We start from the raw sequence: 72,089 nt of genomic DNA on the forward strand, positions 1-72,089 counted from the left end.
CTTCTCAAACATGTCCGTGATGTATGCCCCAGCGTCCGCTCCTTCGGACCCCTCCGGGAGCCAAACTATTCTCAAGTTCTGCCGGCGGGATCTATTCTCTAGGTCCTCCACTTTCTCCACGAGCTTCTCCTGCTGGTCTCTCAGCATCCCCACCTCCAACTCCACCGCAGTTTGATGTTCCTCCTGCTCAGCCAGCGCCTTCTCTACCTTCTGGATCAGCCGGTCTTGGGCTTCCAATCTAAACTCCAACCGCTCAATTGACTCTTTTAATGGGTCCAAGCAGTCTTGTTTCTGCTTAGCGAAGGTTTCCTGAATAAATTGCATCAGCTGCTCCTTGTTGACCGCTGGGCCAACAAGCCAGAGGTCCAGTCCTCCGCCATGCTATCTCCCGCTGCAGCTTCAGCCCAAGCCATCTCTGGCTTTCTATTTCTGCCTTTACGAGCACTTCTAGTCCTCCTCTCCTTGCACCGATGTGGGAATTCAGTACACAATTGCCTCTGTCATCAGTTTTACAATTCAAGTCCGGTAGAAAACCGGGGGAAAAGGTCCAAAAGTCCGACCCGAGCGGGAGCCACCAATGTGCAACTTACTCCTTCATAGTCACCACCGGAAGTCCCACAATGCAATTTTCAATACACTACAGTATCCACACACCATGATGCCTGCAGTCTGAGCTTTGACTGCAACTCTCAGATGTTTTAGTGGAGGCTGCGGTAACTGAAGCTGAGATTTTAATCTTTAGACGCTGCGTCTCTGGCTGGGTCCACATGTGAATGAATGGAGTTGACCACCAATTGCATGCTGGGAAGGGTGGGCTCCAAGCAATCCAAAATGAAATATCTTTAAAATGAAATCTTCACAGCAAAACAAAAGTGGGATGAAGCGGCAGGATTCAACAAAAGCAGAACAAGCTGGAAGTACTGAGCAGGTTGGCTGGTACCTGTGGAGAGGGGATAGAGTTACATTTCATCAGAACTCAGTGGGCTCTGTTGCTTCCTCAGGGATTCTTTATTCATACATTTTTATTTTCCTTTCTCAAGGGCAGCTGTCAAAGCTGGTATAAGTGAGTCATTTTTTCTACCCCCCCCCCCCCCCCCCCCTCCTCAAACAACATGAAGTAGCCTTTCTGTTGGACGTTTTCCTGTATCGTCACTGCTTGCTTTCATTGAACGTTCTCCTCAAGGAACACTCTCCCTCCTTATCACCAAAAGCATATCCTGATTTATATTTTTAATTTCAAAAGCTAAAGTATTTTGGTTTCAAAAACAGTGCAAACCCAGCAAGGCACTTGTTGTTCCTCACATGCTACCCAGGCCTGCTGAACATGGAACAAGACTTGCCAGAGGTCCTGGCTTCAGTCATAAATATAAACTCAAGTGATAAATAATGACTGCATCAGGCCCGTCTTGTTTTATTCAACTCAGAGAGAAATTATTTCTTCTTCACAGCTGGTCCCTCAGAATCGAGGTTGACTTGCCCCACCAGTCCACTCTCTGTCTCAAAGGGAGAGCAGCCTATTGTCCCCTGGGACTACGGCAACTTTCACTTTCACTTGCGATGAGTTCTGAGATGGCTAATGAATCCAAAGGGCCATCTGCAGACTCGCATGGGTAGATGGTGCTTGCAAGGTTGGGTAGATGGGTTGTTCAACACCTCGACTTCACCTCTGTACATTGCCATGGAAGTCTCTTAATGTGTTCAGTGCCTTCCCAAATAAACCTACTCCATTTTAAGCGAATGACTAGGGAAAGAGTAGGACCAGTCAAGGACAGGGATGGGAAATTGTGTGTGGAGTCTGAAGAGATAGGCGAGATACTAAATGAATATTTTTCGTCAGTATTCACTCAGGAAAAAGATAATGTTGTGGAGGAGAATGCTGAGCCCCAGGCTAATAGAATAGATGGCATTGAGGTACGTAGGGAAGAGGTGTTGGCAATTCTGGACAGGCTGAAAATAGATAAGTCCCCGGGACCTGATGGGATTTATCCTAGGATTCTCTGGGAGGCCAGGGAAGAGATTGCTGGACCTTTGGCTTTGATTTTTATGTCATCATTGGCTACAGGAATAGTGCCAGAGGACTGGAGGACAGCAAATGTGGTCCCTTTGTTCAAAAAGGGGAGCAGAGACAACCCCGGCAACTATAGACCGGTGAGCCTCACGTCTGTAGTGGGTAAAGTCTTGGAGGGGATTATAAGAGACAAGATTTATAATCATCTAGATAGGAATAATATGATCAGGGATAGTCAGCATGGCTTTGTGAAGGGTAGGTCATGCCTCACAAACCTTATTGAGTTCTTTGAGAAGGTGACTGAACAGGTAGACGAGGGTAGAGTAGTTGATGTGGTGTATATGGATTTCAGCAAAGCGTTTGATAAGGTTCCCCACGGTAGGCTATTGCAAAAATACGGAGGCTGGGGATTGAGGGTGATTTAGAGATGTGGATCAGAAATTGGCTAGCTGAAAGAAGACAGAGGGTGGTGGTTGATGGGATATGTTCAGAATGGAGTACAGTCACAAGTGGAGTACCACAAGGATCTGTTCTGGGGCCGTCGCTGTTTGTCATTTTTATCAATGACCTAGAGGAAGGCGCAGAAGGGTGGGTGAGTAAATTTGCAGACGATACTAAAGTCGGTGGTGTTGTCGATAGTGTGGAAGGATGTAGCAGGTTACAGAGGGATATAGATAAGCTGCAGAGCTGGGCTGAGAGGTGGCAAATGGAGTTTAATGTAGAGAAGTGTGAGGTGATTCACTTTGGAAGGAATAACAGGAATGCGGAATATTTGGCTAATGGTAAAGTTCTTGAAAGTGTGGATGAGCAGAGGGATCTAGGTGTCCACGTACATAGATCCCTGAAAGTTGCCACCCAGGTTGATAGGTGTGTGAAGAAGGCCTATGGAGTGTTGGCCTTTATTGGTAGAGGGATTGAGTTCCGGAGTCGGGAGGTCATGTTGCAGCTGTACAGAACTCTGGTACGGCCGCATTTGGAGTATTGCGTACAGTTCTGGTCACCGCATTATAGGAAGGACGTGGAGGCTTTGGAGCGGGTGCAGAGGAGATTTACCAGGATGTTGCCTGGTATGGAGGGAAAATCTTATGAGGAAAGGCTGATGGACTTGAGGTTGTTTTCGTTGGAGAGAAGAAGGTTAAGAGGAGACTTAATAGAGGCATACAAAATGATTAGGGGGTTGGATAGGGTGGACAGTGAGAGCCTTCTCCCGCGGATGGATATGGCTGGCACGAGGGGACATAACTTTAAACTGAGGGGTAATAGATATAGGACAGAGGTCAGAGGTAGGTTCTTTACGCAAAGAGTAGTGAGGCCGTGGAATGCCCTACCTGCTACAGTAGTGAACTCGCCAACATTGAGGGCATTTAAAAGCTTATTGGATAAACATATGGATGATAATGGCATAGTGTAAGTTAGATGGCTTTTGTTTCGGTGCAACATCGTGGGCCGAAGGGCCTGTACTGCGCTGTATTGTTCTATGTTCTATGTTCTATTTTGATCCATCACAAGCCAAAGACTGCCAGGAGTCGGCAAGAATATTCAACCTCTTCAGGGATGCCTTGAGCACTTTCCTAAAGCATTCCCTCTGCCCCCCTGGGAGTCATATGCTGTAACCAAGTTCAAAGCGGAGCAATTGCTTTGGGAGTCATACAAATGACATGTCCCGCCCAGCAGAACTGGTTCCTGAGTGATTGGTGCCTTGATGCTCTGTTGTAGGACTGCATTTCTTACCACTGGATTAGGAGGATCTCAGGAAACACCGCTGGTGGTAGTTCTTCCAGAAACTGTATGACACAGTGTGTTTGTTGTGGACAACTGGGTGCCACAATGGCTTAGGTAAAGAAACCGGTCAACACAGGGATTAAAGACTGTAAATGTGCAGCAAGATAAAAATGCATCTGACTGTGATTAACACAGCAGAAAAATCAGCAAGCAGGTCAACAGGTCAGCAGTGGAGAGCTCAAATATGGTATGAGAAATATACATTACAAAATAAATATATTACTTTAAGGCAATATGAGTTCTGTGAAATTCCAGAGTTACTGGAAACTCTAAGAGGTGGCATGTAATAAAATTAGGCCTATTAGTGAACCATAGAAAAGGTGTAGTGGGAAAGTGTAAAAGAAGATTGGAAGAACCAAAAGGGAATTGTTATATTACTTTGTTGTCGCAAGGAGAAAGGGTATGGAGGTGCCCACACTACAGACTCTTGTAAAACACGATGAGAGGTTTATTATACAATTATACAATACAATTGAGATAGTGATCTGCCCAAAGTCCGCGCAAACACTCTGCTGACGTCACTACACATCACGTGACGTAAACCAGCAAGAATGTATTCCCAGATACATAACAGGAATAATAATAAAGACTAGAACAAGCTTGATCAATTATTTCACATGGGGAGTCCACTTTTCAAAATGTTTCTCACTCAAGGGGCCGATAAGCAAATTTTGGAAAGATAAAGTTTGGCACAACATTAAACATGAACTTAAATAAAACCAAGGTATGAAAAGAAACACCTTACTGAGCAATTAAAAAAAAGAATAATAAGCGTAAGTGTAATAGGGTCAGAGTGTGTGTCCGGCTGATTCCGTGTCTCAGGGTGTTCACTCACTCATCCTCACCCACAGTGAGAGTGGATGAGAGTGCACGATGGTGTGTGAGGTGAGGGACAGCGGGAACCCTGATAGTGGGAGTCAACCAGACTTTTTTTAAAAATAATTTAGAGTACCCAATTATTTTTTTCCAATTAAGGGGCAATTTAGTGTGGCCAATCCACCTACGCGGCACATCTTTGGGTTGTGGGGGTGAAACCCACGCAGACAAGGGGAGAATGTGCAAACTCCACACCGACAGTGACCCAGAGCCGGGATCGAACCCGGGTCCTCAGCACTGTAGGGAGTGAACCAGACTTATGAACACACTCCGCCCCCTCACGCTTTCTCTCTCCCTCTCCCCTTCACATTGTCACTCACTCCCCCCTCTCTACGCCCCTCTCATAAATTCTGTTCCCTTTCATAATCTTTACCCGTTCCATACATTCTCACGCCCCCACACACTCTCTTCCCCCTCACACTCTTGACTGGCCTCATGGCCGCCTCATGGACCTGGAGTCTCGTAAATATGTAATGGTGAACACACATCGGGGGCTGCGTGAGTACACCAGATTCCCTTTCTGTGTGTTATCAGTGTGCACCGTTTTCCAGCGGGTGATGGAGAATGTTTTGCAGGCCCTCCCGCACATAATGGTTTATCTGGACGACCTGTTGGTCACGGGAACATCTGAACAGGACCACCTGAATAACCCATACGAGGGTGCTCCATCGGTTTGCAGAGTCTGGCGTTCAAGTCTGTAGAGAGAAATGCGTTTTTCACGCTCACGAGGGGACCTATCTGAGCCACTGCATGGGCCGAGGGGACCTCCATCCGATTGAAGATAAAATGTGGGCCATCCAACAGGCCCCTGTACCGGAAGAAGCAACGGCAGCATGGTAGCATTGTGGATAGCACAATTGCTTCACAGCTCCAGGGTCCCAGGTTCGATTCCGGCTTGGGTCACTGTCTGTGCGGAGTCTGCACGTTCTTCCCGTGTGTGCGTGGGTTTCCTCTGGGTGCTCCGGTTTCCTCCCACAGTCCAAAGATGTGCAGGTTAGGTGGATTGACCATGCTAAATTGCCCCTAGTGTCCAAAATTGCCCATAGTGTTGGGTGGGGTTGCTGGGTTATGAGGATAGGGTGGAGGAGCGGACCTTGGGTAGGTTGCTCTTTCCAAGAGCCGGTGCAGACTCGATGGGCCAAATGGCCTTCTTCTGCACTGTAAATTCTATGAATCTATAAACTCCTTTTGTTTCTGAGACTCATTAATTACTATGGCAAATTCATCCCGGGCTTTGCGACAATGTTGGCCCCCTGCACAAGAAGAACCAGGTATGGGCATGGGGACAGCGCAGGAGGAGGCGTTCACTGAGGTAAAAAGGCAGCTCACTTCTTCTCAGCTGCTGGCATATTTCGACCCCACAAAGCCACCTTTGGTCACCTGCGACGCCTCCCAATACAGGATCGGTGCCGTATTATCGCATCGGACGAGCGATGGTAAGGAACACCCAATCGTTTTTCAATCGAGGATATCGTCCGTGGCTGAGTGAAACTATGCCCAAATAGAGGAAGAACCAGCATGGTCTTCACCATGGTAAAGTTTCACCACTATGTCTATGGGCGTCAGTTCACAGTTTTGAACAATCACAAGCTGCTGCTGGGGTTATTTAAGGAGGACAGGTGCATCCTTTGATTTGATTTGATTTATTATTGTCGCTGATGCGCGATCAATTACACTCAAGACAAAGTGATTTCATAACTGAAGGCTTTAATCGACTAGAACGTGTTCCCCAGCAGCTTCAGTACAGAAAGTGAAGGCTGCTGGGATGGCACCGGTTCTTATACTCCGCCTGTCAGGGCGGAGCTACGTATCAACAGCCAATGGTAAACTCCTAGGTTTAACCAATGGTCACCAGCCTCTTAGGTACCGCAATACCTGATAATACCACATTCACCCCCTGTTAAAAAAAGAGTCCGGTGGGGGTGGTGGCCAGTGGTAACAGTTGCCTTTAACATGGTATGATCAGATATGGAGGTACCGTGATACCTCCTTACAGGGCTGTCGAGAATAGTTACAAAGTGTTCGTTCATGGTTAAAGTCACAGCGAAGCAATCAGTCGATCGGGTGGCCTGGTCATCCTTCTGGATCGTCTGAGCTTCGGTGGTGATTCTGGTGGGGGTCCAGGTGGTTGCGACTCCGGGAGCGTGGTTTCTGCCTCCCTGGCAGCTTCGTCACTCCTAGGCGGCGCTGTTGGGGCAAACGGTTGACACGGGGGGGGGGGCCTGTAGGGGGCGTCGGTGGGTGGGCGGGCCTAGGCAGGAGCGGCGGGAGTACTGACCCTCCAGTGAGGTGCTGTGGGGGGGGGGGGTGGGAGTGGGGGTAATGGTTCAGGTGCGTGTGGGGTTCCGGCGGGCGCCAGGTCCCATAGGGAGACCGTATCTTGCCGGCCGTCAGGGAACGCCACGTAGGCATACTGGGGGTTAGCGTGCAGCAGGTGGACCCTCTCGACCAACGGGTCCGACTTGTGCGCCCGCATGTGCTTCCGAAGCAGGATGGGTCCGGGTGTCGCTAGCCAGGTTGGGAGCGAGGTCCCGGAGGAGAACTTCCTGGGGAAAACAAGGAGACGTTCACGAGGTGTCTGATTTGTGGTTGCACAGAGCCGCGACTGGATTGCGTGGAGGGCCACCGGGAGGACTTCTTGCCAGCGGGAGACTGGGAGATTCCTGGACCGTAGGGCCAGTAGAACAGTCTTCCAGACCGTTCCATTCTCCCTCTCTACCTGCCCATTTCGCCGGGGGTTGTAACTGGTCATCCTGCTTGAGGCAATGCCCCTGCTGAGCAGGAATTGACGCGGTTCGTCACTCATAAAGGAGGATCCCCTATCACTGTGTATATAGGCGGGGAAACCGAACAGTGTAAAGATACCCTGGAGGGCCTTGATGACGGTGGTTGCGGTCATGTCGGGGCAGAGGATGGCGAATGGGAACCGGGAGTACTCATCAATCACGTTCAGGAAATACGGGTTGCGGTCGGTGGGGGGGAGGGGGCCTTTGAAATCCATGCTGAGGCATTCAAAGGGACGGGAAGCCTTTATCAGGTGTGCCCTCTCTGGCCGGTAGAAGTGCGGTTTGCTCTCTACGCAGATTTGGCAGTCCCTGGTGACTGTCCTGACCTCCTCGATGGAGTAGGGCAGGTTGCGGGTCTTGATGAAGTGGAAGAAATGAGTGACCACTGGGTGGCAGAGGTCCTTGTGGAGGGCTCGGAGGCGGTCCACTTGTGCAGTGGCACAAGTGCCGCAGGACTGGGCATCAGGAGGCTCGTTTAGCTTCCCCGGACGGTACAAGATCTCGTAATTGAAGCTGGAGAGTTCTATCCTCCACCGCAAGATCTTGTCGTTTTTAATCTTGCCCCGCTGTGCATTATCGAACATGAAAGCAACCGACCGTTGGTCCGTGAGGAGAGTGAATCTCCTGCCGGCCAGGTAATGCCTCCAATGTCTCCAGCTTCTACTATGGCTTGTGCCTCTTTTTCGACCGAGGAATGGCGAATTTCGGAAGCATGGAGGGTACGGGAGAAGAAGGCCACGGGCCTGCCCGCTTGGTTGAGGGTGGCCACCAGAGCTACGTCGGACGCATCTCTCTCGACCTGGAAGGGGAGGGACTCATCGATGGCACGCATCGTGGCCTTTGCAATGTCTGCTTTGATGTGGCTGAAGGCCTGGCGGGCCTCCGTCGACAGGGGGAAGGTTGTGGACTGGATTAGGGGTCGGGCTTTGTCTGCGTAGTTGGGGACCCACTGTGCGTAATAACTGAAAAACCCGAGGCAGCGCTTCAGGGCCTTGGGGCAGTGAGGGAGGGGGGACTCCATAAGGGGGCGCATGTACTCAGGGTCGAGGCCTATAATGGCTAAACGGTCGGTGCTAAACACGCATTTATCCTCATTGTACATTAAGTTAAGGATTTTCGCGGTCTGGATAAATTTGCGGATGTTGGTGTCGTGGTCCTGCTGGTCATGGCCGCAGATGATGACGTTATCCAGATACGGGAACGTTGCGCGAAAGCTGTACCGGTCAACCATTCGGTCCATCTCTCGCTGGAAGACCGAGACCCCATTAGTGACACCAAAAGGACCTCTTAAAAATTGATAGAGCCGCCCATCTGCTTCGAAGGCAGTGTACTTGCGGTCACTATTACGGAGGGGTAGCTGGTGGTAGGCGGACTTGAGATCCACCGTGGAGAAGACCTTGTATTGCGCGATCCTGTTTACCAGGTCGGCTATACGGGGGAGAGGGTACGCGTCCAGCTGCGTAAACCTGTTGATGGTCTAGCTGCAGTCGATGACCATCCTATGCTTCTCCCCGGTCTTTACCACCACTACTTGAGCTCTCCAGGGACTGTTGCTCGCTTCAATGACCCCTTCCCTCAGCAGCCTTTGGACCTCTGACCTGATGAAGGTCCGGTCCTGGGCACTGTACCGCCTGCTCCTGGTGGCGACGGGTTTGCAATCCGGGGTGAGGTTCGCAAACAGGGAAGGCGGGTCGACCTTAAGGGTCGCGAGGCCGCAGGCAGTAAGGGGGGATATAGGGCCGCTGAATTTAAAGGTCAGGCTTTGCAAGTTACATTGGAAGTCCAACCCCAGAGGGTAGCCGCGCAGAGGTGCGGCAGGACATAAAGGCGGAAATTGTTGAATCTCCTGCCTTGGACAGTGTGGTTCGCTAGGCAGAACCCCTTTATCTCCACCGAGTGTGACCCGGAGGCCAGGGAGATCCTTTGATTTACAGGGTGGGTAACAAGTGAACAGCGCCTTACCGTGTCGGGATGAACAAAGCTTTCCGTGCTCCCAGAGTCAATCAGGCAAGACGTCTCGTGGCCGTTGATGAAGACCATCGTTGTTGCTGTTGCGAGTGTCCGAGGTCGACTTTGGTCCAGTGTCACCGAGGCCAGATGAAGCAGTTGCGAATTCTGATCAGGCAGCGTGTAGTCGGCCGTTCTGGGGGCCTGGGGCCCCATCCAAGATGGCGTCTCCCATGGGTCGCACATGGTGGCCGGGATGGACAAAATGGTCCAGCGTGATGTCCGGGGGACAAGATGGCCACGCCCGCGGGTCGCACGTGGCCCTAGGAAAAGGGGGTGGCGGTGAGCGCTGGCCAGTGGGGGCCTGAAGGTGGGTTCCCGCGGCGGTCCGGAGTCACTGGAGACCGCGGCCACGGCGCGGGCCTGGCAGACCCCCACAAAGTGGCCCTTCTTGCCGCACCCTTTGCAGGTGGCGGTGCGGGCCGGTCAGCGCGGTCGGGGATGATTCGCCTGCCCGCATAAGAAACAGCGTGGCCCGATGGCGTTAGCGTGCCGTCACAGCGTGCAGGCCTGCGGGGTCAGGGGGAAGGTCTGTGGGGCTGCCACTGCGGGGTGCCGCGCAGCCCAAGGGGCCGCCACGTGGTCGGGCGCATAGGACTGCACGTTTTGGGAGGCTACGTCCATGGACCCTGCCAGGGCCCGTGCCTCTGTAAGTCCCAGTGTGTCCTTTTCTAGGAGGCTTTGGCGGATCACTGAGGTGCTCATACTGCTATGAAGGCATCCCTGATTAAAAGTTCCATGTGCTCGTTCCCCAAAACTTGCGGGCAGCCACAGTTTCGGCCCAGCACCAGTAGCGCCCGGTAGAAATCCTCCAACGATTCCCCGGGGCTTTGCCGTCTAGTTGCAAGCAGGTGACATGCGTAGACCTGATTTACAGGGCGGATATAATGTCCTTCTAACAGTTCGATCGCGGCATCATAGTCCTCCGCCTCCTCGATAAGGGGGTAGATCCCAGGGCTGACCCTTGAGCGCAGGAGATGCATTTTCTGTCCTTCTGTGGGGATGCCTCCGGCCGTCTCGAGGTAGCCTTTAAAGCACGCCAGCCAGTGTTTAAATATTGCAGCCGAGTTCTCCGCGTGGGGGTTGAGTTGTAGGCACTCCAGTTTGATTCGGAGATCCATCCTTCCAGCTTAAGTCTAGTCGATTAAATTCATGCACTATCAATTACACTCAAGATGTGGAGATGCCGGCGTTGGACTGGGGTGAGCACAGTACGAAGTCTTACAACACCAGGTTAAAGTCCAACAGGTTTGTTTCGATGTCACTAGCTTTCGGAGCGCTGCTCCTTCCTCAGGTGAATGCAGAGGTCTGTTCCAGAAACACATATATAGACAAATTCAAAGATGCCAAACAATGCTAGGAATGCGACCATTAGCAGGTGATTAAATCTTTACAGATCCAGAGATGGGGTTGAGAATTACACTCAAGACAAAGTGATTTCATAACTGAAGGCTTTAATCGACTAGAACCTGTTCCCCTGCAGCTTCGGTACAGAACGTGAAGGCTGTTGGGACGGCACCAGTTCTTATACTCCGCCTGTCAGGGCGGAGCTACGTATCAACAGCCAATGGTAAACTCCCAGGTTTAACCAATGGTCATCAGCCGCAATACCTGATAATACCACATTCGCATGTATTGCTATACAGTGAAAAGTATTGTTTCTTGCATGCTGTTCAAACAATGCATACCGTGCATAGGGAAGGAAGACTGCAGAATATAATGTTACAGTAATAGCAAGGTGCAGAGAATAGATCAACTTAATACGAGGTAGGTCTATTCAAAAGTCTGATGGCAGTAGGGAAGAAGCTGTTCTTGAGTCGGTTGGTACAGGACCTCAAACTTTGGTATCTTTTTCCTGGCGGAAGAAGGTGGAAGAGAGTATGTCCGGGGTGCGTGGGATCCTTAATTATGCTGGCTGCCTTTCTGAGGCAGCGGGAATTATAGATAGAGTCAATGGATGGGAGGCTGGTTTGCGTGATGGACTGGGCTACATCCACGACCTTTTGTAGTTTCCTGCATCTTGGGCAGAGCAGGCTCCATATCAAGCTGCGATACAACCAGAAAGAATGATTTCTATGGTGCATCTGTAGAAGTTGGTGAGGGTCGTAGCTGACATGCCAAATTTCCTTAGTCTTCTGAGAAAGTAGAGTCGTTGGTGGGCTTTCTTAACTATAGTGTCGGCATGGGGGGACCAAGACAGGCTGTTGGTGATCTGTACACCTAAAAACTTGAAGCTCTCGACCCTTTCTACTTCGTTTCCCTTGATGTAGACAGGGGCATGTTCTCCACTACGCTTCCTGAAGTCGATGACAATCTCCTTCGTTTTGTTGGCATTGAGGGAGAGATTATTGTTGTCGCACCAGTTCACCAGATTATCTAATTCCTATACTCTGTCTCGTCATTGTTTGAAACCCGACCCACTACGGTGGTGTCATCAGCAAATTTGAAAATCGAGTTGGAGGGGAATTTGGCCACACAGTCATAGATGTATAAGGAGTATAGTAGGGGGTTGAGGACACAGCATTGCGGGGCACCGGTGTTGAGGATGATCGTGGGGGAGGTGTTGTTGCCTCTCCTTACTGATTGTGGCCTGTGGGTTAGAAAGTTCAGGATCCAGTCGCAGAGGGAGGAGCCGAGGCCAAGGCCATGGAGTTTGGAGATGAGTTTCGTAGGAATGGTGGTGTTGAAGGCTGAGCTGTAGTCGATAAATAGGAGTCTGCCATAGGTGTCTTTGTTATCTCGGTGTTCCAGGGTAGAGTGCAGGGCCATGGAGATGGTGTCTGCTGTGGACCTGTTGCAGCGGTAGGCGAACTTTAGTGGATCAAGGCAACCTGGGAGGCTGGAGTTGATTCGTGCCATGACTAACCTTTCGAAGCACTTCATGATGATGGATGTCAGAGCCTCTGGGCGATCGTCATTAAGGCACGCTGCTTGACTTTATTTTGGTACAGGGATGATGGTCGTCTTCTTGAAGCAGATAGGGACCTCAGATTGTTGTAAAGAGAGGTTGAAGATGTCTGCAAATACCCCCATCAGCTGATCCGCGCAAGACCTGAGTGCTTGTCCGGGTACCCCATCCGGGCCTGTGGCTTTTCGTGGGTTGACCTTTGAGAAGGCTGCTCTGGAGTCTGCAGTAGTGATCTCAGATACAAGTTCATCCGTGGCTTCTGGGGTGGAGGGCTCGCTCTCGCTGACCTCTTGCTCAAAGCGGGCATAGAATGCGTTGAGCTTATCAGGGAGGGGTGCGTTGGAGTCGACGATTTTACATGCCTTCATCTTGTAGCCCGTTATGTCTTGCAGACCTTGCCATAGACGACGGGGATCCGTGTGGCTAGCCTGGGACTCGAGCTTGGTCCGGTACTGTCTTTTGGCATCTTTGATGGATTTCTTTAGATCATATCTGGCTTTCTTGTAGAGGTCAGGGTCCCCTGACGTGAACACCTCAGACCTAGACTTCAGCAAGCAGTGGATTTCCCTGTTCATCCAGGGTTTCCTGTTGGGAAACACCCGGATTTGCTTCTTTGGCACACAGTCTTCTACACACTTACTAATGAAGTCAGTTACTGTCGTGGCGTACTCGTTCAGGCTGGTCGCAGAGTTTTTAAATACTGACCAGTCCACTGACTCAGCAATCCCATAGGAGATCATCCGATTCCTCAGACCAACAATGCACAACTTTCTTTGACGGATTCTCCTGCTTCAGTTTTTGCTTATAAGTAGGGAGCAGGAGCACAGCCTTGTGGTCAGATTTGCCAAAGTGTGGGCAGGCGATAGAGCGGTAAGCATGTTTGATATTTGTGTAGCAGTGGTCTAGGATGTTTGGGCCTCTGGTGGAACAGGTGACGTGTCCGTGGTAACTTGGTAGTACGCTCTTGAGCTTGGCCTGATTGAAGTCTCCAGCTATAATGAACAAGGCCTCGGGATGTTTCGTTTCAAGGCTATTTGTGGTGGTGAATATTTTGTCCAGTGCGATTCTCACGTTCGCATGGGTTGGGATGTGAACTGCCATCATGGTAACGAAGCTGAACTCCCGCGGAAGGTAGTAGGGGCGGCATTTTAGCATCAGGTATTCTAGGTCCGGGGAGCAGAAACTCACCAGTGTTGCTACGTCTAGGCACCAGGAGGTGTTGATTAGGAGGTAGACCTCACCTCCCCTTGCCTTGCCTGAGGCCGCCGTACGGTCCATTCGGTTAATTGAGAAGCCCTCTGGTTGTAGGGCACAGTCCGGTGAAGCGGGAGTGAGCCATGTCTCCGTGAAACAGAGCACACAGCAGTCCCTTAGTTCTCTTTGAAAAGTGAGTCTGACTTTAAGTTCGTCGAGCTTGTTTTCTAGGGATTGGACATTAGCTAGGAGTAGGCTAGGCAGAGGGGCTTTGGGGCCGCGTTGTTTCACTCTCACCTGCAGGCCTGCACGTAATGTGCATCGCATTGGCCAGAATGCAATAGTGGGCCCTCTTATTGGTGGTGTATGATTACGCACTGGAATACCGCCTGAGGACACAGATTGTACATGCAGCTGCTTTGAGTAGGCTCCTGCCCAAAACAATGCCGTGTACAGCTCCCAGGGCCAATGAGGTCGTTGCTGCGATGCATTTTATGGATACATTGCCGGTCACGGTAGCCCGGATACATGCATGGACTCAATCTGACCCCCTCCTCCCTGTGTTATCCAAGGTTCGCCATATCATCTTGTATGGGGTCCAAGCAGTGTGTCCTTCCCAGTGAGTTGACGGCTTTCACCATTAAGATTGCTGAGTTCAGTGTGGTGGACAGTCTACTCCATTGGGAGATGTGCGGGATGGTTCCATACAAAGGACAAAGCTCCATCTTTCTTGACCTCTGTAATGGCCACCCCGGCGTATCTAAAATGAAGATGCTCAGTCACAGTTAAGTGTGGTGGCCAGGTCAGGACGCAGAGATTGAGCGGCTCGCCCAGCACTGCAGAGTGTGCCAGGAACAACAGAAGATCCCACCTGTAGCACCACTTCATCCCTGGGAGTGGCCGGGTTGCCCGTGGGCACGCCTCCATGCCGATTTTGCCGGCTCTTTTCCGGGGTCCATGTTCCTCCTCCTTATCGACACCCACTCAAAAGGGCTGGACATCGACAACTTCGAAGGCGATGGACAAGAAGCTTAGGCTCTCATTTAGTGCTCATGATATTCCGGAGGTACTGGTCTCTGACAACGGAACGCTGTTTACTAGTGGGGTGTCGGCGGAACATCTTATGGGTCGTTGGCTTCGCACTCACCTCAGCCTAGCATTATCCGATATTAGCAGGAAGGCATGGACAGGAGCAACTGGGGCATTGCCCTGCTAAGCACACCCCACCTAGACAGTTTGTGCCAGGCAACACAGTCCATCTGCGCAATTTCAGAGATGGTGCCAAGCGGATTCCGCGCACTGTCGTTCAGCGGGACAGGCCAGTGTCATACCGGGTGTTGTGTTTGGTCCTTTGTACTTCACGAAGGAACTCATCAAACACTTTGACTTGTCCAAACCAGAATCTTTTATTGAATCTCATGTGGTCAGATAGCAATCTGATACAGGGCATGTTAACATGGAGTCTGCTAACTACTCCTCTGGAACTTGCACCTTGCACTGACCATTCACATGTATGTCTTATTACCCTCTAAATCTTCTTCTGAAGATGGCCGGATGTGCCTCCCTTTGTATCGGAGTCACAGATCACATGACTTTGATCTAGAGTCCGCATGGTGGGTCTGTACCGCCACTTGCTGGTTGGAGGTCGCATGCCTTCCAACTATGATATAGTCCAGGCATTGTCAAACTCGAGGGCGCAACCCATGGGTGGGTCGCGGGCGGGTGAGGGTCACTGAGCTGTCCGTTGCAGCACTCCCAATCGCACATATCCGTGCGCAACAGCTGCAGCAGCCAGCTTTTAACTATGCCTTCTGCAAGCGGCCTTCAAAATGGCCACGAACAGATTTTAAAAATTTGGCCGCACTGCGCATGCGTGCCCGATCATCGGTGCGCATGCACAAAACTATGCAGCCTTATTTTTACAAATTCGGGGGGGGCCAAAGGGACAAAGGGACCATTGGGGCCAAAGGGGTCCAAAACCATTTCCTCCATTTTTGTCAGCAACAAACCAGGCAAGAGAAAATGGTGGGTCGGGCAGCACGGTGGCGCAGTAGGTTAACCCTGTTGCCTCACGGTGCCGAGGTCGCAGGTTCGATCCTGGCTCTGGGTCACTGTCCATGTGGAGTTTGCACATTCTCCCCGTGTTTGCGTTGGTTTCGCCCCCACAACCCAAAAGGTGTGCAGGGTAGGTGAATTGGCCATGCGAAATTGCCCCTTAATTGGTAAAAATGAATTGGGCACTCTAAATTCAAGAAAAAAAGAAAAGAAAATGGTGGGTCGCGCAGGTCAGCCAGCGTGGGCCGCGAAGGTCGGCCAGCATGGGCCGCAAAGGTCGGCTGGCGTAGGTCACGAAGGTCGGCCGGCGTGGGTCCTGAAGGTTTGCCGGTTGGTAAAAATGGGTCCCTGGAAAAAAAGTTTGGAAACACTGATATAGCCCATAGGCATGTCACCACAATGGGTTCGTGTGTGCGACCAGGAAACAAATAGGCACTTTGATCATCCCTGCAATAGAAGCTCCAACTTGTGGAATGCCCTTTTGTAGGACCCGTCACAGCCTTGGACACCCTGATTCCGCCATCGCCGCAGACACCATCCTATGGGGGTTTCGACGCAGAGATGCCAGATGCTGAGGATTTGGACTCAGAGATGGAGGTGCCACTGCCGGATGTTGCCAGTGACGAGTCTCCTGACGAAATACCGCTGATGGTAGTATCGCTGCGGCGATCGATGAGGAAATGTCGGTCACCTGACCGCTGATGTCACCTGGCTCTCCCCCGAAGACACCCCTGAGACAGCCACGGGCAGAGAGGTGCAGGGTTCCTCCTCCGCGCACTCATTTGTTGGATGTGTTTTTGGACTTTGGGAAGGAAGGAGTGTTATAACCTCCACGAGGCCCTTGAGGCTGGGCTGATTAGGCTCGCCCTGAGTCACGAGGAGTACGAGCTTCCGCTGAGGGGCGGAGCTCCCTCAACAACGGGAGAGTAACCAGCATATAAAAACCTGGCCTGACTGTGGGCTGGGCACAGTTGTCTCTTCTGGAACCAGTGTACATAGAGTCTTCGCTCTTTTGCAAATAAATCTTTTGTGCCTTACACTTCCCTTGTGGCCACTTCCATGAACCCGACAAGTACTGCATGCAGTTTTGGTGCCTCAATTATCAATAATATATTGGGACCATAAAGAACAATATGTTGCAAAGGAACAGTAGAGGAAGGCTTGCTGTGCATATGGCAGTATTCTGTCTAACTTGGGTGTACATAGTACTGATATTGAAATGGGAAGTATTTGGTTTCCCAGCACACCTTGCTGAATGCAATATGTTTAAAACCAACCCTGTTGTATTCATATACACAGATACCTCACATTTTCAAAAATTTATTGCAAATTACCCAATTCATTTTTTTTCCAATTAAGGGGTAATTTAGCATGGTCAGTCCACCTACCCTGCATATCTTTGGGTTGTGGGGGTGACACAGACTCAGGAGATTGTACAAACTCCACATGGACATTGACCTGGGGCCTCAGCGTGTGAAACAGCAGTGCTAACCACTGCGCCACCATGCCACCAGGTACCTCACACATGTACCATTCATTATTACTGGTACTTCATTGTCCCTGAGAGAGATTTATTCATTACCCGTTGCAGTTTGAAGAATCCAAAAATTTCTCTATCTTTTTATTATTTCTAAAAGCGAATTACTTTCATCTTGGATATCAATAAAAATATTATTGACTGATTTCTGTAGGGGCCATTTGCTTCTGCAATGCAATCAAACAATACGCAATCAGATGGTGGCACAGTGGCTAGCACTGCTGTCTCACAGCGCCAGGGTCCTATCGTGTTGGGTGCTCTGCTACACAGACGAACCAACACGGTTGCAGATGGTACAACTCAGTTTTATTACTATCAATAACAACATCTGTAAACTTGTTACTGTGGTTTGTTCATTGCCCTTTAACCTGTGGACCTAGCCCTAACACTATATTGGAGAGGCACTCAGCACATGGTGAATGTCTGAGTGGCTTGCTGTGAGCTCCGTGCCTTGAGCTGTCTCCTGCTGGAATGAGCGGGAACTGTGGTGTTCCCTGTTTTATAGTGCGTGTGCCCTTGCTTGTGATTGGCTGTGATGTTGCGTGTGTGTTGATTGGTCCGTTGATCTGTCCATCAGTGTGTATGTGTGTTTGCACCATGATGTTTATCTGAATATCATGACAGGTCCCAGGTTTGATTCCGACCTCGGGTGTCTGTTTGGAGTTTGCACGTTCTCCCGTGTCTGTGTGGCATGCCTCCGGGTGCTCCAGTTTATTCCCACAGGCCAAAGATGTGCCGGTCAGCTGGATTGGCCATGCTAAATTGCCCCTTACCATCCAAAGGTTAGCTGGAGTTACGCGGCTAGGGCAGCATGCACTTTCACAGGGTCAGTGCAGACTCGATGGGCCGAACGGCCTCCATCTGGACTGTAGAGATTCTATGATTATAGGAATACAGTGCCTAGATTTTCTTCCCCTATTCTAACCTTAAAATGAGGTAGGCTATTGGCAGACAGGAAATTGGACAGAGAGTCACCTACTATGTTTCCTCCCTGGCCTCCATTTGCCAATCGCCCCTCACCCCTTCACTCCAGGTGAGAAGCCTGTCCTGCCAGTCATCTCTTACTGCCCCGCTGCATTTATATGCCAGGAGGGAAGTGGAACCCGGTACGCTCATTTTCCTCGACTTGTACAATTGATATCAGGGACCACCAGGAAGAGGGTTCTGATAGTTTTACTGGGCATTGGCTGAAGAACTGCTGATGTCCCATTTAAGGAACTGGGCGCAGAAGTGGCCACTTTACAGATGGCGCTGAAGTGGCAATGTCATTGAACCAATAATCCAGCCAATTTAGTTCAGTTGGCTGGACAGCTGATTCGTGATCAGCGAGGCCAACAGTGTGAGTTCAATTCCCGTACTGGCTGAGGTTATGCATGAAGACTCTGCCTTCTCAACCTTTCACCTCGCCTTTGATGGGGTGACTCTCAGATTAAATCATCACCAGTCATCTCTCCCCTTCAAAGGGGAAAGCAGCCTATGCTCATCTGGGACTATGGCCACTTTACTTACTTTTACGTCTAATCCAGAGGTCGCGGCTAATGCTCTGGGAAGGGTTCAAATTCCACCAAGGCAGCTGGTGGAATTTGAACTCAATTAATAAAATCTGGGCATGTAAAGCTAGTCTCCGTAATGGTGACAATGACAAATATCACTGATTGTTGTAAAAACCCATCTGGTTCACTAATGTCCTTCAGGGAAGGAAATCTGCTGTCATTTCCTGGTATGGCCTACATGACACTCCAGATCCATAACATTGTTTGAAACGGCCTAACAAGCCACTCTGTTCAAGGGCAATTAGGGCTGGCTAACAAATTTCTGGCCTTGCTAGTGAGGCCCACATCCCATGAAAGAATTTGAAAAAATACTCCAGCCTTTCATCAACCAACACGTCCTTCCTTGTGATGCACTGCCTTCCTGCGGCAGCTGGAAAGCAAAAAGACTCATTACCCAATTGGATGATGCTCGACAGTCAGCCAAACAGCCTTCATTTCCCCTCTTTCAATATTTTTTATATCTGATATGAGAACTGGTGAAAGAAAATGACAAAAAAACATTTTTTTAATGCCCCAATGACTTTATTCCAGGGTTACACACAGCAGTGTCCTGGAGACTCCAGTCCAATCCTGGAGGGTTGGCAACCCTGCTGTCAGGCCTTAACAGGGCCTAATCTGGCTGGCAGTCCCATGACAAAACTGCCTGGATCTTCCAACTTTTGTTGGCAAAGTTTACGCTTGTCTTAGCCTGTCAGAGTTAAGAACCCTCAAGTTAAGAAAATGGGTCAGGGTGGCAGGCAGGAGGCTGTCCTGAACCTGGACATAAAGTTCAGGCCTTCAAGTGACCTCCTCTACCGCCTGGAGGGACGAGGGGAGCAGACAAAACGGAACACCACCACCTGCAAGTGACCCTCCAAATCACACACCATATGACTATATTCCCGTTCCTTCACTATTACAGGGAAAATTCAGGAAGCCACACCCTCGGCCCCCCCAAATGCACTGTGGATGTACCACAAGAACTGCAGCCATTCCAAAAGGCGTCTTTGCCACCACCATCTTATGGGACACTAAGGATGGGCAGTGAATTCTGGTCTTGCCAGTGACACTCCTATCCCAAATGTTGGTCTCAGGATACTTTAGACTGGGCTGAGGAGATGTTTGTCCACTCGGGGGTGGTGAACTTGTGGAATTCTTTAGCACATAACTCCATGGAGGCCAAGTCACTGAATGCATCTAAGAAAGAAAGATTTCTAGACACTAAGGCCGGGATTCTCTGTTGCGGGTCCGCCCTGCGGCTGCTGCTAGCGAGGTCGGAGAATTTGACGCTCGCCTCATCTCCCATTCAGTGCAGTGGGACCAGAGAGTCCCACTGCTGTAAATAGACGGAGAACCCCACCCTAGAGGTGTCAAGAGGTATGGGGAGGAAGTGGGAATTTGCTGTTGAGATAGAGGATCAACCACAATCACATTGAATGACGAAGTAGGTTTGATGGGCCAAATGGCCTACTCCTGCTCCTATTTCCCTTTTAAAAGAGTCAATGAAGAAAAAGGTCTGCGTGTCAAGAGGATGAGAATAGTGAACATTCCCATTTTGAGAACGTTACATCCTTGGAAATTTTCTTTGAAAATATTTCAATTACATTTTCAGCATTTTATACATAAACCTAAGGCAAAGAAAACAAAAATACAAAAAGTAACCCCAGTCCCACCAGCCAACATAAACCAGAAACTAAATCCTCTAGCCACTCCCTCCCGCCCAGCAACTGACGGAGGCCAATTCCTTAAATTGAGAAATAAACAGGCGCCATCTCTTATGAAACTCTTCCACATTCCCTCTCAAGGTGAACTTAACTTTCTCCAAACACAGGAACGCCATCAACTCCCCCAACCACACCAAGGCACAGGGTGGAGGAGCTGACCGCCACCCCAACAGGACTCACCTCCTAACCACCAGCGAGGCAAAGGCAAAAACATCTGCCCCCACCCCTGACTGCAGCTCCGGCAGGTCCGACACCCCAAATCTGGCCCTCAGAGGACTGGGCTCCAAGTCCATTTGCAAGATTGCCGACATGATGCTGAAGAAGGAGCTCCAGAATTTCCTCAACTTCAGGCATGATCAAAACATATGTATGTGTTGGCCAGCCCCCTCCCACACCACTCATAAATGTCCTCCACCCCCTCATACAACTGACTCATCCTTGACCTCGTCAGGTGCGCCCTGTGCACCACCTTCAACTGTATCAGTCCCAGTCTCGCACAAGAGGTCAACGTATTCACCCTCCACGACACCTCGCATCACAACTCCTCCTCCAACAACCCCCCCAATTCCTCCTCCCACTTGGCCTTCACCCCCTCCAAAGACACCGCATCATCCTCCATAATCTTGCCATAAATAGCCGAGGTGACTCACACCTCCAACCCCATCACCGACAGCACCACTTCCAGCATAGAGGGGGGAGGAATCACTGGAAACGCCGGGAAAGTCTTCCTGACAAAATACCGCACCTGCATACACCTAAAAGCCTCGGCCTGCGGGATCGCAAACTTCTCCCTCAAATCTTTTAAACTTGCGAATCGTCCTCCCAGGAATAGATCCGTTAGTGTAACCATCCTCTTCTCCTCCCAGCCCTGAAAGCTCGCATCCAATCTGGCCGGTTCAAACAAGTGATTCTCTCGGATCGACATCAATTTCGATACTGCCAATAATTTAAAATGCTGCCGAAACTGCCTCCATATCTTCAGCATCGCCACCACCGCCAGGCTCCTCGAGTACTTCCTCGACCTGAACGGGAGCGACACTGTAGCCAATGCCCTCAGACCCGACCCCCTACACGAGCCTGCCCCCATCCTCACCCCCACTGCTTCTGGTTCCCTACCCCAACCCAGCACCTTCTCGGCAATCGCCGCCCAGCAGTAATACATAAGATTCGGTAAGGCCAATCCCCCCCTGTTACATTCTGGTGCTTTGCCGGTTGGAATAAATGCACAAAGGAACGTCTAGTTCTTAGACTAGTTAAAGTTTTATTATTTAACAATTGCGTGGTAAAGATAACTATAGACTGTCATCAAAAACTACTAACTAAAATAAATTAATTACGAGCTACTACAAACTAAGACTATCCACTACGAAGGCTCTCTATCAACCCCTTGATATAGCAGCGTCACGTGGTTGTTCTCTACTGCCACCTGCTGGCTGGAGGTCCTGTCTGTCACTATATACATAACTGCTTGTGCATATCATCACACCCCGAACTGTCGCCCTCTCTGAAGCACCGTTTTATGAATCGTGGGGCCATTCCCAGCCCAAAGAAATGACGTGATTAGCCGCTCCACTCCCACGAAATATGCCTTTGGCAGGAAGACTGGGAGACGCTGGAATAAAAAGAGTAACCGCGGCAAAATATTCATTTTTACTGATTGCACACAGCCCACAAGTGACAAGGGGAGGCTATCCACTTCTGCAAGATCCTTGGAAATTTTAAGTAGGTTTCTATGGAAAGCCCTGCTTTTTTGACTTAAATGTTGCCCTCCAGCAGGTTGGCCATTAAGTGTCATGACTAAATCAATAACTTGAGTTTAGTGCAATGACTATTTTTAATGCCAATACCTGCAGCAACTGACTATAGATAAGACTATCAACTGTCTCACTCTATCCCCTCTGACATATAACACTCACTACAAGAGGTTATATTTGGTAAGCATCCAAGCTATTCAATCATGCTCTAATCCAATCATTTCTGTCATGCTGCTTTTCTATGCATTGGTTGTTGCCCAGGTTACATCTGCAATAGTATTTGAACAGAGCATTTTTGGAGAAGTACAAGATTGGATAGTTAAAGGGAATGTAGTGTTTGTGTGTTTATTGGTTTTCAGAAAGTGTTTGACAAAGCGTCTCACTGCTCCATAAACAACTTGCCTTTATATAGCGCCTTTAACAAAGTGAAATATTCCAACGTGCGTCACAGGAGCATGTCAAACAAAATTTAATACCAAGCTACAGATTAGGGCAGATGACCAAAGACTTGGTCAAATAAGTTGTAATGGGGAAAGAGGGAAATAGAGCCAGAGAGGTTTTGAAAGAAATTCCAGGAGTTTATCGGGCCTTCAGCAGCTCACGCTGTCCAAGGTGGAACAATTAAAATCAACCATGCACAAGAGGCCAGAAAATGCAAAATCGAAGTAAGAGTAGGCCATGTGGCTCATTGAGACTGCTCCACCATTCAATAAGAGCCATCTCAGCCTTAAAGATATTCAGTGACCTCACCTCCACCGCCTCCTGAGGCACAGAGTTCCAAAGTCGTACAACCCTCTGAGGGAAAAATACTCTCCTCATCTCTGTCCTAAAAGGCCGACCCCTGGTTTTAAAACGCTGCCCCCTGGCTTTGGACTCATCCACAAGGCTCAGGATTTTACATATTTCAATCAAGTCACTCCTCACGTTTCTAAGCGCCAGTGGAAACACCCAGTCTGTCTGACCTTTCCTCATAAGGCATGGAGTTATACGTGCTTAAAATTTTTTAACAATTGAAAGATTTACAAGGAAAACAACAGGTAATGAGAAGTAATTTGAAATATTGGAATTATTTCCACTAGAGTGGAGAAGAAAAAGATGCAATTTAATTAAAAAAGCATAAAATAATGAATATATTTTATAAGCTGAATAGGAAAGGACAATGGTATATTTTTAACTTCAAAAGGTAGTAACGAGAGGGTAATGAAGACAGAATTTAAAACTGATATTTTCCGACCTTTCCTGCTGATAGGATATTTTATTGGCCAATAGTGGGCCACTGAGTGAATGTTTTTGAACAGAGATCAGTTGAGGATGGGAACATAGCATCTTGCCAAGAGAAAATGGACAAATAGTTGAAGGAGATGATCAGGGCTTTAGGGATAATGAAATTCAATTTGGATGGCTAGAGCAAATAACTGCAAACATACAATTGCCATGTGAGTGTCCCTTGAAGAAAGGTTTTTGTCTTATCACATAGCTTCAGTGATGTCACTGGGCAGCACGGTAGCATAGTGGTTAGCACTATGGCTTCGCAGCTCCAGGGTTCCAGGTTCGATTCCCGGCATGGGTCACTGTCTGTGCAGTGTCTCCCTGTGTCTGCGTGGGTTTCCTCAGGGTGCTCGGGTTTCCTCCCACATGTCCCGAAAGACATGCTATCAGGTAATTTGGACATTTGGAATTCTCCCTCTGTGTACCCGAACAGGCGGTGGAACGTGGTGACGCGGGGCTTTTCGCAGGAACTTCATTGCAGTGTTAAAGTAAGCCTACTTGTGACACTAATAAAGATTATTATTATGTCCTTTTTGTGGGTGGAGCTGAGCTGTGGCTGTGAATTATTTGGTTTCGCTTTCACATTTGGCTGCTGTGGACTCAGACAGAGAACAGACGTTTTTTTGGCCTGCCTCTCTATCTTCCTTTTAAAAGCTGTTCCAGACTGCTTGGTAACTTAAAAGAGATAATTACTTTCTGGAAGGAATTCAAATCTGCTGTTTAAAAAGGGGAACAGGGTATCAATAATGACAGTCTTATACAAGTGAGAAAGCTGTGTGCTGGGCCACACCTTTGAAAAGGGTTTCTGGTTTTATTTGGATTTTGTTATTGAATTGGAACAGTTAAGGGAGAATTTATCAATGGTCATACATTGATTAATGAAGCCATGTGGGGTCTTTATGTGTGTAATTGATAAAACAAATTCTTGCTGCATGTGTTTATACAAATGTGAACTAAATTCTTAGAATAAAGCTTGTTTTTCTGATTAAAAGCACCTAAGAAGTCTGTTGAATAACACCTGAAATGAAGGCTCTTGTGCTCATCCTAGTCAAATTCAACATAAAGGTTGTAGGTCAGGTGGACTCCATAATACACTTTAGAGTTTTTAAACCCTGGCCCATAACAAAATTGGGGGCTTGTCCAGGATAAAAGACTATCTTTCGTGATTGGGTTGGCTTAGTGAACTTAAAGATAGTGAAGGGTGAGCATATTTGTGTTTGCTTTTCAGGTGTCATATTCAGGTTTAAATAGGGAGTGTATTGTAGACAATGGCTCTTTCAGAGACTCAGAGGTTTTTGGGGGTGGAGAAGGTCACGCACAGTACCTTACAAACTTTGGGCAGCACGGTAGCACAAGTGGATAGCACTGTGGCTTCACAGCGTCAGGGTCCCAGGTTCGATTCCCCACTGGGTCACTGTCTGCACGGAGTCTGCATGTTCTCCCCATGTCTGTGTGGGTTTCCTCCGGGTGCTCCGGTTTCCTCCCACAGTCCAAAGACGTGCAGGTTAGGTGGATTGGCCATGATAAATTGCCCTTAGTGACCAAAAAGGTTAGGAGGGGTTATTGGGTTACGGGGAGAGGGTGGAAGTGAGGGCTTAAGTGGGTCGGTCCAGACTCGATGAGCCGAATGGCCTCCTTCTGCACTGTATGTTCTATGTTCTATGTTCAAACGAAGACTAAAAGAAGGCTTTTAGATTTGACAACAACATTGTAGTTAACATTTTCTGACAAAATACGTAAAGAGCAGGTAATTGTGGCGGTAGCTGAGCATTTAAAATTGCCTGAGACACAGTCAGAATCATTGGAAATGGTAAAATTTAAATTAGTTAAATTTAAGCAGTTTGAACAAGAAAAATAATTAAAGCAGCTTGAATACAAAATGAGGGGAATAGAACGAATAGCAGAACAAAAAGCGAGAGAAAGGGAGGTACAGATCAGGGAAAAAGAAAAAGAGAGAGATTTTGAACTTCAGAAACTGGCCATAAAACATGAACGTCAGTTACAATTGGTGGAGGTAAAGAGAAACGTACAGTCTGAGGATAGCGATGAGGATAGTGAGCCAGAGGATCGTAGTTGAAGGCTTGGTGGGGATCTATTTAAATATGTCCAAGTATTGCCAAGGTTTGATGAGAAGGATATAGAAGCCTTTTTCATTTCATTTGATAAGGTAGCTCAACAAATGAAATGGCCACAGAACATGTAGTTATTACTGATTCAAACAAAGTTGGTAGGTAGAGCTAGTAAAGTGTTTGCAGCACTATCAGAGGAAGTATCTGGGATGTATGAGGAGGTGAAAAAATCCATCTGAGGTGCATATGAACTAGTGCCTGAAGCCCACCTCGGAGAATGGCGGTGTCCGGTGCCGGGGCCGCCCAAATTCTCCGGCCCGTGATGGGCCGATGTCCCGCCACCTGTAGCCGGTCCCGCTGGCGAAATTTGGTGTTGGTCCCTTACCGGCGGGACAAGGCGGCGCGGGCGGCCTCCGGGGTTATTGGGAGGTCGCGGGGGGATCTGGCCCTGGGATGTGCCCCCATGGTGGCCTGGCCCGCAGTCAGGGCCCACCGATCCGCGGGCGGGCCTGGGCCATGGGGGCACTCTATTCCTTCCGCACCGGAGGCCGTGTCCATCCGCCATTCCCGGTGCGGAAGTGACTCCATGTGCGCATGCGTGGGGATGATGTCAGTGGACACTGACGCTCCCGCGCATGCATGGACTCGCGCCGGCCGGCGGAGTCCCTTCGGCCCCGGCTAGTGCGCTGCCAAAGGACTTCCACGCCGGCCGGCGGGGCGCAAACCGCTCCGCCGCCGCCCTAGCCCCTGAAGATGCGGAGGATTCTGCACCTTTGGGGTGGCCCGACGCCGGAGTGGTTCCCGCCACTCCACTGCGCCATTTCTGCCCGCCCCACCAATTCCCGGAGAATCCCACCCATGGAGTTTGAAAGGATCAAACAGTGTAATTTTGATCAGTGGATAAGGGCTTTGAAAATAGTATGAAGCTCTTAGAGAAATTATAATTTTGGAGGAGTTTAAAAATTCAATTCCTGATGTAGTGAGAACTCATGTGGAAGAGTCGAGGGTTAAAACTGCGAGATTAGCAGCAGAAATGGCAGATGATTCTGAATTTGTTCAGAAATCAAAGCTTGGTTTCCAACATCAGTTTCAGCCTGTGAGAGATAGAAACTGGGGAAAGGAGAAATACTCAGGTGATAACGGTAAAGGAGATCTAATGGGAGATAATAAGGAGAGTGTACCTCATATTAAAAAGGAACTCCAGGAGGGTGGAAGTGAAATGAAAAGTTTCAGATGTTTTTACTGTAATAAACTAGGCCATGTAAAGTCACAGTATTGGGGGTTGAAGAAAAGCACTGGGAAGGCTGATGTGGTAAAACAGGATAAGCCAGTGGGGTTTGTGTGGTAAAGGAAAGCCCAATTGAAGTGAAGGAGGTGCAAAAGAATGTACAGCCTGATCAAGAGGTCATTGATAAGAAGATGCCAGATCTCTTTAAAGAATTTACTTGTGTGGGTAAAGTTTACTCATGTGTACCAAGGAAAGTCAAAATTTTAAGAGATGGGGAGCTAGTCAATCTTTAATGGTAAGAGGTGAGAAGTTATGTAGTTTGGGAGGAATATTGCCAGAAAAAGTGGTAATATGTGGAATTCAGGGTGAGAAGAGTAGTGTTCCATTATATAAGGTGAGGTTGGAAAGTCCAGTGAAGAGTGGTGAAGTGGTAGTAAGAGTAATAGAGAAACTATCTTGTCTACAAATACAATTTATTTTGGGTAATGATGTAGCTGGATCGCAGGTGGGAATGATGCCTACTCTGGTTGATAAGCCAGTGAAAAATCAGACAACTGAATTGTTGAAGGACAAATATTCTGGGATTTTTCCTGATTGTGTAGTAACAAGGTCGCAAAGTCCCAGGTTAAAACAAGAGGAGAAATCAAAGAGTGAAGATAAAGTTAAAGTTTAATTATCAGAAACGATTTTTGATCAGATGGTTGGAAAAGAACAAGAACAGCTGGAGGATGAGATGGATATTTTTTGTTCAGGAAAGTTGGCAGAGTTACAACAGAAAGGTATAGAAATAAAACTGTGTATCAGAAAGCATACACGGAAGAGGAATCTAAGTGTATACAAGAATGTTATTACCTTAAGAATGATGGCTTAGTGAGAAAATGGAGACCTTTACATATGCAGGTGGATGAAAAGTGGGCAGATGTTCATCAAGTAGTATTGTCGGTAGGGTATAGAAAGGAGGTGTTGCGGGTAGCACATGAGGTACCAGTAGGAGGTCATTTGGGAGTAAGGAAAACTCTAGCTAAAATACAAAAACATTTTTATTGGCCTGGACTACATAAAGATGTAGTTAAATTTTGTCGATCATGTCACACATGTCAAGTGATAGGGAAACCGCAAGCAGTGATAAAACCAGCACCCTTAATACCCATTCCAGCATTTGAGGAACCTTTTACAAGGGTCTTAATTGATTGCTTCGGATCGCTTCCTAAAACAAAAAGTGGGAATCAATATCTTTTGACTATAATGGATGTGTCGACTAGATTCCCAGAGGCCTTTCCAGAACGCAATATTGCAGCTAAAAAGATTGTGGAAGAATTGCTTAAATCTTTTACTAGATATGGACTACCCACAGAAATACAATCGGATCATCCGAGCCAAATTCAACATAATGGTTGTAGGTCAGGTGGACTCCATAATATACTTTATGGCCCATAACACAATGGACTGAAGGGTTGTCTTTGCTGTAATCTTCCAAGGTTTATGGTACTTTGCAGTTGAAATCTAGCACCCAGCTTAACCAGCCCAAACCATTTCCAGGTGTTATGGCCAAATCCCCATTGACAGGCGCTTTTTTTAGAGTTCATCACTAGTTCTTAGTTCATAGTTGATTTAGCTGAGATTTAGACAAATTCAATTTTAGATATTTTCAAATCAGCCAAAAATCTTCAAAGCCCTGACCTGCACAAATATATGGATAACCTTTTCCCTTTGATTGTGCTGGGAGGGGTGTACCAGTAAACATATCAAATCTGTATTGCATCTAATTTAATGAATATCCCTTAATGTAGAAATGACACTTAGTGAAGAACTCACATAGGTTCATCAGGATATTTGTTTCACCTGGATTCCTGTTAGTTAAACATTATATTTTGCCAAGAATGAACACATATTAGAGCATACAATTTACTTTTACAGTCAATCGCTTCTCCGTAAATGGCTGAAAATGTATTTAGCTTCTTGTTGTCCAAGGTGGAGTCCAATAACCTGGGAGCCTAAATGTCATGAGGGTTCATTCAACTTTCTGTTCTCCTGAGATACTGCGGTTTGTTTGTTTTGTATCTTCTCACACCATTGCTTCCTCTGGGGAATAGTGGGGAAGTGTTGGGAGAATTAGCAGGATATGGAGTTCAACCACAGATCAGCCATAATCTCACTGAACGGCGGGACAGGCTCGAGAGGCTGAAGGGCCTACTCCTGTTCCTATGTTCCTATTATCAACCTGTTTAAACCACATCATGACGCTCAATCCCTTCTATGGATGACAAGTCCTGGAGTGGGACTTGAACCGGGAGCAGGAATTGAACCCAGAATTCTGAGCTCACAGACTAAGGGCGTTGCCGACTGAGGCGCAAGACAGTCCTATGTGATGTTAGCATGTGGGGACACTGCTTTCCAGCCTACTGTTGTAACTCTTGAAATGAAATGTTGGGCTCAAATGGAATTAGCTGCAAGAAATAGCACACAAATAATTAAATGTGCAAGCTATTATGTAATGGAAATTCTTACCAACATCTTACTATGATCTCTCAATAAGTGAACAAAATGTTTGCAACAAACAGACTGGCTATAATGCAAGAGTAAGTACAAGAGTATTTAGTTTGTTAACATATTGTTAAGTGGAGGCAGTAGGCCCCTTCTGAATAAGATAATTAGCTTAGAGAATGGCATCTAATTTAATTAAATCAGTTTGACCCAGTAGTGTTAATGTAAAGTCTCCAATTTCCAGTGCATGTAAAGGGTTCACAATTACCTGCAGCGATCTTCCTTAAATATGCGATTATTATATTTTCCACTTATTCAACCTAATGATTTCCATTTGAAAAATGAGTGAGAGGGCCTTTCACTTAGTACCTGCACTAAGAGACATTTAGATCAGATTTAGGTTATTTGATGTACCGACTTGAAACACAAACAGTTGTCTGTTGTTTGTAAGATTGGTTGATTGATGTATTGAAGGTCAGAAGAGATCATTAATTCATTCACTGTGGACTGAAAAGTCATCTTCCTTGTACCACACCCCCGAAAATCCTTTATTGAACGCACTGTACCTCATCTCCCCTATCTCCACCAGTCCTGCCACCCAAGGCGGAATCATGTACTGCAGCTGTGTCATTTCCTAATGGCAGGCCTTGATGTTGGGTGCAATCTTCCCAAAAGCCAACAAAGTCCCCAACTGAGCGCATTTAGTCGTGTGTTCCCCAGCACTCGCAGCCGAGAAACACATGGCTATTCAACGCGACTCGCTTTGATAAGGGGCCTAAGCAGGGAACACACGGGCAGGGCTGCACATAGCCCCGGTTTTTACAATGGGGAGCTCCGCTTGCCAGAATTCCCCTTTGTAGCGAGAGATCGGGACACCATTGAAAAATGGCATCCCAATCTCCGAAGCCCCCAAAAGAACCCCCGACTTGCCCACCAGCCCAAACACAATATGGGAAGGTCCCCGGGCCACACCGTGCAACCCCGACTCAATCGCATGCGCACAGAAAATGCCGGCTTGGCACCGCCAGGCTGGCAGTGCCAGGGTACCCAAGTGGCATCAGCTGTGCAAGGACATCACCCTGCCCAAAGGGCATGAGGCTGGGGGCCTTCAATCCCCTTGGAGACCCCCACGAGTGCCGATCCATCTGGTCCCCATTTGTGGGAACCAGGACCAAACGACGCTCGTCTGAGGTCACAGAGGCGAAAGTATTGAATCCCAAAGCCTCAGGTACCTCGGGAATCTGCACATTAGAGTGAGGCTTACTGCCTCACTCTAATATGCAGATTTGCTCAAAGTGATCACGTCCACTGTGGGCGGGATTCACCTTGCAACCTCTTGCGTGATTGCGTTGAATCTCGCGAGTCGTTGCGAGCCGGGTAGATTCCGGGAACAGAGTCTCCCTGCTTTCAATGGCCATGCTATGCTGCAGTGAGCTGCATTTCCAGCGCAGTGTGGCGGAGAATCACGCCCATTGTCTTTTAGGGTTCAATCAACTTAATAGATTAACAGAAATGAACCCAGGGAAAATTTTAAAGGGGCCGCTCAAAAATAACATAGAACAATGGAAACTTAGCAAACATCAAATCAAAATGTGATAGGAGGGGCCAATAAAGCAATCCAACTCCTGCGCTGCCCACCAAGCATGGAAGGCAGGCCTGGATGTGCGCGCGGGACTTGCGCTTGGATGCGAGACAGCTGGCCATGCACATTCACAGTTAGATGTCCAGAATCGAGGGACCAGCCAATTGGACGGCAAAAACAACCAGGAGGTCAACATTCCAGGATTGAAGGCACAAGCACCATGTTTAAAAGGCACCTGGGCAGACAAACATGCCCTGCAATCCAACAGCGGCAGTCTGCAAGTTTTGAAAGTTCAAATGCTGCGACCACCTGCTGACTTAACCCCCCCACCCCCACATGCCTTCCCTCCTTTGGCAACACCACCCTTCCTGCCCTGGAACTGCTGTTCCAATTACCTGCTGTTTTAAGTAATGTCTCAACGCAGAGAATGAGTGGCCCCCATGGATTAGGATGCCCCACTGCAGCTTCACCTCCAGGCTGTCCAGGAATGGTAGGAGGTTTACCTCAGTTACGGGTGTTAGGGTTGCACCAAGACACAGTGGGGAGAAATATAAGCATGAATGGCACAAAGGTGGCAAGGGCATCCAGTCATTTGACGATATTGTAAGTTGGTGTATCTATAGTTTTGAGCATTTTATTCATGTGTTGTTGAGTCTTTTGCAACTAGATGTGGGCCTCATTGAAAAATCAATGGCAGATTGTGGGTTATGGCAACTATTTATTATGGAGCCTCGCAGGCAGCAGCAAATCTGGGTTTCTTGACATCTGGTGGTTTCTCTGTTTGTCAACCTTTGTTTGGTCAGGGGAGTGGAAACTTGCTGACATGCCAGCATATGTTGTTCAGCCCTTTATCAGTCCTCAGAAACTGCTGTCTCAGAGCTGTCTGCAGCTGAGGCAGTCATGTTTTGCAGATGAACCATAGAGTTCTTAACCAGTCCTTCCCAGGATTGCCGCGTGCGTGACAGTCATGTACGATCTCCATGCGAGTCAGAGGCATGTGCGATGCTTTGATGGGACCATGCGAATGGGCTTGTTTCACTTTTAGGTACCAGAGGTCACGGGCCTGTAGGTTGGTATGGAGGAAGTGCCAGTCTTGGTGACACTTCCACAAGGATATTTCATGACACGGAAATCAAAAGATCTCGCAGGTGCCTCAATCTGGCAGAAACTAGGCCTGTCTGGTGTGTCATTCCATCACCCAGGTCTCTGCAATTGGAGCAGCATTATGAACACCCAGAGTCTTCTGATTCTTGCCCGTCATACTCCACCATCTCCCTGGATGGCGATTCCACAACTCTTTGCTGCGCGAGGTTGGGTAGGGCGCGACAAACCACAACAATCTGAGATACTCAATGTGACGTGTAGTGTAACAGTATTCCTGAGTGGCTCAGGAAGTGGAACCTCATGTGTCTGTTTTATTGTTGTCCTTTTTCAGGCCTGGGTGACATTGCACCTCTCCTCTGCTGTGCTTTGTGTGTTTCACACCGGTATCACGAGCCAGGTCTTCTGTGGATAGCCTTTGTCGCCCAAGAGCCGTTCCTGTCACCCATATGAACACCTGAACATATGAGTCATGAGCAGGTGTTAGGCCATTCAGCTCCTCGAGACTACTCCACCATTCACTAGGATCACGATGTGGAGATGCCGGCGTTGGACTGGGTGAGCACAGTAAGATGTCTTACAACACCAGGTTAAAGTCCAACAGGTTTGTTTCAAATCACTAACTTTCAGAGCACTGCTCCTTCATCAGGTGAATGAAGAGGTGGGTTCCTGAAACATACATATAGACAAAGTTAACGATGCAAGACGATACTTTGAATGCAAGTCTTTGCAGGTAATTAAGTCTTTACAGGTCCAGATGGAGCAACTGGAGATAGGGGTAACCCCAGGTTAAAGAGGTGTGAATTGTCTCAAGCCAGGACAGTTGGTAGGATTTCGCAAGCCCAGGCTCAATGGTGGGGGGGTGAATGTAATGTGACATGACTCCAAGGTCCCGGTTCAGGCCGTACACATGTGTGCAGAACTTGGCAATATGTTTCTGCTCAGCGATTCTGCGTTGTCACGCGTCCTGAAGGCCGGCTTGGAGAACACTTGCCCGAAGATCAGATGCTGAATGCCCTTGACTTCTGAAGTATTCCCCGACTGGAAGGGAACATTCCTGCCTGGCGATTGTCACGCGATGTCCATTCATCCATTGTCGCAGCGTCTGCATGTTCTCGCCAATGTACCACGCCTCGGGACATCCTTTCCTGCAGCGTATGAGGTAAACAACATTGGCCGAGTCGCACGAGTATGTACCACGTACCTGGTGGGTGGTGTTCTCACGTGTAATGGTGGTTTCCATGTTGATGACCTGGCACGTCTTGCAGAGATTGCCATGGCAGGGTTGTGTGGTGTCGTGGTCACTGTTCTGAAGGCTGGGTAGTTTGCTGCAAACAATGGTCTGTTTGAGGTTGTGCAGTTGTTTGAAGGCAAGTAGTGGGGGTGTGGGGATGACCTTGGCAAGAAATTCGTCTTCATCGATGACATGTTGAAGGCTACGAAAAAGATGTTGTTGTTTCTCCGCTCTGGGGAAGTACTGGACGACGAAGGGTACTCTGTCGGTTGTGTCCCGTGTTTGTCTTCTGAGGAGGTGGATGCGGATTTTTGCTGTGGTGCGTTGGAACTGTCGATCGATGAGTCGAGCGCCATATCCCGTTTGTACGAGGGCATCTTTCAACGTCTGTAGATGTCTGTTACGCTCCTCCTCATCTGAGCAGATCCTGTGTATACGGAGAGCTTGTCCATAGGGGCTGGCTTCTTTAATGTGTTTAGGGTGGAAGCTGGAGATAGGCTACCCTGCCCCCCACCTGCCACCCCCCCCTGCCATGCCCCCCCTCTCTCTGCACCCTCTCTGGCCCATCCAGACCAGCCCACCCCTCACACCATCTGACAGAGCACCGAGGCAGGTTGTAACAGTATTAGCAGCTGTTTAATATACACAAATAGATACAGATTTATGTCCTAGCCCCTATAACTGAACTGTGCCCTGCACCCACGCTAGCTTAACTGGTGTCTAACTTTCTGGCCTTACGGGCCCATCGCTACGTCTGGGTGGATCCCCAGATGGTCCATCAGGAGTAGAACAGCCTGGTGTGATTCCCGCCCTGCGACCTAAATTCCCGTTGGCAGGCGTCTTCTGGTGCGACCAGGTGTTCCAGGTGGCGGGGTGTTGCCCTGTTCTGCCCACCAGGTGTGTCAGGGCCAGGAGGGGGGAGGCGGAGAACCTGCAGTTTTCTGGCACCTCCCCTACGGGTGGCACCGGCAGGGGCCCCATCACCTTCTCCATTCGGGTGCCCGATGACACCCAGGCTACTCCCAAGTACAGGGATGCAAGCACACTGCCATGGAGCACAGGGAGTGGACCATCACCATCTGGGACTGCGCCACTTGGGGCTGGTTTAGCACAGGGCTAAATCGCTGGCTTTGAAAGCAGACCAAGGCAGGCCAGCAGCACGGTTCAATTCCCGTACCAGCCTCCCCGAACTGGTGCCGGAATGTGGCGACTAGGGGCTTTTCACAGTAACTTCATTTGAAGCCTACTTGTGACAATAAGCGATTTTCATTTCACATCACGCTGTGACTGTGTCACCACCTTCTGGGTCTGTGACACATCAGCCAGTGACTGTGCCATCTCCTTCTGGGACTGGGCCACCTTCCTCTCTGTCTGTGCAATGTCAGCCTGGGCAATGCCGCCAACACTCTCAGCCATGGCCCGCTGTGACTGGGCCACGCTCAGGAGCGCCGCTGCAATTTCCAGATGGCTCTGGCACATGGCTGCCTGTGAGGCGGCAGCCCTGTCCTGGGCCTCGGCCAGCGCCTGCACAGAATGCCCCAGGCCTTGGACATGCTGATCCATAGCCAAAACTCTCGCCTCCAATGCCTGCACTGTGGACGCCACCCATGTGGTGTTGGCCTGGGTGGCACGCATTGTTGGCACCACCTCCTGCTACTGCATGTGGTTAGACTCCTCCAACTGCACCTTGAGGTGCTGGATGCTTGTCAACAACCCCTCGTGTAGTCCCTGGCTCTGCGATTGCATCTGGAACAGACAGTCCCAACAGTCGATGGTACGGTAGCTAGTCCCTGGGGTCGGCCTGTCCTACGACCGTCTGCCCTCTTGGGAGTTCCTACCTCCACCTGCTGTACCAGATCAGATATGTGGTGCGCACCAGATAGTGTCCCAGGAGCCTCTTCACTGAAGTGCCCAACCGAGGTGAGTGTCTCTGTATGGTGGAGGGTGTTGGAGACAGCTGTGACGGGAAATCTGTGTCATCCCCAGACTCGGGTATCTTGGGTCTCGTATTGAGGGCTGCCGTCCTTGTTTCTGTCCTTGCCGCTGCTCGGCACATGGGGGGGAATGGTAAAGTCTATGGCACTGGCTGGGGGCAGGGGACACCAGATGGACTCGCCCCATCACCAGCAGTTCCTGCAAGACACATGATTAGACCGTGGGCGGGGGGGGGGGCAGTTCTTCCCTTTCCTCTGGGCCGCCGACCAAATCCAGGGCCTCTTGCTCAGCCACGGTGTGAGGGGCCGCAGTTCCGCCGGTCCACCTCCAGTTTTCTCCCGCTCCCGGCGTTTATGGGCAGCCTTCGCCTGGGAGGGAGGGGAGGACAGAAAACGACAGCGTTAGACAGTCCCTATCATGCACTCTAGGGGGTGGGTAACTGGTGGCCTCAATGGCCAGGGCACCCGGCCATGGCGGCCGGTATGGGTGCCATTATGTGGTGCAGGGCGGGGGTTCAGACGTCCTCCGGATGGGGGGGAGCGAAAGGGGTGGGGGTAGGGTTACGTGTGTGTAGAATGAGGGTTAGTTCTGGGGGCAGTGTTGCCTACTCACCCTGGCTGCCCTGGGAAGGTCGTGAAGTTTCTTCCTGCACTGCAGGCCAGCCCAGATGCTGTTGAAGATGGCGCTGACCGTTTCTGCCACCTCTGCCCAGGCACGGCAAAACGGCGGCAGCTGGCAGCCTCCTTCCCGGGCCGGGGTATAGGGTGGCCTGCCTCTCCTCCTCAGCGTCCAGGAGGGCCACCAGCTCTGCATCCATGAAGCGTGGAGCTGCTCTCCTCGCTGTCATCTTGTTGCTGGGGTGGTGTGTGTGGGGAGTGAAGTGCGTATATGTGGCTGCAGCATGTCAGCCTCCTGAGTGTCAGTCACGGACTTGGCGAATCCTGCACTGTTTCACATTGGAATCGATTGTGTTTCACGTGGTGCCGGTGCTAGCCCCTCAGCGGTCGCTGAATCGGTCCAAGTACGGGGCCAGTTCTGCTGTTGTGAATGTCCATGAATCCTGCACCAGTGTCAACATTTAGGCTGCGATTCTCTGGCCTCGATGCGCTCTCATTCAAGGAAACTAGGCTGGTGAATAGCGGGAGAGGCTAAATACGAGATCCACATTGGGCACCAGTTTGCGATGCAACCGGCCCGCTCCCGTAGGCGAAATCGGGATCTCGCCGTAGCGTGGCGAGAAACCAATTATCAGCACTTAAGCCCCATTTCCATACAATTAACGAGAGCAACCCCATATCCAAAGGCCTCCAGTCATTGATTGGCCTCCCCAGCAAGTGGTCACGCCGATTAGTGCTCCTTTTGAAAAATTTAGAACCTGGTGGAAGGGCTTGCGGCATCACAATGCCAACCCTGGATCGTGATTCCTGTTCTGGGGACAACCCTTGTTCCCGCCCGCCTGTCCCACTGATGACCCATACCCCCCACCAACTGCTGAAGTCTCTGGCTGCGTGGCTAAAGGCTATTACTGATAGGGAACTGGCAATCGCGTTAAGTGAGCACTTCACAAATGCCATAAGACCATAAGACATAGGAGCGGAAGTAAGGCCATTCGGCCCATCGAGTCCACTCCGCCATTCAATCATGGCTGATTTCAACTCCATTTACCCGCTCTCTCTCCATAGCCCTTAATTCCTCGAGAAATCAAGAATTTATCAACTTCTGTCTTAAAGACACTCAACGTCCCGGTCTCCACCGCCCTCTGTGGCAATGAATTCCACAGACCCATCACTCTCTGGCTGAAGAAATTTCTCCTCATTTCTGTTCTAAAGTGACTCCCTTTTATTCTAAGGCTGTGCCCCAGGGTCCTAGTCTCCCCTGCTAATGGAAACAACTTCCCTATGTCCACCCTATCTAAGCCATTCATTATCTTGCAAGTTTCTATTAGATCTCCCCTCAACCTCCTAAACTCCAATGAATATAATCCCAGGATCCTCAGACGTTCATCGTATGTTAGGCCTACCATTCCTGGGATCATCCGTGTGAATCTCCGCTGGACCCGCTCCAGTGCCAGTATGTCCTTCCTGAGGTGTGGGGCCCAAAATTGCTCACAGTATTCTAAATGGGGCCTAACTAATGCTTTATAAAGCTTCAGAAGTACATCCCTGCTTTTATATTCCAAGCCTCTTGAGATAAATGACAACATTGCATTTGCTTTCTTAATTACGGACTCAACCTGCACGTTTACCTTTAGAGAATCCTGGACTAGGACTCCCAAGTCCCTTTGCACTTCAGCATTATGAATTTTGTCACCGTTTAGAAAATAGTCCATCCCTCTATTCTTTTTTTCCAAAGTGCAAGACCTCGCACTTGCCCACGTTGAATTTCATCAGCCATTTCTTGGACCACTCTCCTAAACTGTCTAAATCTTTCTGCAGCCTCCCCACCTCCTCCATACTACCTGCCCCTCCACCCCTTTGTATCATCGGCAAACTTAGCCAGAATGCCCCCAGTCCCGTCATTTAGATCGTTAATATATAAGGAGAACAGCTGTGGCCCCAACACTGAACCCTGCGGGACACCACTCGTTACCGGTTTAAATTCCGAAAAAGAACCTTTTATCCCAACTCTCTGCCTTCTGCCTGACAGCCAATCGTCAATCCATGTTAGTACCTTGCCTCGAATACCATGGGCCCTTATTTTACTCAGCAGTCTCCCGTGAGGCACCTTATCAAAGGCCTTTTGGAAGTCAAGATAGATAACATCCATTGGCTCTCCTTGGTCTAACCTATTTGTTATCTCTTCAAAGAACTCTAACAGGTTTGTCAGGCACGACCTCCCCTTACTAAATCCATGCTGATTTATCCTAATCTGACCCTGCACTTCCAAGAATTTAGAAATCTCATCCTTAACAATGGATTCTAGAATCTTGCCAACAACCGAGGTTAGGCTAATTGGCCTATAATTTTCCATCTTTTTCCTTGTTCCCTTCTTGAACAGGGGCTTACAACAGCGATTTTCCAATCCTCTGGGACTTTCCCTGACTCCAGTGACTTTTGAAAGATCATAACTAACGCCTCCACTATTTCTTCAGCTATCTTCTTTAGAACTCTAGGATGTAGCCCATCTGGGCCCGGAGATTTATCAATTTTTAGACCTTTTAGTTTCTCTAGCACTTTCTCCATTGTGATGGCTACCATATTCAACTCTGCCCCTGACTCTCCGGAATTGTTGGGTGTAGCGCACAATGACTTATGAGAGAGACGAGTAGTGATGAAGTCGATGAGGCTTTATTAAGCGAGACTTGTCCCCAGCAGTTCAGCAACAGAATGAAGCAGCGGGGAGAAGCTCGGGTTCTTATACTCCGCCTTCAGGGCGGAGCCAGGAGTCAACAGCCAACCAGGACCCGGGATCTGTCAGCCAATAGCATCAGAACTTCACAGTCCCACATGACCCCTAATACATACCACCACATTCACCCCTTGTTAAAAAGGAACCCGGCGGGGTGGTAGTTCGCATGGTGGTAGGGGTTTACAAGGCTGGTCCTGGGAGGAAAATTTTGGGCATGTTACTACAGTTTTAGCCCTACACTGGGCTATGTACAAAGTTTGTGAAACTATTTACAATATTAGTAAGAGAAAACATTTTTTTTTTTTTTTTTATTGTTACAATCCAACAACATTCTTGGTGTCACGCCGATGCCACAAGTCGAGCGGGCGGTCTGGTCTTCCTCGTCGATCGCCTCAGCCCCGGTGGTGGTGCAGGTGCTTGTTCAGGTGTTGTCGTCTCCGGGAGCGTTTCGGTGTTCGTTCCTGTTTCACTCCTGGGCGGGCACGGGAGGAGAACTGATCCTCCCGGGAAGGGGGCGGTTGCGGGGTGCGCCGGGGGTAGGGAGGGGATGATCGGTGTCGGGGGGGGGGGGGTGTGTTGCCGGCGGGCGCCAGGTCCCGCAGGGAGACCGTGTCCTGTCGGCCGTTGGGGTACGCCACGTAGGCATACTGCGGGTTCGCGTGGAGAAGGTGAACCCTCTCGACCAACGGGTCCGATTTGTGCGCCCGCACATGTTTCCGGAGCAAGATGGGTCCTGGGGCCGCCAGCCAGGTCGGCAGTGACGTTCCGGAGGAGGACTTCCTGGGGAAGACAAGGAGGCGCTCATGGGGCATTTGGTTAGTGGTAGTACACAGCAGCGACCGGATGGAGTGGAGAGCATCCGGGAGTACCTCCTGCCACCGGGAAACTGGGAGATCCCTGGACCGTAGGGCCAGCAGGACGATCTTCCAGACCGTGCCGTTCTCCCTCTCTACTTGCCCGTTCCCCCGGGGGTTGTAGCTGGTTGTCCTGCTCGAGGCTATGCCCTTGCTGAGCAGGAACTGGCGCAGCTCGTCACTCATGAAGGATGACACCCTGTCGCTATGGATATATGCGGGGCAACCGAACAGTGTGAATATGACTGTGGTCGCTGTCATGTCAGGGCAGGGGATGGCGAAGGCGAAACGAGAGTACTCGTCCACCACGTTCAGGAAGTATGCGTTGCGGTCGGTGGAGGGGAGGGGCCCTTTGAAATCCAGACTGAGGCGTTCAAAGGGGCGGGAAGCCTTGATCAGGTGGGCTCTATCCGGCCTGAAAAAGTGCGGTTTGCACTCCATGCAGATGTGGCAGTTCCTGGTGACTGGACGGACCTCCTCCACAGAGTAGGGGAGGTTGCGGGACTTTATGAAATGGTAGAACCGAGTGACCCCCGGGTGGCAGAGGTCCTCGTGGAGGGCTTGGAGACGGTCTATTTGTGCGTTGGCACATGTGCCGTGGGATAGGGTATCGGACGGCTCGTTCAGCTTTCCGGGACGGTACAAGATCTCGTAGTTGAAGGTGGAGAGCTCGATCCTCCACCTTAAGATCTTGTCATTTTTAATTTTGCCCCGCTGTGCATTATCGAACATGAAGGCTACCGACCGTTGGTCGGTGAGGAGCGTGAATCTCCTGCCGGCCAGGTAATGCCTCCAATGTCGCACAGCTTCCACTATGGCTTGGGCTTCCTTTTCCACTGAGGAGTGGCGGATTTCTGAGGCGTGGAGGGTTCGGGAGAAAAAGGCCACGGGTCTGCCCGCTTGGTTAAGGGTGGCCGCCAGAGCTACGTTGGATGCGTCGCTCTCGACCTGGAAGGGGAGGGACTCGTCGATAGCGCGCATCGTGGCCTTTGCGATATCCGCTTTGATGCGGCTGAAGGCCTGGCGAGCCTCTGTCGACAGGGGGAAGGTAGTGGTCTGTATTAGCGGACGTGCCTTGTCTGCATACTGGGGGACCCACTGGGCGTAATATGAAAAGAACCCCAGGCAACGTTTCAGGGCTTTGGAGCAGTGGGGAGGGGAAATTCCATAAGGGGGCGCATGCGTTCGGGGTCGGGGCCTATTACCCCATTGCGCACTACGTATCCCAGGATGGCCAACCAGTTTGTGCTAAAAACGCACTTTTCCTCGTTGTATGTGAGGTTCAGGGCGTTAGCGGTCTGGAGGAATTTTTGGAGGTTGGCGTCATGGTCCTGCTGATCGTGGCCGCAGATGGTTACGTTGTCGAGATACGGGAACGTGGCCTGCAACCCGTGCTGGTCAACCATTCGGTCCATCTCCCGTTGGAAGACCGAGACCCCGTTCGTGACACCAAATGGGACCCTTAGGAAGTGGTATAGACGCCCGTCTGCCTCGAAGGCTGTGTACTTGCGGTCACCTGGGCGGATGGGGAGCTGGTGGTAGGCGGACTTGAGGTCCACGGTGGAGAAAACCTTATACTGGGCAATCCGATTTACCATGTCGGATATGCGGGGGAAAGGGTACGCATCTAGCTGTGTGTACCTGTTGATGGTCTGGCTATAGTCTATGACCATCCTTTGCTTCTCCCCGGTCTTTACTACTACCACCTGGGCTCTCCAGGGACTATTGCTGGCCTGGATTATGCCTTCCTTCAGCAACCGCTGGACTTCAGATCGAATAAATATCCGGCCCTGGGCGCTGTACCGTTTGCTCCTAGTGGCGACGGGTTTGCAATCCTGGGTGAGGTTTGCAAACAAGGACGGCAGTTCAACCTTGAGAGTTGCAAGGCCGCAGATAGTGAGTGGGGGTATTGGGCCGCCGAATTGAAATGTTAGGCTCTGCAGGTTGCACTGGAAATCTAATCCCAGTAATGTGGGCGCGCAGAGTTGGGGAAGGACGTAGAGCCTGTAGTTTTTAAACTCCCTCCCTTGCACCGTTAGGTTCGCGATGCAGAACCCTTTGATCTCTACGGAGTGGGATCCTGCAGCTAGGGAAATCTTTTGCGTACTTGGATAGGTGGTCAGAAAACAGCGTCTTACCTTGTCTGGGTGAATGAAACTTTCGGTGCTCCCGGAGTCGATCAAGCATGATGTCTCGTGTCTGTTGATCAGCCCCGTTGTTGTCGTCGTCTGCAGCGTCCGGGGCCGTGATTGATCCAGCGTCACCGAAGCCAGTCGTGGCCGTAGTGTCGCGGCGTCTTCTTCGGACCCCGTGGAGCCGTCGATGCTGGGGTCCTTTGTTGTCATCCAAGATGGCGGCGTCCATGAATCGCACGCGGCCGGGGGTGGACAAAATGGCCGCCCCCATGGATCGCACGTGGTCGGGGGTGGACAAAATGGCCGCCCCCATGAATCGCACGTGGCTGGGGGGTCACAAGATGGCAGCGCTCATCCTCCCCTCGTGGTGCCCGGGACCCAAAATGGCGGCGCCCGCGGGTCGCACATGGGGCGCTGGGGGGGGGTTGGGGAGCGTTTGGGCTATGCTGGGCTCGTTCTTCTCCGGGGAGTGCGGCGACCCCCCGGGACCGGCACACAGCCGCGTAATGGCCCTTCTTGCCGCAGCTTTTACAAATAGCTGCGCGGGCCGGGCAGCGCTGCCGGGGGTGTTTCGCTTGCCCTCAGAAATAGCAGCGGGCCCCCCCGGGATGGTCTGGCGCTTTAACCGCGCAAGCCTGTGAGGGGGGGGGGGTTGTCGCGACGGGGGTCCATGGAGCCCAAGGGGCTGCCGTGCGGTCGGGGCCGTAGGCGCGGGTGTTTTGCGAGGCCACATCTAGGGAAGCTGCAATGGCCCGTGCCTCTGAGAGTCCTAACGACTCTCTTTCTAAAAGTCTTTGGCGGATTTGGGGAGAGTTCATACCTGCCACAAAAGCATTGCGAATTAGCATGTCCGTGTGTTCGATCGCGTTCACCGGCGGGCAGCTGCAGCCCCATCCCAAAATTAGCAGCGCGGCGTAGAATTCTTCTCGCGATTCTCCGGGACTTTGCCGTCTCGTTGCGAGTTGGTAGCGCGCGTAGACCTGGTTCACGGGGCGAACGTCGATGCTCTTCAATAATGCGAGCGCCGTCGGGAAATCCTCTGCGTCTTCTATGAGAGGGTAAATTTCCGGGCTTACCCTCGAATGCAGGACCTGCATTTTCTTGTCTTCTGTGATCCGGCCGGGGGCCGTTCGGAGGTAGCCTTCAAAACAAGCTTGCCAGTGTTTAAATACGGCTGCCGAGTTCGCTGCGTGGGGGCTGATCCGCACGCATTCCGGGTCGATCCGGAGCTCCATAGTCCTTTAAACTCGCTTAATAAATTGTAGCGCACAATGACTTACGAGAGAGACGAGTAGTGATGAAGTCGATGAGGTTTTATTAAGCGAGACTTGGCCCCAGCAGTTCAGCAACAGAATGAAGCGGCGGGGAGAAGCTCGGGTTCTTATACTCCGCCTTCAGGGCGGAGCCAGGAGTCAACAGCCAACCAGGACCCGGGATCTGTCAGCCAATAGGATCACGGCTTCACAGTCCCACATGACCCCTAATACATACCACCACATTGGGATATTACTCATGTCTTCTACTGTGAAGACTGACGCAAAGTACTTATTTAGTTCCTCAGCTATTTCCTTGTCTCCCATCACAAAATTACCAGCGTCATTTTGGAGCGGCCCAATGTCAACTTTTGCCTCCCGTTTGTTTTTAATGTATTTAAAGAAACTTTTAATATCATTCCTAATGTTACTGGCTAGCCTACCTTCATATTTGATCCTCTCTTTCCTTATTTCTCTCTTTGTTATCCTCTGTTTGTTTTTGTAGCCTTCCCAATCTTCTGACTTCCCACTACTCTTTGCCACATTATAGGCTTTCTCTTTTGCTTTGATGCATTCCCTAACTTCCTTTGGGTTCCTGTGGGTAGGCAGGCCATGTAGCATGTGGGAGTCATTGCCCAGCATCCCAATCAGACCTTGGTGCATGGACACTGTGGGAGGTAACACCACACACGCAGCAGGCAACATCCGAACACCCAGGGGATGGGCCACAGCTCCGGGGACCTTTCCGGGGCCTGAGCCTGGGTGGGTGCTTCGGGGAGGGGGAGATGCCTGAAGGTATGGGCCAAGGGTTCAGAGGTCAGCCCGCATTATGGAAGAAAGTGACAGAGGCATCATATTGGTTGTGAAAAAGGAGTTTAATATGCTATACAATACCCCACTCCCGGTGGTGGCACCGCCCCCCTCTCTCACCCCCTACCTATCCCCCCACACCCCCCTCCCCCGGTGCCCTCAGTGATCCTCAACGTGCCTGGCCCTCCTAGCTCTACCACTATGCCTTGTCCCGTGGCCCTCGATGCTCCAGATGGGCATCGTCTCGGGGCTCTGGGGCTGGAGGGCCCTGGTTCACTTGTTGGTGGCAGATGCACAGCCGTGCCGCCCTGTCCCATGTGCTGACCCCGATATGCGGCCTCGACAGAGGGGTGGAACTCGGATTGCTGGTGGCCACCATCACCTCTCCATAGGGCGGGTCCGGGTTGGCACCGAGCGCCCCCGCCTCCCTCTCGGTGCCCATAGGGCCCTGGGGTTCACCTTGTGATGGAGGGGCAGCTGGTTCGAGCCACGGCTGCCCCTACATCATCTGACTCTTCCAGCCCTGGCGGCTCCCCATGGTCTGCACCATTGTGCCAATGCCCTCCTTAGTGACTGGGATATGCCCTGCAGGGCCTCGGCAATGTCCACCTGCGACTGGGACAAGCCCTAAAGTGCCTCGGCCGTGCCCATATGAGAGGGGGACATGTCCCGCAAAACCTCAACAAGGTCGGCCTGGTACTGGGTGACATACCCCAGCGAGTCGGACATTCTGCCGAGACCCTCATCCATGACCCTCAACACCTTGGACACCTTCACTAATGGTGCCGACATTGTGTACCAGGCTCTCCACTGCGGTCGCCACCCTAGCAGTGTTTGCCTTGGTGCCACTCATTGCTGGTGACATCTTCTGGGCCCTTAGCCTCTGGGACTCCATCAAGCAGCTATGGATCTGCAGGAGTGACGCTAACATTGCCCTCTGAATGCCCCGGCCGGTCCCTATCATCTCCATCAGCTCTGGATAACCCACTTCCAGAGGCTCAGCATCAGGCTGGGACCCAGCTGGGTCCTAGGATCCAACAGACCTCCAACTGCTGTCTCGCCTGGGGGTTCCTGCCTCCACCTGATGTGCATCATCAGCAGTGTGGTGCTCACCAGATTGTGCCCCTGAAACCTGACCAATAACATGTCCCACCAAAGCGTGTGTATCGGCGCTGGTGGACGGTGGGGATGACAGCTGTGCCGCGACTATATTGGTTGCATCCTCGGTGCTCTCCTCCAAGGTGTTCTCCTCGGAGTCAGGATGGGCCGGCTCCATTGGCTGGAGGACCTGCAAGAGAACATGTGGTCAGTGGGAGGGATGGTTCAGTCCATTAGGTAATCACTACTAACATTTGACAGGAAAACTTTAGCGTGGATGAACGACACAATGGTAAAATGCGATATTCACATGGGAATGAGAGCCAACCTCCTCAGTCTGTCCAATTTGCACGGGCTGCATGTTAAGCAGGAAGTTTTCGATCAACCGAGACTGCCGATACACTATAGTGGGAGGGATATTGAGACGCTGGGTGTATGTGAGTTTGAGTTGAACATGCACGACACATCGTTAATGTTACCATTTTCCATTGTGGACATGAAAAGCGAGTCCATCATAGGAGTGGATGCGTGCGAGGCCCTGAACTTTGTTGAGCGGCTGGACGTTCCAGACAGCGAATGGCCAGGCAAATACTATAAATCTCAACTAAATACTATAAATCTGTTGGTGCAGTCATTTGATGAGAAACAAGTGAAAGTCCAGGCTGAGGACGACAAATCAGATGAAGAGATGGAAAATCCAAAGGGAATTCCAGTTTTCTGGTTAACAGTCTTCAAGAAGGTGTTTATAATTAGTGGCATGATACAGCAGCATGATGAGCCCGTATTAAAGCATCGACAAGACGTGAACGTTAAAGTTCAGAGTGCGAACAGCCAATGAGCTTCACTCTGGGGTTTCAGTTTGAGCCAAATGAGTATTTTACCAATTAAGTCATTTTGAATGTATACCAACTGGAATCGCGACCTGACAAGCTTGAATTTTCATTCTTTGATGAATCAGAAATCACGGGATGCACAGGGTGCCAGATCGACTGGAAGAAAGGAAAAAGTGTCACACTGAAAACCATTAAAATGAAGCCGAAGCATAAGGGTCGGAGTACTCGTAAAACAGTTATGAAAACTATACCAAATGACTCATTCCTGTAGCTGAAGCTATAAATGATTCATTAACATTAACTGTGGGTACAATATAAATAAAACAACAGATGAATAACAGTATGAACATGCACAATCTCTCTCTCCCAGCTCCCCAGTCAGTCTGCGGTCATCTGACCCTAACATTCACTTGTATGCTAATGAGGCTCCTAGTGGTCAGTCAATGAACTACAACACAACCCCTTTCCTTTGAAGGAATAAAATAATACATTATCATCAGTATATTTACATGACATATCATTAGCATGTGAGTCTAACAGTATTATTATTTTTTTATTTTTAAAATTTGTTTTGCAAACATATATATATATACACAAGAACAGCAAGCATAGTTTGTACAAATAGCCCAAATCTACAAATTGAGTCGATCAGGTTTTTTTCTGTCTCTGGTTCATCTTCTCAAAGTTTGACCTGCTGCTCAGAACTTGTAGATTCCTGTTCTCCATGTCATTCTCATGCTCAGGAACTGCTGAACTATCTGACACTGCAGCTGATGTTGATTCTGACGTAGATTTGTCATCCATCACGTTGTTGTGAAAGTCTTCTCTGGTTTTCAGGAGTGGTGACCATTTCTTCTTAAAACCAACCCTTCCTCTGTCTGTACATTGCAGGAAAGAAGTGTTACTTCTTCAAGTACAATTGTTTTTCCTGACCAATTGCCTGAATCTTCTCACAATGTCATCACGACTCAGAGGTGGTAAAGGGTTAATGTTTTGCATTTCCTGCAGTACCACTGCATTCTCCTCCTTCTTTGCCAAGTATGGAAGTGTGGTACGCAACCTTCTATTCATGAGTAACTCTGCTGGCGATCTACCATGTGACAATGGTGACGCTTTGTAACGTAATTCCACGAGATATGGATCAGATGGGCTGTCCATTGCTTTCTGTAATGATTGTTTTACAATATGTACACTTTTTTAATTGAGCTCGTTGGGATCCATGCCTATACAAGCATCACCATTTTTTTTGTTTCACACATACCATGGAATTTACCCGATTGGTAGGTTCTTCTATCTTCATGATAACTTGCGATTTCGTATCTGATACTGGTGGTAAGATAGAAATTAGATTGCCATGCAAATCTACATCTTCAGCAATTTCACTACTAATATTTTGTATTGACGCTTGAGATAATGCATCTTCTTTAAATTGTCCCTCAATGGCGAATGGTAGTGCACTAAAATCAGTGAACACATTGCTGAATTTGCTGATAATGTTTTCAGAATCGTTGAAGTGTTGATCCAATCTTTTGTGAGTGCTATGTACCAACTGCACTAGACCTCATTCTTCACATGACTGATCACCTAACAATGATCCAAGTCCTCGGATACAGTACAGAATCGGACGGAATAAACTGTGTTCTTCACCACCACACTCAGGTCAGAAACACCATAACATTTAATACTTGAACCATTATAATCGCTCAAAGATATTTTGGGATTTCTTCTAATTGGCTGAATTTTGAGATTTTTTAAATCAGTCATGTTTATCAAATTGGCATTGGCACCAGTGCCTAACTTCAATTGGACCACTGTACTGTTCACTTCAAGTGGTAGCAGCCATTTGTCCACATCAACCGCATTTATTTTAAATGGAGTATCGGTTTGCATTTTTTAAGTGCTGGAGAATTTTTTGATAGCTCAAAAAAATTCTTCTTCTCTGTTATTACTCCAACAAACAATGATGCTTCATCATTGGAGACTGTGTCGTTCACTGTGCTGACTGGTCGGGAGTTGAGCTTAGAGTAACAATACTGAGCAAAGTGTTTTTTTTCCCTTTGCATCTGGTACAAAACTTGCCAAACACTGGACACTGCCTTAAGTTGGGCCTTTGATTACATCTTTTACACAAAAATACTTTGTCCTGATCTTTAACCTGTTTGTTGATGTGCGAGGAGCTGCAGGAACTTTCCCATTTTTTTTTTTAAGTTTCCCGCCTTTTTGGAAAATGAGCGGCAACCAGACTGTTTTCCTCCAAGAAGAAGACACGGCCATTACGGAGAAACATTTGAGAATGCTGTGCTGTTAGCTCATGTGCGTGAAAAACCTTAACTGTTCGTTCCAAAGACAGTTCTGATTCCCTCAGCAACCGTTCCCTCAGCTTATTTTCATTCACACCAAATGCAATTTGGTCCCGAATCATGGAAGATTCCACTGTAGGAAAATTACAGGTTTTAGCTTTTAATTTTAAATCAGTGATGAAATAATCTATGGACTCTTCTGTCTTCTATAAATGTGATCTAAACACATAGCGTTCATAAATTTCATTCTTTCTGGAGCTGCAATGTTCATCAAATCTTCAAATTACTTAGTTAATATTTTTACTATCTTCATCGTTTGCAAATTTAAACGTATTAAACACAGCAATTGCTTCGGACTCTGCCGCTGTTAGGAGCATCGCGACCTCACACATATCTGATTGATCTCCTAAATTTTCTATAGTAAGAAACAGATTAAATTATTGTTTAAACACAGGCCAGTTCCTGTCCACATTACCATGAAATCTGAGATTCATTGGTGGCTTCAACGACTCCATGTAGTTCATTCGTGGAGTCTGCAAAATCTTCAAATCTCTGTGGACCTCGTGGCAGGATTCATCGATGATGTGATAGCTCTTTTCTCTCAGTGTTTAATACCATCCAACCCTGGTACCATGTAATGTTCTTGTTGGATGGCCTGATTTATATTACAAGAACACTTGTAGCTAAAGCTATAAATTATTTATTAACATTAACTGTGGGTCAAATATATACAAAACAACAGATGAATAACAGTATGCACATGCACAAACAACCTCTCTCCCAGCTACCTCATCAGTCTGAGGTCACCTGACTCTCACGTTCATTTACATATTAATGAGACTCCCAGTGGTTAGTCGGTGAATTACAACACAACCATGATATCAGTACAATGAGGACGGAGAATAACGTCCATAAAATGTTTTCAGCACTGGGGAGCTGAAGTCAGAGATCGGGCCGCCATTTTGAAAGGGTGCCCCGACCTCTAAGTGAGCTTGTGGGTCCCCTACACCCCTACCCATGGGAAGTGTCATCCCCCACACATATGGACACTGCCCCATACCCCCAAGTGAGAACACTCCCTATGCAGTGACAACTTCAGCCAGCTTTGACATTTTCTCTCTGGCATTTACCAGGTTCGCTATATTTGGTTGGCACCATTGCTTAGGTTTGTGCTGGCCCCTGTTTGACAGCCTTCTGGAATTGCCTGACCCACTGCTTCATCTAATGTTGTCCTTCTGGCCAGTTCGGTGTCTGGCCCTAGGTCGTCCTCGACCGTTTCCTCTCCTCTTTCATTACAGAAGCAAAAAAGCACTAAGCGCACAATTCGCATCCTCTCTGCCTGAAGTGAAGTGTGGACAGAGGACAGCAAATATCTGCTCAATGCAGTTTTCCTGGCCCTCCTTCCTGATTTGCGGACCCATTGCTGTGTTTCGACTACACCTGGGTCTTTACCCAGCCTACCATAGCCAACTGCCTGCTTGCCCTTGCCTCCAGCCACCTATTCCTGTTGTTGCAGCTATAGCCCCGGACATTCCCATTCTGACACTGACCTGCAAGCCTCCACTCAGTCACTTTTGACCTTTCCGCCAATCTCTTGACTCTCCATCATCCTAGCTCTGCCTCTGTGACCCTTGAGCCGCCCACCATCGCCCTTGATGAATTATTTGTCAACCTAGAGCTGCCCCATCATCATCACGCTGTCCCCAGGACCCTGGACCTGATGTGCCTCACCCTTGACCTGCCAAATGTCACCCTCGACCGTCCAAAATCCTTGATCATCCCTTAGTTACTCTTGACTTTCCCAACCTCACCATTGACCTTGATCTCCTCACTAACATGCTTGAGCTGCATTTGCTGGAGATTGGCCTTCCCTCTGTCATCCAGCTGCCTCCCTCTGTCTCCCACCACCTTTGTTTCGGACCTGACCTCCCTCCCCCTTCAGTCCCTTCTCCCTGGGAGCCACCAGCGAACTTCAATGCAGTACCTCAGCCTCCTCTCCTCTGGTCCGAACAAAGGGCCCCAATAGATGAAGGCAGCACCTATTCTCCCTGCTTCTACCAATAAAAGGTAATTTATTCCAAACATACACAATATCAACAAAACACACAGTCTATCAAAGCATAGTCAACAGTTTGTACAGTTTTCCCCCTGTTAATGCCCCCCTCCACCCCCTCCACCCCTGTGATGAGCAGCTTCTCAAATAAAGCCATGAACAGCCTCCACCGCACCTCAAGACCCTCTTCTGATCCTCTCAACTCGAATTTAATCTTCTCCAGCCGGAGAAAGTCGTACAATTTCCCCAGCCAAGCTGCCATCCCGGTGGCATATCCGACCTCCAATTCAACAGGATCCTTCATCAGGCAGTCAGAGAGGCAAAGGCCACTATATTGGCCCCCTTACCCTCCAGCAGCTTCAGCTCCTCCCGAAACCCCAAAGATCACCACCACAGGGCCCAACCTGACCTCAGTCCCCACTATCCTGGATAACGTCCTAAACACCGCCTCCCAAAAGCTCCCCAGCTTCTCACAACCCCAGAACATGTAAGCATGATTTGCCACCCCCCCCCCCACCCCCACCCCCACCCCACACAAACACACATTTCGCACCCATCAGCCATCCCCTGGAAGAACCCACTCATCTTCACCTGAGTCATGTGTACTCTATGCACCATCTTGAATTGAATCAAGCTCATTCTCGCACAGGAGGGGGTTGAGTTCACCCGTTGCATCACCTCACGCCAGAGTCGCCAAGATACCACCCTCCCCAACTCCTCCTCCCACTTACGCTTTATCCTCACCACCTGTGCCTTGCCCTGCTCCCCCAACCACAAGTATATGTCCCCAATCCTACCCTCCCGCAAGTCATCAGGAAGCAGCAGTTGCTCCAACAACGTGTATTCAGGACCTGGGGGAAAGTCTGTCACTCCTTTCGCACAAAGCCCCGCACCTGCATGTATCTAAATTCACTACCCCATGGTAGCTCAAGTCTCTCCCATAGCTCGTCCATCCCCGCAAAATTCCCCTTTGGGATCATATCCCTAACTCTTTCCAGCCCCGCCTCACTCCACTTCCCATAGATCCCATCTGTCGTGTTATGTACTCTGGAATAACACAGGCTGCAACTGGATGCAGCTTAACCAAAATATACTCCAAACCTTGAAGTTAGTTCAATCTGATTTACTGAACCAGTAGCACAGTTAGCACAGTTCTCTATGAGTTCATGTCTTACCAACTTAATTGAATTCTTTGAGGAAGTGACAAAGTTGATTGATGAGGGAAGGGCTGTAGATGTCATATACATGGACTTCAGTAAGGCATTTGATAAGGTTCCCCATCGTAGGCTGATGGAAAAAGTGAAGTCTCATGGGGTCCAGGGTGTACTAGCTAGATGGATAAAGAACTGGCCGGGCAACAAGAGACAGAGAGTAGTAGTGGAAGGGAGTTTCTCAAAATGGAGAACTGTGACCAGTGGTGTTCCCCAGGGAGCCGTGCTGGGACCATTGTTGTTTGTGATATACATAAATGATCTGGAGGAAGGTATAGGTGGTCTGATTAGCAAGTATGCAGATGACACTAAGATTGGTGGAGTAGCAGATAGTGAAGGGGACTGTCAGAGAATACAGCAGAATATAGATAGATTGGAGAGTTGGGCGGAGAAATGGCAGATGGAGTTCAGTCCGGGCAAATGCGAGGTGATGCATTTTGGAAGATCCAATTCAAGAGTGAACTATACGGTAAATGAAAAAGCCCTGGGGAAAATTGATATACAGAGAGATCTGGGTGTTCAGGTCCATTGTACCCTGAAGGTGGCTGCACAGGTTGATAGAGTGAAGAAGGCATACAGCATGCTTTCCTTCATCGGAAAAGGTATTGAGTACAAGAGTTGGCAGGTCGTGTTACAGTTGTATAAGACTTTGGTTCGGCCACATTTGAAATACTGCGTACAGTTCTGGTCGCCACATTACCAAAAGGATGTGGATGCTTTGGAGAAGGTGCAGAGGAGGTTCACCAGGATGTTGCCTGGTATGGAGGGCTCTAGCTATGAAGAGAGGTTGAGTAGATTAGGATTAATTTCATTAGAAAGATGGAGGTTGAGGGGGGACCTCATTGAGGTCTACAAAATCATGAGAGGTATAGACAGGGTGGATAGCAAGAAGTTTTTTCCCAGAGTGGGGGACTCAATTTCTAGGGGTCACGAGTTCAAGGTGAGAGGGGAAATGTTTAAGGGAGATATGCGTGGAAAGTTCTTTACGCAGAGGGTGGTGGGTGCCTGGAATGCATTGCCGGCGGAGGTGGTAGAGGCGGTCACGATAGAGTCATTTAAGAGGTATCTAGACAGATATATGAATGGGCAGGGAGCAGAGGGACACAGATCCTGAGAAAATAGGCGACAGTTTTAGATAGAGGATCTGGATCGGCGCAGGCTTGGAGGGCCGAAGAGCCTGTTCCTGTGCTGTAATTTTTCTTTGTTCTTTGTTCAGTGTGGAGGCCGGCTCCACCGGGAAGCTCTGTATCTCCTTTCTGGCAAAATCGCGAACCTGCATGTATCTAAACATTTCCCCCTGCTCCAACCCATACTTCGCTTCCAGCTCCTTCAATCCTGCAAACCAACCCCTAAGAAACAAATCTTTTAGTGTCTTAATCCCCTTCTCCTCCCATTTCCTAAAATTTCCAACCCACTTCCCTGGCTCAAATCTGTGGTTCCCCCGAATCGGCATTTCCCTTGACCCTGCCCCCAACCCAAAGTGTTGGCGAAACTGCCTCCAAATTCTCAATGAAGCTATTATTACCGGACTTGCTGAGTATTTCCCCGGGGCTATCGGGAGCGGTGCTGTTGTTAGTGCTTTCAGTCCTGACCCCCTGCACAAACTCTCCTCCATTCTGACCCACTGGGAATCAGCCCCTCTTACCCAGCTCCGCACCTTCTCCACATTCGCCGCCCAGTAATAATACATCAGGTTCGGGAGACCCAAACCCCCTGCCTGCTTTCCCCTCTGTAGCAGCACCTTTCTAACTCTGGCCACCTTCTCTCCCCATATGAACGAGGTAATCCTTCCCTCAATCTCTCTGAAAAAAGCATTTGGCAGGATAATCGGCAGGCATTGAAAAATAAACTGAAATCGTGGCAACACATTCATTTTAATCGCCTGTACCCGACCCGCCAGTGACAGAGGGAGACCATTCCACCTTGCCAGATCGGCTTTCACTCTCCCCACCAAACTAGAAATGTTGTACCGCCAATCCCGAGCAACCTGCACCCCCAGGTATCTAAAGTGAGTCCCTGCCTTCGGAATGGCAGCCCCCCCACCCCTGCCCCCACCCCCGGTCGAGACACCACAAAATACTCACTCTTGTCTAGATTTAGTTTGTACCCCGAGAAACACCCAAACACTCGAAGCAGCTCCAATATTCCCCCTATCGACACACTCGGTTCTGACACGTATAACAACAAGTCATCGGCATATAAGGACACCCTATGCTCTATCGCCGCCCCCCCCCCCCCCCCCCCCCGCACTATTCCTTTCCATACACCCAAACTTCTTAATGCGATGGCCAACGGCTCAATCGCGAGTGCAAACAGCAGGGGGGACATAGGACATCTATATAGGACATAGGACATCATAAGACTGCCTAGTCCCACGGTGGAGAGAAAAGTATCTCGAGCTGATGTTGTTTGTGCGGACACTCGCCCTTGGCTCCTTATATAGTAGCTTTACCCAGTTCACAAATCGTGGTCCAATCCCAAACTGCTCCAGAACTTCCCCCATTCTACCCAGTCAAACGCCTTCTCAGCATCCAATGCCACAACCACCTCTGTTTCCTTTCCCTCTGCCGGTGCCATAATTACGTTCAATACTGTTCTAACATTTGAAAAAAGCTGCCTTCTTCTCACGAACCCCGTCTGATCCTCACCTATCACCTTCGGGAGGCACTCCTCCAGCCTACCCGCCAGTACCTTCGCCAATACTTTTGCGAGCACATTCAGAAGTGATATGGGCCTACACGACCCACACTCTGTCGGATCCTTATCTTTTTTTAGCAACAGTGAAATCGATGCCTGCCCCAAGGTTTGTGGCAACACCCCCTTCCCTATCGCCTCTTCAAACATCCCCTCCATCAGGGGTGCCAGCTTATCCTTGAATATTTTATAATATTCCACCGGAAACCCATCCGGCCCTGCCACCTTCCCCGACTGCATCCTCCCAATCGCATCCTTTATCTCCTGCTCCACTATCGCTCCTTCTAATGTAGCCCTGTCCCCCTCCCCTAACCTCGGGTACTCCAAACCATCCAGAAATTCCTGCATCTCACAGTCTCCCCCAGGTGGCTCTGACCTGTACAACCTCTCATAAAATTCTTCAAAAACCTTGTTAATCAGATCCGGAGCCACCACCAACTTCCCTGCCCTATCCCTCACCTGAACAATTTCCTTTACCGCTGCCTCCCTCTGGAGCTGACCTGCTAACATACTTATCTCCATGTTCGTAAACTGCACCCCTTGCTCGTCTCAGTTGCCGCACTACCTTCCTGGTCGATAGTCAGTCGAAGCTCGCCTGTAGTTCCTTCCTCTTTTCCAGCTTCGCTGGGTCCCCATCTTCTGCATAACTTCTACCTACCTCCAACATCTCATCTATTACCCTCTGCCGCTCCAACCTCTCCTCTTTGTCCACCCTGGCCGTAAACAAAATCACCTCCCCCCTCACCACCGCCTTTAGAGCCTCCCAGACAACTGCCTTCGACACCTCACCCGTACAGTTGAAACCTACATATTCCTCAATTACCTTTTCAATTTTGTCACAGAACCCTTGGTCCCCCAAAAGTTCCACATCTAATTTCCACCCAGGCCTCTGCGCCACCCCCTTCTCCAGTACCATATCCACCCAATGTGGAGCATGATCTGACACTGCAATTGCCGGGTATTCTGACCTCTTAACACCAGCCTTTCCCACCACAAAAAAGTCGATCCGCAAGTATACCTTATGGACTGCTGAGAAAAACAAGTTCTCCCGTTCCCTCGGGTGCAGAAACCTCCAAGGGTCCACCCCTCCCATTTCCACCGTTAGCCCAGCTAACGCCTCCCCCCCCCCCCCCCCCTCTGATGGGACCAGTGAGCGCGGCCGTGACCTGTCTAACCTTGGCTCCTGCACCAAGTTCCAGTCCCCCCCCCCCCCACTATCAGTTCGTGTATGTCCAAGTCGGGGATGGCCCCAAACACCTCCTTCGCGAATCCCACATCATCCCAATTGGGGCCATATACACTTAACAGCGCCACTAACCTCTCCTCCAGCGCCCCTGTTACAATCACATATCTACCCCCCTGATCTGGCACCACCTTCTCCATCTGGAAGCGTACTCTTTTGCTGACCAGCACCGCTACCACTCGAGTCCTTCTGTCAAATCCAGAGTGAAACACCTGACTAACCCAGCCCTTTTTAAGTCTCACCTGGTCCTTCATCCTCAAGTGAGTCTCCTGCAGCATTGCAACATCGGCTTTCAAACTTTAAGCACCCTTGACCTCTTGACCGGACCTCCTAACCCCCTCACGTTCCACGTGACTATCCTAACTGCGGGTCTCTCACCACCCCCCCACCCTTCTTATCCACCATCATCATACCACCGGGCCCTGCCCCATGCGCCTGACCCGCTCCTAACCATTATTAACATCAAGCCCCTTCCCCCCCCCCTCCCAAAAACCCCCTCTACATTTACTCTCAAAAAAATATCTCCCAGCATCAATCCCTTACCCCACCTCGCTCGCCTCGTAGGCCCATCGAAACCTGCTACTCAGGCTCCAATGTCCGCAGCCTTCTTCTCACCTCACCTCCGTTCACTAGCCGACTTTAGTTAGCTAGAGCGGGTGGCTCTCCCCGCCAAGGTATACCGTCCCCTCCCACCCAGTCCCAGAGAAAGAAAAAACAACAATCCAACCCATCCAATTCACTAAAATAAGATATAATTGTCGCAACACAGAATGCCAATCAACCGAACCAATAACTTGAACTCTGTAACAATGTGAAGAGAAGTAAATTACAATACACGTCAGTAAAAAGAAAGTTATGACATTTATACATTTTCCAGCTCCCCAATCACAGTCCACAGTCTCTCTTCCACTTCCGCTCCTCACGTCTGTCCCAAGCCTTCTGCCCTCATGAACGCCTCAGCCGCCTCCGCTGTCTCGAAATAAAAGTCTTTGACATCATACGTCACCCTCAGCTTCGCCGGGTATACCATACAAAATCGCACCCCCTTTTTGTACAGTGCCACCTTCACCCGCCCGAAACGCCGCTCGTCCTTTTGCCAACTCCACCGTCAAGTCCTGGTAGATCCGAACTCCAGCACCATCCCACTGCACCTCGCGCTTCTGCTTTGCCCAGTTTGACACCTTCTCCTTCATGCAGTACTTATGGAAGCAGATAATTACTGCTCTTGGCGGCTCATTCACTTTGGGCTTCGGCCTTAATGACCGATGAGCTTGGTCCAGCTCATACCGGGAGGGGTTCTCACCCTCCCCATCAACTCCGCCAACTTCTTAATGAAGTACTCTCTTGGCCTTGGGCCCTCTGTCCCTTTGGGCAAGCCCACAATTCTCAGATTGTTCCGTCTCGAGCATTTCTCCAAGTCCTCGAGCTTTGCTCGGAGCCCTTTGTTGATCTCCACCACTCTCCGCAGCTCGTCCCCCATCGAGGTGAGCTGGTCGCTGTGCTGCGACACGGCCTCCTCCACTTCCTTCATCTTCTCGCCCTGCTCTCTCACCTCAGCCGATGTCTTTGCTACAGCTATCCTCACCGGGGCGATTGCCTCATCCACCAATGACTTCAATGCGACCACCATCTCCTTCCTCAAAGCCTCCATGTGCCTCGCAAACTGCTTTTCCAGCTCCACTGCCATCTTCTCCACTGTAAGTAGTGCGGCCCTACCATGCGGTCCGGCATCCGCCACCTTGTCAGCGCTTTTGCTGGTCCTCTCATTCAACGGCGAGCCCGCGTTTCCTCCCTTCTTCGACGCTGCTTTTCGTATCCTTTAACAACTTATTATTTTTCCTTTTTTTGCCCACCCTTCTTTCCTTCTTCAATCTTTTTTTTTAATCGAAAATCAAAAAATTCTTCCTTCAAAAAGAGAAAAACAAACCTTCACCAAGTTTCTTTAAAACTTCTTTCTCTTCTTTTTTGTATTCCTCCAGAATTCCCCTGGGACCGGACTTCAGTCTTCTCACCACATTCTAGGCGGGAGCTACCCGATGTCGGACATCTCACCAACATCGCGCCCTGGCTTCGGGCCCGCCGCCTCGACCTCTGTTTAGCTCCGCCCCCGCTGCTCCAACCTCCGCGCGCTGGGCCCGACGCCTCAGCACCAGCCGCCCGCCACCCGCGCGGGGTTCCTCGCCGGTTTTCAAACCGGCCCCGCTTGATGCCCGGGACGGCCCCAAAGGCCGACAATAATCGAGGGAGAGAGCGAAGAATCGGGGTGACCCCCGAAAGCACCGCAAATAGTGGTCACCGGCGGGAACTACTCTCGATGCGGCCGACCCGCTCCCAAACGCCTCATGTCAGTGTTTTATGCACAGTTGAAGTCACCTGTGTTTGAAATGTGAGGAAGGTGATCGTGATGGGTTTGGAAATCTTACACTGAAAATATATGTTACCCTGGAGCTTGCATCAAATGGTTTTCTTCCTCCTTATATGATTCTATACCCCATCAAGTCGCATCTCATCAGCAGGAGCAAGTTGATACTCACTGTGCCCATTTCTTTGAGTGCCGCAGGTGCCCCTAGAGTTCCCAAATGGCACATACACAAACAGTCAGGGAGTATGCAATGTAGGCAGGTCAATGTGAACACTGATATAATACCAGCAGAGTCACTTTGGAGATCAATGCTATAGCCAATGCCTTCTCCGAGCCTCATATAGCTGACCACATGTGCAGCAGCAAGAAAGACACCAGCCCCACCAGCGCTATATAAAGGTTAGTTGCTGGTTGACCTCTATTGGTTGTTGCTGTGGTTCTATAAGTGTTCCTGCAGTTGTTATGAGTTGTCAAACTGTCCATGGAATGGCAACTGCCAAAGGGCTGCTGAAGTGTGGGATGAGGGGAAATGGGATTAATGAGAAGAAGGCCTGAGGATCCCATCATCTTTGGTGGTTTCAGTGCCGCTCCAGGTTCCGGCCTCAGCAATGGATGTGCCAACAATGGCCACCACCATCTCCTCCGTGGGGATTAAGACTTGCAGGAATGACTCTCCCTCCACTCTGCCTAGCTCCGGCTGCCTCGAGTTGTGCAACACCTTGCCCTGCAAGAGAGGGAGATGTGTCGGTGTTGTTGCGTAATCCATCCGGCTGATGTGGCTGTCAAAGTTGAATAGCTGTCAGGGTGTGCCAGCTGTGAGATTTTGGGTGTGGGGCTTGCAGCGGAACCAAGTGTCTGAAGTATATAAATAGAAGGTATGAGTCCTGATGGCCGAGATTGTTGCGAGGTGAGTGATGGGGATGTGATGAATCTGAACAGTGCGTGAGGTTAGCAATGCAGTATGTAGGTTGTGGCTTTGAAGATGCATAATTCAACTTGGACCATTTGTGCAAGGTCACTGAACGTCTTATGGCACTGCATTCAGCTGCTTGGGCATTGGCTCCTGGCATCTTGGCTACCTACTCCCACTATCCTTTGAACATATTTCCGGAGGGTCTCTGTCCCCTGCAAGTACAGAACATCTCCCCCTCCCCCCATCCAGTGCAGTCTGAAACATTTGGGACACTCGCTCCCATGCTGTGCCACTCTTCAAAGTTTCCCGGGTCTGATTCACTCCCTGCACGACTGCAAGCCCCTAATCCAGGCGCAATGTAACTCACCTTTAAGAGCTCCAAGCTGGCTTTAACTACTGCTGCACAGCTGACAATATGGCTGGATGTTGAAGCCATTCAAATCGATAGCACAAAATTGCAGAGCTGACCTCACCCACCCACCCCTTTACAATCTTCCCTCCTGTTTTGGGAAACAATACTATTGAGCTCCTGATCTATCCCACTGGCAGTGTATAGCAGCCCAGATGGAGATTAATATGGGACTGAATTTTCCTGGGGTGGCCTGGCAAGCCAGGGGCAACGCCACCTCAGCTGTTTCCAGGAGCCTTGGCCTGATTCTGTGACAATCAGGAGATTAACTGTCCAGCTTCAGGACTCCTGTCCCTTTATGGATGGAGATCCCGTCCCTTTATGGATGGAGATCCTGTCCCTTTAAGGGTGGAGATCCTGTCCCTTTAAAGCTGGAGATCCCGTCCCTTTATGGATGGAGATTCTGTCCCTTTAAGGGTGGAGATCCTGTCCCTTTAAAGCTGGAGATCCCGTCCCTTTATGGATGGAGATCCTGTCCCTTTAAGGGTGGAGATCCTGTCCCTTTAAGGGGGGAGATCCCGTCTCTTTATGGATGGAGATCCTGTCCCTTTAAAGGTGGACATTCCACATCAAGAGTTGCTGGCCAGTTGAAAGGTTGCCAGCTCTTCAGTCCCAGCAGCACCTGGGTGCTAACTTTGCCTTAGTTCAATTGCTCTGTTTTATCACCTTTGCTCTTGAGTCGCCAGGTATCTTTATGATACCGCCATGAGGTTCAAGTCCGAGTAATGATCAATAATCCAATACACCGATTAGTAAGATTTAAATCAAAGCACATTTATTATACACAGTAATCGCTACTCATGCACAAATTCTACGTTTAAGCTACTTCTACAGCTAACAGGCCTATACTTAACTTCGGACTGGCCCACCAGGTCAGGGAAACAAATGGCCTTTCGTTCGGGTTCTCAGCCTGCGGGATTCGAAGCTGGTACAGATTGATAGCTAGGAGCGCCTATCTCGTAGCGAGCATTGAAGTAAGACTTACAGTTTTGATCAGCTGCTGAAGAGTGAAGAGCTGGAGAGTGATGGAGAAGAGAGCGATTTGAACTTGGGGCTCAATTCTTATAGTCTCCAGGGGCTTCCCGCCTTTCGGGGTGGGCCCTGTACCTGGTCCCAAGTGATTGGACTTTGTCCCAATCACTTGGTTCGATTCTCTCCAATGCTGGAGCGGTTCCCTGATCGATGGGCGGTCTTGAGGTGGTCGTTCACCTCCTTTTGTGTAGGCTTCTGCTGGCGCCGAAGAGTCTGGTTTTGCTTTGTGTGTCTAAATGTTGCTTATTGTTCCCGGGGATTGCTCATTAATATGCAGATGGCTGGTGTTTTGTTATGCTGATGGTTGCTGATATCGATCTTGTCTGGCCTTTCTAGAGGTAAATACACAGCCAGCCTGCAGCTGCTCGTTTTTGTCCTGTTGGCTGACTTTCCCATCAGCCTTTGCCGTTCGCCATTTTAAATCGGGAGTTGGCCATTTTAAATGGCTACAAGCCCTCCTTGTGATCCTAACGCGAAGCGTGAAGGATCACATCATTATGTTGCTTTCCATTCCCTGACCTGGGGGGGGGGGGGGCACTTCCTTCATGGCCTCTGCACTGACCATAGCTATGCAAAACATTTTTAACTAACAATTCTAAGGGCGCTATGTCAAACAGGGACATGCATTACAAAACAATAAACTGGGAACCTCTAACTATTCTTAATACAATGCACTCACTTAAACATTTCATTATCCTAACTTTCTCAACCATACAACAAAATCATAGCAGTTTATACATCAGTCTTCCTGGCTTGGCAGTCAAGCTCAGGATCGTACAATTTGCTCATGAACAGTTCTTTGCATTTCTTTGTTTACAATAAACGCAAGTGAATGCTCTTTATTATAGATCGCGGGGGTCAGGAGTCTGGTCGTATCCGAAAATAGGGGATCTGATCCTATATACCGGGGTTCGAGCGCGGTACGCTCTCCTTCTCCATTTCGGTAGATGCATAGTCTGCACTATGCAGCAGAGTATCGCTAATACCAGTAAGGTTTCTATTACAAAGGACAGAGAGTACCAGGTTATAAACCTGGCACACCAAGATGATGTGGTGTCGCTGGTGACTGGGCTCTGGGTACTGTGGGGAAGTGAAACATTAACGGCTGGGGGGCTTGAAGTCATGGGGTTCGCATTCATTCACAACCAAATGTCCATAAAGATGATGCTGATCCATGTGGAGGAAGTCCTCATGGCTCTTCTCTTTCCTTTTCCTTTCTTTTCTTCTCCGGTCCTGGAGCTTCTGGAGTTCTGTGGAAACAAGCATAGTGTCTGTAACTATCTTTGTTTAATATCAGGTACGATAGTCTGTCTGTCCTTTAGTGCCAATTACTCCCTTTATAACTGGTCACTATGTGTGACTCCCTCATTTCTTTTTCAAAAATCGAATTTTAGGACAAGACACACTTCCCAATAATGAACCAGTGCGAGCCGTCTCGCAGACTGTGCAATTTACCATCCGAATGTTTCAAGATGTAAATAGCATGTGGTTGGCAGCCTAAGGGTTACCTGAAACAAAACAAACTTTTTGAACTGAAAGTGCCAAAATGAGGTGCGCATAGGCCGTGACAGGTAAGAGTTGGATGGAGTCCCCGGCTAGGACGGCTACCAATGCCGTGTCTCTCCTACCTGAGCGTAGTTGACCAGAGGGGGGTTCCCAGGCAGGGCGGTTCCCAAGCCGTTTCTCCACTGCCTGAGCAACCGACAAGAACGGGCAAGAAATGTAGTCAACGTGGTGGGGCTGCCGTAGTGGTTCTTTCCTTCGAACCAGAAGGGCAGTTACGAACGGGCGTCTGGTACCTTAACCAGTCTCTGCAGACAAGCTAGTTCTGCTGAACTAGTGTCTGGCAATAGTGAGTCTCTGTAGGCAAGTCCTCAGAGGTTCCTGCTGAAAAGGCGTGCGGACAAGTTCTCAGAAGTTTCGGCCGAATAGGCGTGGGGCAGTGAGAAAAAAAATTCTCCTGTCGGACATACAACATTTAACAAACTTACAAACAACATAAAACATTCTGCAGGTTCCATCAGAAAGGACAACACTTCTCCCAAGCGGTTCCTTTTAAAACATCATCTGGACACCTCAGTTCTCGGTTGCGAACAGGGTCACAAAGGGGTTCTCGGTTTGGGAGTCAGACCCAAGGTCGTCCTCTTCTCCCGGGTGCCAAACTCTTGAGTGTATCAGGGTTGAAAGGGCTGCATGGTGTGAGATGGGGTTGCTCTCGTCGTTGCGGACGTGTCTGAACGAGTTATCTCAGTGCCAATAGTTGGTGTCTAGTTGTGTGGGGACAAAATCGGGGTCGTCAGTGCAGTTTGGTGGTCGGTGGTGGGGTTTATTTAGGAAAGTGATCATGAAGGGATCACTTGGATCGTAGTCGGAATCGCTGGGTGTAGGGCCTGTTGCATGGGGGTAGTAGGGAGGCGTGCTGTGGCTATCGTCCGAGTCACAGTCGCTGTCTCTGCTGCTGCAGTCTGTGGGCATTCTGGGGCGGAGTGTATATTTCGGGGGTGGAGTCGAGGTCGAGTCCGTGGCTGGGCTGGACGTGTTGGGGGATGGTAGAGTTACGTTGGCTCTGGGCGGGGTGTGGTGTGCTGCGTCGAGCATGACGTGGTGTGCGTGGTTCAACTGTGTTCCATAAACCTTCAGCTGGTTTATATGAAACCACGCAGTCTTACCATTGGGGTACTTTATTTTATGTATGGAAGGGCTTACTTTATCCGCAATGGAGTACGGACCCGAGTATTTTGGTGACAGGAATGTGCTGGGATTATATACAGAGAGCATAACTTGCTGTCCTATACTGTACTCAGTCGCATGCACTGTCTTGTCGAATCAAGCCTTGCTCTGTTTCTTTCTGGTGCCCAATTTTACTGTGGCTGCTAGCTGAGCCGTTGTAACATTTTCAACTAATTGCTCTACTGCTTTCTCGTGTGTGAGGACCGTCACTTCGGGGCTGGTCAAGTCCAAACCTAACAAATATTCTGTGCCTTTCATGGGGCGTCCGGTCATGAGGATGTGTGGGGTGTAACCTGTGGAAGTAGAAATTGTATTACGCAAAAACATAGCGCAAAAGGGAGGACTGCGTCCCAAGTGGTGTTGTTTTGCTGGACCATTTTTCTGAGGGTGGATTTTAGGGTCCGATTCATGCGCTCCACGATACCACTCGACTGTGGGTGGTATGCTATGTGGAATTTTTGGGTGATGCCAAATATCGTGAGGACGTTCTTCATCACACGTCCCGTAAAATGGGAGCCTTGGTCAGATTCAATACTGCAGGGGAGTCCCCAACTTGTAAAGATGTGGTGGGTCAAAATTTTGGCTGTGGTTTTTGCAGTGTTTGTGCGGGCTGGGAATGTTTCCACCCATTTCATAAATGTGTCAATTACCACAAGTACATATTTATAGCCATTCCTGCAAGGGGGCAATGGTCCTATAAAATCAATCTGGTTGTTAGTCCAGGGCCCATTAACGGGTCGAGTGTGGCTGAGTTGAGCCTTTTTGGCATATCTGTCCGGATTATTCTGGGCACAGATAAGACAATTCTCGATGTAGTGGTTTACATCTTCCTTTAAATTCGGCCACCAACAAAGCTGCTTGAGATGGGCTGTAGTGAGATCGATTCCCTGATGTCCATGACCGTCATGGAACAAACAAATCAGTTGATTCCTGTCCTGTTCAGGAACCACATAAAGGGTGTCTTTTGACACCACACCGTCATGTGTGGTCAGTGCATTTTTGAACCTCTCATAGGGAGCTGGATATTTTCCTTTGACAATCTCCTGAGATTGCTGTCCTGCTTCTGGGCCTCCTCTAGATCCTCGATCTTTGTCTGTGAGACCTGAACTGCATTTACTGGTGCGCGTTCGGGGGGTGTCCAAAAATGTCCACGTCTGGAACCTGCTTTAGCCAGTGCGTCGGCTTTTACATTTCCAGGGGGGGAGGAATGATGGTGACTGCGAACTTTGATTATCCCAAAAGTCCTGTTCTGGGCTCGCTGTAAAATATGACGGAGCAATGGGGCTGAGGGGAGGGGTTTTCCGTCTGCAGAAACAAATCCTCTTGCTTTCCACAGGGGCAGAAATTTTGTGAGGCTGTTGCAGACATAGAGGCTGTCCGAGTATATGTCTGCTGGGCTGGGGAAGGAATCTGGGTGTTCAACTATATATGCGATGGCCGCAAGCTCTGCTGCCTGTGAGCCTTAGTGGCCTGGAAGTTTTAACGATATTTCCTCAAGGGCACGTCCCTGCGCGTCCTCGACATAGATACCGCAACCTGTTATGCGCTTCCCATCCAAAACTGTGGAAGATCCATCCACATAGATCTTTATGGGCTCACACGTGTCTGTGTGCTGGGGGCTCTGGGTTGAACTACCTATCTTTCTGGGGGGTGTTTTAGCGATAAAGGGGCCTGTGTTGTGGTGTGGAGAGATAATTTCACATTCATGGGGGATTCCGGGGTACTGTAAGTTGTCGGCTAAATAGGTGTGCGTCTTTGTCCTTTTCACAGTGATGTCCCGTCCCTTCAAGAGAAGGGTCCATCTCGCTGCTCTAATCTGGCTTACTGTGCCGTCCTTGAGTCGTCCGTCCAGTAAACGTTGGGTGGGGGGGGGGGGTGTTCAGTGAGAATTATAATGGTGTTCAGTCCGGTAATATATGAAAAATAATGCACTGCCCAAAATACTGAGAGCAGATGCCTCTCACAGGCTGAAAATCCCTGCTCCACAGCATCTAAAAGTCAGGAGGCATAAGCTACGGGCCTTAACTGGTCGTGCCGTTCCTGGAGGAGCACTGCCAAAAGGGTGCGGTCTGTGGTCACTACCTCTAATGTGTAAGGGGAAAGCGGGTCTGGAACTTGTAGTGCGGGGGCTGCTATGAGTGCCTGTTTTAAAGAGTCCACAGCATCCGTATGCTGCGGAAGCCATTTCCAGGGGGCTCCTTTCTTTAGGAGGTCTGAGAGGGGCGCTGCCTTGCTGGCGAAACCGTCAATGTGGTTTCGGCAGTCGCCAACCAGTCCTAAAAACGACCGGAGGGCTGAAACGTTCTGGTGAAGGGGCAATATGTTGTGTTGCCCTATTATGTATTTTCTTTTATTCCCTTTTCTTCTCATGTACTTAATGATCTGTTGAGCTGCTCGCAGAAAAATACTTTTCACTGTACCTCGGTACACGTGACAATAAACAAATCCAATCCAATCCAATTTAGCAATCGAGTCAATCCTTTTATGCTCAATCTCGCGTTTACCATGTGTGATAATTGTTCCCAAATATATCACTTTTTTTTCCAAAATCTGGGCCTTTTTGGGGTTGACTTTACAACCGATTGAGTGTAAGAGTTCCAGGAGTTCGGACAGAAGCTCAATGTGCTTTTCCTTGGTGTCTGTCTGCAGTAGTAGGTCGTCTACATACTGAACCAGACATTCGGGGTGAGAGAATTTGGCTAAACCATCTGCCAGCTGTCGGTGGAAAATGGAGGGGGAGTTGTGGAATCCTTGTGGAAGGCATGTCCACGTGTACTGCTGTGCTTTAAAGGTGAAGGCAAATTTGTACTGGCACGCCTTTGCCAATGGAATGGACCAGAATCCATTACTGACGTCCAAAACCGTGAAGTATCGGGAATTGAGTCCCTGCTTGAGCATGGTCTCGGGACTTGTGGCTACTGTGGGGGCTGCTGCGGGGGTGGTTTTGTTGAGTTCCCGGTAATCGATGGTCAGTCGCCATGATCCATCGGGCTTTCTCACTGGCCAAATCGGGGCATTATTAGTGGAGGCTACTGATCTAAGTACGCCCTGCTCTAATAAGCTTTCTATTACCTTGGAGATTTCTCCCTCTGCCTCTTGGGGAAATCCATACTGTTTTGGGGGTCTAGGGTCAGGTCCTGTTATTTGTACGGAGCCAGTCATCTGTCCACAGTCGTGCTTGTGGGTCGTGAATGCTGCCCTGTTCTTTTGCAGAACTGCCCTAACCTGTTTGTCCGTACTAAGCGTGGTCGGGTTGAACCAAAATTCGCCTACTGCACTAATTTTGTTTGCATACTCTCCTATGTTGAGCGTTGCGGGGGCTCTTGCGGATTTTGCCATCTTCCAGACACACTGGTTGACTGGATCGAATGAAAGATTATGGGAATTCATGAAATCGATTCCCAGAATGTGTTCTGCTGTGTGGGGCAGGTCAACTAAAACTACGGGGTGCTTGGTGGTGATGTTACTGATTTGAATGGGTACAGGGGCTGTGATGTGTCCCTGCTGTGAGTGGCCTGTAAAGCCGCTGAGGGTGATAGTGGCTGTAGTGGTCCACGTGTCTTTTTGAAACAGGGTGGAGGAATTTATTGTGGCGAGGGACCCTCCTGTATCCCAGAGAAATTCGATGGGCTGTCCCCGAATTTTTGCTGCAACTACCGGTCGTCTGGACCTATACCAAAGGGTGTCGCAGACCCAACTGGTGGAGCCCGTACACTGTCAGTCCGTTCCAGTCAAGTCCGTCTGATCTGAACAGGCGCTAACGCTATGAATGGGCTCTGTCTTTTTCTTACTGAGAGTGCCCGTCTGCTGGGCTCTCTGTGGCCTTTTAGGGGCATAGCACTCTCTTGCGAAGTGTCCCAACTGTCCACAGTTGTAACACTCCTGTGACTTGGGTGGGGGGGCTGTTCTTTCCTTCATTCACCCATGCGGGGTTCTGGTGTGTGGTAACTGCCTGCATATCTGCGGCGGCCTGCTTTTCCTCGGTATTCTTGACTGCGGGTTTGCTTTGTATAGATTGCTCCCAAGCGCGGGACAATCTTTTCACTACCCACTTCTCGTTATGGGCCTCCTCTGAGGGACCATAACTCGCGCAGGCTTTCTGTCCTGTTTCTGTGGCATGGGAGATAAGGGTGCGGGTCCATTTGGCCATGTTGTCTGGGGACAAATGGGCGTGGTCTAAGTCTCCAAAGACTGCTGCAAAGTGGATCCACAGGCGTCCAGCAAACGCTGTGGGGTGCTCGGATTTCTTTTGCCTACATTTGTTGAGGCCATCTACGGGGTCACCCCGGTTATACCCGATCGCATCCAGGATCGCGGAATGCATTTCTGCAAGGGTGCCTCCTCCTACATTCTGTGGGTCGGGAAGGGCTGCTGCTACTGAAGGGTCTAAACTTAAAACGGTGACCTTTACATGCTCTCGCTCATCCAGGCCGTACATGGTCGCCTGATGCTTAACTGTGGCAAAGAAATGGTGGGGCTCTGAGGTGGGGAAGAACGGTGTGATCTTATCGCACGCGTCTCGTAATTGGGTCACTGTTAAGGGGGTGGAGTATAGAAATGCCGCATCGTCCGATGTGGCTGTGCGGTGGGTGGTTACTGGGTTAATTGGAGCTTGAACTATCTGCTGTGTGGTGGTTTGGGGCGCTTTTCTTTTTTGTGGCTTTCCCTGCGCACATGTTCCCTGAACATATCTCTGCACTGTTTCGTTCAATTCTTCCCAATCAGGGCCGGCTTCCTGGTCTAATTTTTCTCCAAAAGTTTCCTGGAAACCTTTCTGAACAGAAAGCAGCGATTGCAGCTCTGCAATCTGCTTCCGGCACTTTGCGTGATCTAGCGTGCTTTGTCTTTGTTCTGTGGTGGCAGCATGGAGTGCTCTTAATGCTGCCTTTAGGTCACTACACTGTCTCTGTAATGCCTCTACCTGCTTTTCCATTTCCTCACGTACCAGGACTGCACGTTGCGTGTCCTGATAAGCCTTTTTGTATTGAGACTGGAAGCTGTTTAAGTGCGCCAGACAAGATTGGTGAGTCATCCACCTCTCCATCTTTTGCTGCCAATTTCCTTCTCAATTCCAAATTTTCCTTTTCTACCTCGCTTACATCGACCTTACTCATTCGATGTATGCCCTCAACTTCTTTCCGGAGCGTCCTAACGACCTCCTCTGTGCCTCGCAATTGTGCCAAGCAGGACACGATTGCCATCGGCTTGCGAGCTTTCCCTAAGCTCTTTTTGTGGATCTCGCTCAGGGTCTCCCACCAAGTATGTCCTATACTCCCGGGACCTGATTCCTCGTTGTCACAGAATTCATTCCAAAGGGGCCATCCTTTCCCTTTGAGATATTTCCTGATCTCTTCCTCCCAAATGGGATATTGTCCCACTCTACTGCTGCTGGTCGCTGCGACCGCAAATTCCTCTGGGTTCATTAGGCGCTGCATTGCCTGCATTGCCATCCTTCCTATCCGAATGCTGCTCTACAAATTTGGGACAGGGGTATTAATCCGAATGCTGCTCTTCAAATTTGGGACAGGTGTATTAAGGCGGTGCTGTAAATACGGGTATGGCTTTCCGATATACAAACTTCCGACAGTTTTGTCGCAACAAAAAATCTATCAGTTTTACCTTATCACTCTGTTAGTTACGCATGCATAACACTTCCGAATTCTGAGTTTTGATCAGAACTGCTTGAACACTTGTGGTTTTCTGTTTCCAATTAGATCTCTAATTCAAATTCTGGGTTCTCCCGGAGTGGTTTTCCACTTCTAGATCGGGTCCCGTCAGGATGTCGCCAAATAATGTTGCTAACTTTGCCTTAGTTCAATTGCTCTGTTTTATCACCTTTGCTCTTGAGTCGCCAGGTATCTTTATGATACCGCCACGTGGTTCAAGTCCGAGTAATGATCAATAATCCAATACACCGCTTAGTAAGATTTAAATCAAAGCATATTTATTATACACCGTAATCACTACTCATGCACAAATTCTACGTTTAAGCTAATTCTACAACTAACAGGCCTATACTTAACTTAGAACTGGCCCACCAGGTCAGGGAAACAAATGGCCTTTCATTCGTGTTCTGAGCCTGCGGGATTCGAAGTTGGTACAGATTGATAGCTAGGAGCGCCTATCTCGTAGCGAGAGTTGAAGTAAGACTTACAGTTTTGATCAGCTGCTGAAGAGTGAAGAGCTGGAGAAGCGGTGGAGAAGAGAGCAATTTGAACTTGGGGCTCAATTCTTATAGTCCCCAGGGGCTTCACGCCTTTCGGGGCGGACCCTGTACCTGGTCCCAAGTGATTGGACTTTGTCCCAATCGCTTGGTTCGATTTTCTCCGCTGGAGCGGTTCCCTGATCGATGGGCGGTCTTGAGGTGCTCGTTCACCTCCTTTTGTGTAGGCTCCTGCTGGCGCCGAAGAGTCTGGTTTTGCTTTATGTGTCTAAATGTTGCTTATTGTTCCCGGGGATTGCTCATTAGTATGCAGATGGCTGGTGTTTTGTTATGCTGATGGTTGCTGGTATCGATCTTGTCTGGCCTTTCCAGAGGTAAATACACAGCCAACCTACAGCTGCTCGTTTTTGTCCTGTTGGCTGACTTTCCCATCAGCCTTTGCTGTTCGCCATTTTAAATCGGGAGTTGGCCATTTCAAGTGGCTACACACCACTGGGAATGGTGGCTGCTGCTTGATGTGTTGGGTGTTCTGGATCACATACAGGTCACCAACACTTGAAGTAGTGCAACACTATTTTATTAAAAGGTTAACTATTTAAACATACTTGAACTGTGAGTAAATACGATACCAGCTTTAACTAAAGACCTTTGCCTTGTCCTAACCAGTTGGTGCACTCAGCACATGGTGAATGTCTGTGTTGCAGGCTGTGAGCTCTGTGCTCCTCGCTAGCTGCTACTCGAATGAGCGGGAATTCTGATGTCCCCTGTCTTTATAGTGCGTGTGCTCTCATTGGTGATTGGCTGTGGTGTTGTGTATGTTGATTGGTCCCACTGTGTGTCCATCAGTCTGTGTCTGCACCATGATCTCCTGGTGTATATTATGACATCCCCCCTTTTATATAAAAAAATGTGCCTGTGTGACAATAAATAGTGTGTGGTGAATGTTCCTGACTACGTGTGTGCGAAATATTTACAGGACTATGTAGATAAAACTAAGCTATTTACATGGGAAGGTGCCTGGTGCAGAAAAAAACAGTATGTCACACAAATAACGAGATGAACACTATATACAAACCACTTGAACGATTAAACGGAAGAATAGAACAGACCAGAGAGTCCATTAGTGCAACGTTCACAAATTAAGTCTCTGAGGTGGGCGACGAATTCTGGTTGACCGCCTCAAGGGTGGGTCAGGAGCCACCAGCTGAGGAGCGGGTTGGACTGCGTCAGAGTGAGGAGGATACAGAGTAACCGGAATGTCTGCATAGTCCAGGTCAGGGACAACAGGAGGGCGTGGGACTGGCGGAGGATCACGTAGCGAGCGCGGAACGAGACAAAGGGCATGCCGATTACGGCGCCGAATGGAACTAGGTAGACGAACCAGGAACGTAGGGGAGCCACCTGCCGAAGAACCACAGCAATTGCAGACCAGCCACCATCCGGAAGATGGATGCGGACGTTGTCATCTGGAGCCAGAGCAGGGAGATCATCTGCACTGGCGTCATGAGCCGCCTTGTGCTGTGTACGAGACAGCTGCATTCGTTGAAGGACCGGAACGTGGTCGAGGTCTGGGACATGAATGGATGGCACCGTCGTCCTCAGGGTGCGACCCATGAGCAGCTGGGCTGGCGACAGGCCAGTGGACAGTGGGGCTGAGCGATAGGCCAGCAGGGTGAGGTAAAAGTTGGATCCCGCATCGGCAGCCTTGCAGAGGAGCCGTTTGACTATGTGGACACCCTTCTCCGCTTTGCCATTGGATTGGGGGTACAGGGGACTGGATGTCACATGCACAAAGTTGTACCTCCTGGCAAAGTTGGACCATTCCTGGCTCGCGAAGCAGGGGCCATTGTCCGACATCACAGTGAGTAGGATGCCGTGACGAGCAAAGGTCTCCTTGCAGGCACGGATGACCGCCGATGATGTGATGTCGTGCAGGCGTACGACCTACGGGTATTTTGAAAAATAGTCTACAATCAGAACATAGTCCCTGCCGAGCGCATGGAACAGGTCAATGCCTACCTTAGACCAAGGGGACGTGACCAACTCATGGGGCTGTAGGGTCTCACGTGATTGGGCCGGCTGGAACCGCTGACAGGTGAGGCAGTTGAGCACTGTGTTGGCGATGTCGTCATTGATGCCGGGCCAGTACACTGCCTCTCGGGCCCGTCGGTGGCACTTCTCCATGCCAAGATGGCCCTCGTGTAGCTGTTCCAAGACGAGCTGGTGCATGCTGTGCGGGATAACAATGTGGTCCAGCTTCAGGAGGACACCATCGACTACCGCCAGATCATCTCTGATGTTATAGAACTGCGGGCATTGGCCCTTGAGCCACCCGTCTGTTAGGTGGCGCATGACACTCTGTAGCAGGGGGTCAGCCGCAGTCTCGCGGCAAATTTGGACGAGGTGTTCATCCATGGCCGGTAGATTGGAGGCCACGAAGGCCACATGGGCGTCAACCTGGCAGACGAATCCCGCTGGGTCACACAGGGTGTTGACTGCCCTGGACAGAGCGTCGGCTATGACCGGGTCTTTGCCCGGGGTGTATACGAGCTGAAAGTCGTATCGCCGGAGTTTGAGCAGAATGCGCTGGAGGCGAGGCGTCATGTCGTTCAAGTCTTTTTGTATTATATTGACCAGCGGGCGATGGTCGGTCTCGACGGTGAATTGAGGAAGGCCGTACACATAATCATGAAATTTGACGACACTCCTTTTCTATCTGCGCGTAGCGCTATTCTGTGGGGGTCATGGCGTGTGACGCATATGCAACGGGGGCCCATGATGAGGCCTCATCGTGTTGCAGGAGCACTGCCCCAATGCCAGATTGGCTGGCATCGGTCGAAATTTTTGTCTCTTTCGCTGGATCAAAAAAGGCCAATACGTTCGAACACGCGCTGGAGGCGACTGATATGCTCCTGCGGGGTGGACCAAATGATTATGTCGTCAACATAGATGCGAACACCTTCAATGCCTTGCATCATTTGTTCCGTGATCCTGTGGAACACTTCTGACACGATATGATCCCAAACGGCATCCTGTTGTAACAATATCTGCCCAAGGGGGTGTTAAAGGTACACAGTTTCCTGCTGGATCTGTCTCGTTGAAATTGCCAGAATCCTTTCGAGGCGTCAAGTTTGGTGAAGAGCTTGGCCCGAGCCATCTCGCATGTGATCTCTTCGCGCTTGGGGATTGGGTAATGCTCCCTCATTATGTTGCGATTCAGATCCTTTGGATCAATGCAGATTCTGAGCTCGCCGGAAGGCTTCTTTACGCACACCATGGAACTGACCCAGTCGGTTGGTTCCGTAACTCTGGAGATCACTCCTTGGTCTTGGAGGTCCTGCAGCTGCTGCTTGAGGCGGTACTTGAGGTGTGCTGGGACTCTGCGAGGTGCATGCACCACAGGTGTGGCGTTCTGTTGGAGTAGGATCTTGTAAGTATATGGGACTGTGCCCATGCCTTCGAAGACGTTGCGGTGCTGGTCGATGATGGCGTTGAGTGGCACCCTGAAGTCAGCATCCTGGAAGGCAGACGTGTCATCAGGAGAGAGAGAGTGAAGTCTTTGAACGAGGTTTAGAAATTTGCA

Source organism: Scyliorhinus torazame, chromosome 1, assembly GCF_047496885.1.
Source record: "Scyliorhinus torazame isolate Kashiwa2021f chromosome 1, sScyTor2.1, whole genome shotgun sequence".
Taxonomy (NCBI): domain Eukaryota; kingdom Metazoa; phylum Chordata; class Chondrichthyes; order Carcharhiniformes; family Scyliorhinidae; genus Scyliorhinus; species Scyliorhinus torazame.